Source organism: Odocoileus virginianus, chromosome 6, assembly GCF_023699985.2.
Source record: "Odocoileus virginianus isolate 20LAN1187 ecotype Illinois chromosome 6, Ovbor_1.2, whole genome shotgun sequence".
NCBI lineage: Eukaryota > Metazoa > Chordata > Mammalia > Artiodactyla > Cervidae > Odocoileus > Odocoileus virginianus.
Window position 1 is genome coordinate 67,873,421 of NC_069679.1, and position 70,917 is coordinate 67,944,337.

Genomic DNA, 70,917 nt, shown 5'->3' on the forward strand with positions numbered 1-70,917 from the left:
GAGGGGTTCAGACAGTTTTTTCCAAAAAGAGTCACCTTCTCCAAGAGTAATGTGATCTGTAACATGAAAATGCATGTGAAGATACACACACCTGGGCTTCCCAGGTGCTCAGTGGTAAATAATCCACCTGCCAGTACAGGAGACATGGGTTCGATCCCTGTATGAGGAAAATCCCCTGAAAAAGGAAATGGCAACCCACTCCAGTATTCTTGCCTGGCAAATCCCACGGATAGCGGAACCTGGCGGGCTACAGTCCACAGGGTTGCAAAGAGACAGACATGACTTAGCAACTAAACAATAATGACCCTTTTTAATGTCACGTGGCTATAGAAGGTTGTTGAGTGGGATAGCCTCATGCTGCCTTTTTGGTTGTTTATTGTGGATTCGTTGTTACTGGGTGGGGAGAAAAGCTGCCTCTTGGTAAAGCATAAGGGCATACCTGCCGAGAGACTGTGCCTGCAAACACCAGCAACGTCACAGCAGACGACGTGCTGTAGGAGAAACTCGCATCACACAAAGGAAGGGGAGGGAAGACCCAGAAAGGCACCCCACGTCTCTGAGAAAGCAAGAAGACCCCTTCTGCTGGGGCCTCATGGGGCCAGGGCCAAGGCTGGGGAGTTTGGGAGACTTGTTTCTGATCTGCCAGCCTCACACTACCTCCAAACTCTACCCAAAACTGTTTCCTAAACCAGGGAGTTCAACCCGACTCTACTTAGGAGTCTCGTAAGAGGAGCCGGCAGAAGATGGGATAGCTCTGTGACAGAGGACCAACTCCTGGCCCGACCTCCCACCCCTCGAAGGATCTAAGTGCCTGCTTTGTTCTCTGAGGTCCTACACTCCCTCCCCTACAGGTCCCCAGCAGGCCAGGAAGACATGAACGGGGAAAGCCAGCTTGGCTTTGGGGGCCCACAGAGACAGGTCTGGTGGTGCCACAGCTCTGGGCCCAACCAGTGGAGGCAGAGACACAGGCTGGCTGCAGCGGGGACCAGGGGAACAGCTGGAACACCCAGAACATCTTTATAGCTTTGCGTGTTAAGTTGCTTCAGTCTTGTCCGACTCCCTCTGATCCCTTGGACCATAACTCACCGACTGCTCTGTCCATGGGATTCTCCAGGCAAGAATACTGGAGTGGGTTGCTGAGCCCTACTCCAGGGGATCTTCCCGACCCAAGAATCGAACCCACGTCTCTTTACATCTAACTGCATTGGCAGGTGGGTTCTTTGCCACTAGTGCTACCTGGGAGGCCATCTTTATGGCAGCAGAAGGCAGACTCAGCCCAGGCCCCTCCTCCATCTTCCACCTGGAGGAAGTGGAGAAGAGCTTAGGCTTTCCCGGGAGCCCCTCACCTGCAAATCTGAACAAGTGGTCCTCACTGCCATCCCTTGCTGTAAGTTGACAAGAGCCATGAATTCCTCGCTCTATGATTTCTTGTACCTCATTCTCTAAGACTTGTGTTGCTTATATTGTCCTTTGCCTTTTCATGCCTATGAGTCTTGTTTCTGAGAGGGATTGGGTTGTTTCTGGTTCCTATGCACAGCTGCATCCCCCATCATACCCACAGGCACATAGTGGGTCTCAGGAGTCACTTGTTCAGCAAGCGCCTGTGCGGGGAAAGTTAGGACCCAGCCCACGCTCTCCGTTCCTTCCCCACCTGGGTACCACTATACGTGTCCTCCATCACCTCCTCTCTTGGTTCATTTCTCTGTTTGCACTGAGTCCTGGAAATAGGGCTCTTATCCACCCCTGTTGGAATCCTCCTTTCCCAGCACAGTGCTTGGCACACAGCTGTTATTGGCATTCATTCACTTAACATGTATTCCATTCCTTCTGCCGGTTTTTTCTCATATGCTTCACATACATTCTCCTTGATTTTAAAACCACATTTCCGTACGTGTCCGTAAGATGGGTATTCTCCCATTTTAGAGATGGAAAACTGAGGCTCAGAGATCTTAACTGAGGACATCCAACTTGTAAGAGGCAGAGGCAAAATTCAAGTCCAGGCTCTTCTGGTGCCCAAAACCAAGCTCTCTCTTGCAGGCCCACTGCAACCACAGCCTCAAAGCAACAGCCTCTCTCATCCAGCCCTTCCAGGCCTGTGGGATACAGCCACATTATCACAGTAGGAAGCCTGCTTCTTCTGGGCCCCAGGGAGAGGTCTTGGAGCTCAAACCTGGAGCTTTCCATCACCATGCTGGGAGCATGGGAAGCGGGTGTTTTTCTTCCTTGCAGCCTCATGGCTGTTTCCTACAACGTATCCGCCCTGGAGAATGCCCGGAAGAGGTGGCTTCCGGCTGGCATAGGGAGGAGCTGGCCTCTTCCCATCCTGCAGAGAAGGGGTTTTCGCTCCAATGCACCAGTTCCCTCTGCCTTACCCTTTAACAGGGAGCATGGGTGAGTTTGGGTGCAGGGTCTGGATTCTTCCCCTGCCTGTTCAGATCAATGAATAGCTATTGAGCACCTCCCAGGTACCAGGGACTGCCTGAGATGGACTCCTCCCATCACCACCTACCAGCTGTGTGACCTTGGGAAAGGTATTCCATTGTGCTGAGGCTATTTCTCCATCTGAAAGCAGGAGAGCGATAGTTATCTCAGGTTACTGGAACATTAATACAAAAATATAAGCAAGGGGCTTAGAACAATGCTTGGCACATAGCGAGTGTTCAGCAAACGTTCAAAAGCATGTGAGATATAAACAGATACTACCCTCAGTGTCAGTATTCCCATCTGTAAATTGCCCCCAATTTGCCAGGGAGAGAGCTGACACCAGTAGTGTTTGCTCCCAATTTACAGATGGGAAAACTGACACAGACAGTAAGAGTGAAGCGGGGACTTGAATCAAGAGGCCATGGTTCCAAATCCTCTACTCTTCACAAGGCTCCGCACTCCTCACAGCTCTCACCACGTGGCCAAGCGACACAGCTGGTAAGTGACAACGCCAGGAGGATTCAGGTGTTATCTCAATCCTGTAGAATCAGAATTAGGAAGTGATGAAGTGGGGGCATTTATTATATTCACTATTAATATAATTTCTTAATTACAAGTTTGTAGAATTTACTATTTAATAATGGCTATGTTTAACAACTGACTCTCAAAATTCCTGGAAACTTAGCAATCAGCTCTCATGAGCCAGTGCTTCTACAATGACCAATTACTTCTCAGGGCTGTTGTTAAACCAAAGGAGGAAAGGTCAGTGTCAACCATTGGTGTGTTAGAGCCAGCTGTAGGGCCTTGGGCAAGTTTCTTAAGCACCGTGTACTTCAGGTTTTCCTCAATTGTAAAATGAAGCTGTCATGAAGATTGCTTGAGAAAATGTATATTAAAAAATCTAGCCAGGGCAGATCCAGGGTGAGGCAAAATTCAACCTATGATGAGAACCTATAGTACAAAATTCAATAAGGTGCTCTCTTTCAGGGTTGCCTAGTGCAGGGTCAGCAGTGGGGTGTGCCTTAAATTGTGTATGCTAATTACCTTACCTCACCCGCCTCCCAGCCCTATTCCTGGCACACAGTAGGCAGTTGCTGTTATTACAAGAGCTTCAAGGAGGGTGTAACCTATCAGGGTAGACAAGGCTTAAAGATGAGAAAAGTTACCTAACGATCTGCTGTTTGTGAGAAAAAATGGTACATTGTCCTGGGGCATAAGGTAGGTACCGTGATGAGTCTCTCAGATAGCAGGGTTAAATTTCCACAATAATTGGCCACAGCCTGCCAAGGAGACTGAGCCATCTCTAGATCCAAGGCTGTCTCCAGAAAGAGCTACTTACTGCAAGCAGGAATTTCTTCACATTAATTTGAAAGATAAAAACACTAGTCCTCAAATATACTTTCTAAGAAGTGGCAAGAATACACAGAAGAATTATACAAAAAAGATCTTCATGACCCAGATAACCATGATGGTGTGATCACTCACCTAGAGCCAGACTTCCTGGAATGCAAAGGCAAGTGGGCCTTGGGAAGCATCACTATGAACAAAGCTAGTGGAGGTGATGGAATTCCAGCTGAACTATTTCAAATCCTAAAAGATGATGCTGTGAAAAGTGCTGCACTCAATATACCAGCAAATTCGGAAAATTCAGCAGTGGCCACAGGACTGGAAAATGTCCATTTTCATTCCCATCCCAAAGAAAGGCAATGCCAAAGAATGCTCAAACTACCACACAATTGTACTCATCTCACATGCTAGCAAAGTAATGCTCAAAATTCTCCAAGCTAGGCTTCAACAGTACATGAACCAAGAACTTCCATATGTCCAAGCTGGATATAGAAAAGGCAGGGAACCAGAGATCAAATTGCCAACATCCACTGGATCATAGAAAAGGCAAGAGAATTCCAGAAAAACATCTACTTTCTGCTTCATTGACTATGCTAAAGCCTTTGACTGTGAGGATCACAGCAAACTGTGGAAAATTCTTCAAGAGATGGGAATACCAGACCACCTGACCTGCCTCCTGTGAAGCCCGTATGCAGGGCAAGAAGCAACAGCTAGAATATGTGAACATGTGAAATGATGGGCTGGATGAAGCACAAGCTGGGATCAAGATTGCTGGGAGAAATATCAATAACCTTAGACAGGCAGATGACACCACCCTTATGGCAGAAAGCGAAGAGGAATTGTGATGAAATTGTGAGGAATCTTGATGAAAGTGAAAGAGGAGAGTGAAAAAGTTGGCTTAAAACTCAACATTCAAAACACTAAGTTCCAGGCATCTGGTCCCATCACTTCATGGCAAATAGATGGGGAAACAAAGGATACAGTGACAGACTTTATTTTCTTGGGCTCCAAAATCACTGCAGATGGTGACTGCAACCATTGAATTAAAAGACGCTTGCTCCTTGGAAGAAAAGCTATGACAAACCTAGACAGCATATTAAAAAGCAGAGACATTACTTTATCAACAAAGGTCCACATTGTCAAAGCTGTGATCTTTCCAGTAGTCATGTATGGATGTGACAGTTGGCATAAAGAAGGCAGAGTGCCAAAGAATTGATGCTTTGGAACTGTGATGCTTTGGAACTTTGGAAAAGGCACTAGAGAGTTCCTTGGACTGCAAGATCACACCAGTCAAACCTAAAGGAAATCGATCCTGAATAATCATTGAAAGGACTGATTCTGAAGCTGAAGCCCCAGTACTTTGACCACCTGATACAAAGAGCTGCTTCATTAGAAAAGACCCTGATGCTGGAAAAGATTGAAGGCAGAAGGAAAGGGGGATGACAGAAGACAAGATGGTTGGATGGCATCACCAATTCAATGGACATAAGTTTGAGCAAGCTCCAGGAGATGGTGATGGACAGGGAAGCCTGGCATGCTGCAGTCCATGGGGTCACAAAGAGTCAGACACAGCTGAGCAATTGAACAAAAGCAAAAACAACAACTCCCCAAAAAACTTTGCCAGTAAAGTTGACACAAGGATAAGATGAGCCTGTTGACATGCAGTTTCTGAAGCTCCCTGACACCCTACTGGGCACCAGCCACTACTGAGGAGGATGGGGGGAGGGAAGACCAGAGTGCTAAGACCCTAGTTGTACTCTGTCATGAGAAGGAGAGAGCTGTTTGGGCTGAGATTTCTCTTGTTGAGGAACAGGGAAGGGGAATTGGGGACTGGGTTTGGGCTTCCCTGGTAGCCCAGATAAAGAATCTGCCTGCAACACAGGAGACCTGGGTTTGGTCCCTGGGGTGGGAAGATCCTCCAAAGAAGAGAATGGCTATCCACTCCAGTATTCTTGCCTGGGAACTCCCATGGACAGAGGAACCTGGCAAGTGACAGTCCATAGGGTCACAAAACGTTGAACATGACTGAGCAACTAAAGTGACTTTTCACTTTTTTCATTTAGTCATCTTCAGAGACAGAATCAATAGGATATAGAGAGATAGAAAGAAGGATTAGTCCAGGTGATTATGGAGGCTGAGAAGTCCCCCATCTGTCACCTTGTAGGCATGATGCCCAGAAAGCCAGAGTTATAGTTCCAGTCCAAACCTGAAGGCCTGAGAACCAGGGGGGCTGATGGTGTCAACCCCAGTCCAAGTCTGAAAGCCTAAAATTTGGGGGACATACGGTGTCAGTCCCAGCATGAGTCCAAAGGTCTCAGAACCAGGGGCGCCAGTGTCTGAGGACAGATGAACATCCCAGCTCAAACAAAAACAAATTTGCCCTTCATGCACCTTTTTTGTTTTATTCAGGCCTCAATAATTGGATGATGCCCACTTGCATTGGTGAGGGCAGTCTTGGTCTACTGAATCAAACATGAATCACTTCTGGAAACACCCTCACATATAAAAATATTCTACCAGCCATCCAGGCATTCTTTAGACCAGTTAAATTGACACATAAAATTAACCATCACAGGGTTGATGCCTTGAAAATTCCTAAAGTGTGTAACATTTTAAAGGACGTCAACTCTTAAAACTCTAAGTAATTTCCCTTCGGTGCAATATTTGAGCAGATTCTGGACTGATGTTGGCAGTGTGATAAGAGTATTGGATTTGGAATTTTAAAGACTTGGTTTCATGGAAAGTAAACTGGCTATTGCTTAGGACTGGGAGGGTTTGAGGAGGGGAGGAATGAGGGGTGATAGCTAAAGGATGTGGGGTTTGAGGGGAGGTAATGAAAATGTTCTAAAATTGACTCTGATAATGGTTGTACAATTCTGTGAATATACTAAAAATCATTGAATTGTACACAATAATGGGTAAGTTATATCTCAAAAAACTTTTTTTTAATTTTCATTATTTTGTATGGTATTGTCATGAAAAATAAAAAATCATTGTTTAAAAAATAAAAACTAAATCCCTTATCACCTCCACAGCCTTGAACTAGTCATTTGATCTTTATGAGGCTCAATTTCTCTATCTGTAAAATGGGGACCATGCTGAGGAGCCAATGAAATAAGAGCACTTCAAGGTGAAGAGTTTCTACACCATAGGTCACATGGCTGTGAGTTGACTGACCATATGAAGATCCCCAGCCAGTGATGCCAAAAGCCTCTTTAACTTCCAAGAGGCATGGTGAGCACTGCAGTGAGGGCCACTCATATAGATCAGTCCTGACCCATGCATATTTGAGCTCCGCAGACTTAGTTCACACCCAAGTGGGCCCATGTAGAAAAACTGCAAGACTGTCTCTGCCTCCTGGTTTGGAAGGAGGGCCTTCCATTGCAATTGATGTCTTAATATCAAAGGAGTTTGCTCCCCTCAGAAAGACCACACCACCAGGGAATGAGGATGAGGCCAGAGCCCCCCAGCCTTTCTTCACACTCAAATTCGGTGAGTCTGGGAGGACGTCCTAGCCCTGAAGGTGGGTTGGCCTTGGGGATCGCTCTCCTCCTCCCAGCCCAGTCTGGCTCTGCAGACTCTGGAGAGTATACCTGGGTTTTCTCTCTTCTGAGCTTGATGGTGCTGTGAGAATACAGTGCGTTCCTACATGGCACTTAGGAGAGCAGGGTAGAGGAGGAGAAAAGGCCCGAGACCTGCAGGAGGCATTCAAACATGAGCTGTGTGATGGCGGTGAGGTGGGTAACCCAAAGGTGGAGGTGTGACCCCAGGCAGCCCAAGAAACACGCCACGGCCGGGCACGTGCTCCCCAGCTCATGTCTCGACAAGAACTGTCACTCCACCCAAGGTAAACAGCAGTACCACACTCTCCACTGGGTCAAAGCTCTTTGGCGAACCCTTTGTATGTGTATTTCTTCTGTGTTTTATGGAGGTAGGTGAATTAATACCTCTCCGTGACGCCACCTACATTTGAAGTAGCTGCCAAATTTCCTTAAGCTCAAAAGTAAACTTTCTTTAATGGTTGATTAAACCAAGGGAAGCAGTAATATCCTATGTGATTCACTCACCTATGTTTTTTCCTATAAAAATAGTTTCTCTTAAGGAAAGAAAATTTGCTTATTAGCTAAGCAAGTTCAGGGCTTTGAAAAAGTAAACCACGGAATACAAATTATACATCCTTGACTCAACTTCACTGTTACAACACGTCCCTGTCCAACACTGGATGCTCTTTAGAGAAAAACAATGAATTTCGTCCTTGGTTCTTTTACCCTAGGATCCATGACTGTGCTTCACGTCTCCCCTACCACCACCACTCCCCACCCGCCGGGCCATCCCAAAAGTTGGCATCTGCTCCAGGGCTCCAAACCGGAAGCACACGACATCCCCATGTCTCCAGATCAACCTCTCTCACTTATTCCTCCATTCTCCAATCGGCTTCCTAAAGAGGAAAACCCTTTACCTTCTGAAATTCTACTTTTTTAGAAGACAAATAAACTATCCCATGCTTTCAGAAACATTCACCCAGTTTCCTTTACCATTCCCCATGGAGCCGGCATTAAGCAAATTAGAGAAGTAGAACCAATGTCTTCTTTGGGCCAATCTCTCCCCTCCTTCCATCCATATGCTTCCCTCCCACTCCCACCTTACAAGTTGGGTTTCTTAGCTGCAAGCCAAGTAGAAATTCATTAAGAGGGTATCGTATACTTCACATAATCCCTGGGAGAGCTAAAGAACCAAGTTCGAGATTCTGCAGCCAGAAGCATGCATGCGTGCTATGTTGCTTCAGTCTTGTCTGACTCTCTGCAAGCCTGTGGACTGTAGCCCACCAGGCTCCTCTGTCCATGCCATTCTCCAGGCAAGGATACTGGAGTGGGTTGCCATGCCCTCCTCCAGGGAATCTTCCCGACCCAGGAATCGAAACCGTGTCTCTCATGTCTCCTGCATTGGCAGGTGAGTTCTTTACCACTAGTGCCACCTGGGAAGTCCCTGCAGCCAGAAGTAAATCCCCCAAAACATGCTGCAGAACTTGTTTAGCGAAAGCATCACTGCCATGGATGCTGGACACCGTGGCTGGTGCCAACAGCACACAACATCTGATACGGGACTCAGCCTCTAGCCCCACAGCCACCACTGCTCCAGGAATTCAGACCACCTCTAAAGAGAGTTCCCTGAGCCCACTTCTTCATGTCACTAACTCCTATCCTGAGTCCAGAGGCAGGTATGTCTGATCAGCAAAGCCCAGGTTGTACACCTAGGTTGTACACCAGGTCGTACCTCCTGCCTGCAAATGGAGGCTAGGAAAGGGAAGACACGGTCTTTCCACTGTCTAAAGTGACCAGCTGTGCCACCACTCATCAGAACTAGCAAAGTAGGAATTCCCTAAACACAGGGCAAAGGGTTCAGACACTGGCCAAAAAGAGATGTATGTGTCGACGATATGTCCTTTCCCCAAAGCCACGCAGCTCTTTTCTGCTCTCCCAACCCACACAGAATCACCGCCTGGGTAAGCAGAGATGCAATGAGCTATCCCTCAAAAATAATTGCTTACTTACAGAAGATCAACGGAAAAGACTGCTTAACAGAAAGCATCTGTGAAGGAGATACTGTAGGACAGAGATGTTCCCTTTGACCCAGACAGCTTTGTCCCCTTGACCCAGACAGCTTCTGACTCCTACTCCATCTAAAAGACAGAGCCCACTGGTTTTCATTGTCCACCGGAACACAAGCTGCCTCGAGGCTCAGCCATGTAGTAGATTGTTTTTAAGAGTGGATGCAAATGTTCCTCTTCCTGTCCACATCCTCCTAAATATAACTTTCTAGCTCTTCCCACCAAGAGGCAGAGTCTATGTCCCCACTCTGTGAATCTGGGCCAGACTGATGACTTGCATTGGCCAACAGACTGTGGAGGCAGTGATGCTGTGCCAGTTCCAAGCCCAGGCCTCCAGAGCACTTGCCTTCCTCAGCCCATTCCCTTCCCTGAGAATAAGCCCCAGATAGCCTGATGGACGGAGAAGGCAGTGGCACCCCACTCCAGTACTCTTGCCTGGAAAATCCCATGGACAGGGGAGCATGGTAGGCTGCAGTCCATGGGGTCGCTACAAGTCAGGCACGACTGAGTGACTTCACTTTCACTTTTCACTTTCATGCATTGGAGAAGGAAATGGCAACCCACTCCAGTGTTCTTTCTTGGAGAATCCCAGGGACAGGGGAGACTGGTGGGCTGCCGTCTACGGGGTTGCACAGAGTCGGACACGACTGAAGCAACTTAGAAGCAGCAGCAGCAGCCTGCTGGAGGATAAGAGACCATGCAGGACAGAGAAGCTGTCCCCACGAGGCCATCACAGACCAGTCAGTTGGTCAAGGATGCATGAGTGAGCCCTGCTGAGTCCAGAACCGCCCAACTGAGCCCAACCCAAGTCGCCCACCCACTGAGATGAGAGCTAAGTAAACTGGTTGTTATTTTAAGCCAGAAAATTTGAAGAGGTCTGTTATATAGCAAAAACTAATTGGTATAGCTCGGGCACAGTGCCTCTGCAAAACACCCTGGGCTTCAGACAGGACACTCAACCTGAATGGATAGAAGGGAGGCTGCGGGTGTAGCAGGTACCCTCCTACACATCCCTTCACCCTCACCATTTCAGTGCATGCCTGTCCAGATGCCAGTTGCCAACACTGTCTCTGCTACCGGAGCCTCCCCTGCCCACACTCACATCAGGTCCAAGTGGCCCTAACCCATCACCGAGGGGCTGGTGTTTGAACACCCCAGTTCCCCTCTTGCCCCTTGGGTATGCTGTGTCTGAAGCATGTCCTTCACTGACTCCCAGGACATCCAGGAGGATCAAGGTCCAGCTACCCCTGGGGAGAACAAGCTTGATTACAAACACTTCTTTCAGCTGCCTACCCTCCTCTGACTCACTTTTCCCACTCTCCCATTGGTGCTTGCTGGGATTGCCTCTCAAATAAACTGCTGCTGCTTCTTCTGCTGCTGCTGCTGCTAAGTCACGTCAGTCGTGTCCGACTCTGTGCAACCCCATAGATGGCAGTCCACCAGGCTCCTCCGTCCCTGGGATTCTCCAGGCAAGAACACTGGAGTGGGTTGCCATTGCTTTCTCCGTCTCAAATAAACTACTTACATTGAAATCCTTATCTCAGGGTTTGCTTCTGAGCAACTAAATGGCTGGCACTGAGATGGGTCATCCACACAGGACCGCTACTCTCAACAGCCCCTCTGCGTTCCACAGCTATCCCCAACTCCGGTCCTGGAGTCAGCTCCACAGACACTGCCCACAGTCCCACCCTGCTGCCCCTGGGCACAAACCCTCAGGACAGCCCCTCTCAAGGCTTCAATGGCCTGAAGGACCACTTCCTACTCCATCGGGCTTCATCAACAATTACTGCTTCTCCCTTCACTCTCCAGGGAAGATGCCTTCTCTCTCATCTCATAGTCTGGAGGGTGAAGGTGGTGGAGAAAGAAATACTTAGAGGAGATCCAGACTTGGAACAAAAAGGTGTGGAGCAAGTTAGTCTGTCCCTGCTTGTCGCTCTGATCAGACCTGAGCCCCCAGCAGGACATTGTGCTCAGAGGAACAAGTTCAGTAAGCACAGCCCCAGACCACAGGGATCAGGGACCATCTGCCAGCACATATATTCAAAGATATTTACCAGGTGCCTGTTAGGCACTGAGTACTTCTCTCGGTGCTAGGACAGAGTGTGCACACATGCACGTACATACACACACACACACACCATGCATCTATCATCCCAGGCCAAGGGCATCTGTCTTAAAGCCTCATAGCACAGAGGAAGCGAACATGAAACTGGATTCTGGAGTCAGGCAGTTATTGTTCAGTTGCTTAGTCATGTCTGACTCTTTGCAACCCAATGGACTGCAGCACACCAAGCTTCCCTGTCCTTCACTATCTCCCAGAATTTGCTCAAACTTATGTCCATTGAATTGGTGGTGCCATCCAACCATCTCATCCTCTGTCACCCTCTTCTCTTGCTCTCAATCTTTCCCAGCATCAGGGTCTTTTCCAGTGAGTTGTCTCTTTGCATCACGTAGCCAAAGTATTGAAGCTTCAGCATCAGTCCTTCCAATAAACATACAGAGTTGATTTCCTTTAGGATTGACTGGTTTGATCTCTTTGCAGTTCAAGGGACTCTCTAAGAGTCTTCTCCAGCACCACGATTCAAAAGCATCAATTCAATTCTTCATTGCTCAAACTTCTTTATGGTCCAACTCTCACATCTATATATTCAAATCCTGTCTCCACCCTCAAGGAGCTGTGTGACCCTGGACATGTGACCCTAACATGTTAACCTCTTTATGTCTGCTTCCTCCTCTGTGAGGCAGAGATAAATAACAGTAACTATCTCTCAGGGTTGTTGGGAAGGTAGATGCACATATAAACCCTTAGTAAATCTCAGCTATTAGGACTAGTTTTCTTGAGTCAGAGCCTCTGTTGTATAACCTGTTTCCCACAAACTCCACGGACACAGAGCCCAGCAGGAATCTACATGAGAGAGGCAGGTGAGCTAAATTCCTTCAACATAGATGCCCTTTGTTTGCATATTCTTCATTTCTATGAAGAACAGGCTTCTTCTTATCACCTTTTCTAAAAAAAACACAGCTCTATTGGGCCTTTGTTTTTCTTACTCTTGATAGAAATATGAGTACAAAGATATATTTCTCTACCATTACGGGAAAAAGATTCAGGCAGTTTTGGAGACTTACAGGGAGTGGTAGGGACTGGAATAGGCTGAAGAGTATGAGCTTTGACTTAAATGAATGCTACTTAGATCCACAGGACTGTTGCCACAATTGATGCCAAAGAGGAATTTGAGTTTTACGTGGCCAGATCTCCCAAGGCTCCCAGAGATGTCAGACAACTGGATTTTTCTTTTTAAGAAGTTGATGCAAAAAAAAAGAAAGAAAGGATTTGCTGCTTACATTATTTCCTGTTTTTTTATTATTTATTTTATTTTTTATTTTTGGCTGTTCTGGGTCTTTGTGGCTGCATGTGGGCTTGCTCTAGCTGCAGCAAGTGGGCACTATTCTCTTGTTGCAGAGCACGAGCTCTAGGCACAAGGGTTCAGTAGTTGCAGCTCACGGGCTTAGTTGCCCTGCGCACATGTGATCTTCCCGGACCAGGGATTGAACCTGTTTCCCCTGCATTGGCAGGTGGATTCTTAACGGCTGGACCACCAAGGAAGTCCTGGATTATTGTTGGTTAAATCTTTTGATTTTTAAGTGTTGGCTCAAATATTTAGAAATATTTGTGCAAAGGGCAGTACATTTAATGGGTCCATGGGCAGACCAAGGCCCAGAGGTGGTGACCTTGAGGCTTCTCCATCCTTTGCTCACCTCAAGGTCTCTGCAGTCTGAGCCTCCTGGTGCAGGACTGCCACCCTACACAGCCCCAGGTGGGCACCACGCACGTTTGATTCCCTGAGACTTGTGACTCAGAGCAGTAGCAAGGGCACGGCAGTACCCCTAGAGCCAGGCCAGTGTAGAGCTGCAAGCAAGCCTTTCTCCGGACAGATGCTGACGCTCCCCAGTCTCCCTCCTCTGACTCATTGGCACTACGTGTACCACCCAATCAGCAAGGTCTCACCTGCTACTGTCCCCTAAACTTCATGAATAAGCATCACACTTTATGCTTTTTGAACCATATAGCAACCTTTATATTTTATTAGCACCCACTGCCTACCTATATGGATCTTCTAGCGGCTCAGTGGTAAACAAACTGCCTGCAATGCAGGAGCTGCAAGAGATATAGGTTCAATCCCTGGGTTGGGAAGATCCCCTGGAGAAGGAAATGGCAATCTACTCCAGTATTCTTGCCTGGAGAACCCCATGGACAGAGGAGCCTGGTGGGCTACAGTCCATAGGGTCACTAAGAATCAGACATGACTGAGCACGCATGCACCTACCTGTACATTGACTGCTTTATCACACAGCAGTGATTTAATAAGACTTTAGGATGTAGAAAAAAATCTTTTCCAAGTACAGGAAGAAATAGGACTATGTAGGGGAAAGCCCTAAATTTATCTAAAAGAAAAAAATTTCACCTTCTGTCTACCTTCCACGTCAGCCCATGCCAGCCACAGAGCACAATCCTTCAACAGGGGGCATTTTAACTTTATCATTAAGAGTAGCTTACTTTTAATTTTCTCACCCAGTAAAATGGAATCATCCGGGCTTACTAGCCATCTCCAAGAGAGGCCAGAGAGAAGAAAGAATGTGTACACTATCTCCATTTACAAGGTATTCTTAAAATCAGAATATTAGATAGGTTGCAGCTGAGTGCACTGTTAAGTGGCTAAAGTATATCAGCAAAAGAATCTCAATTGTTAATTTATGCCTGGGTTGAACTATCTATATTTAACCTGGCAATTATTTAATTAAACAGTCTTTGGGGTCTCCCTGTAGTCCGTGTAATTTGTTAGGCAGAATAAAACAACCATTTTCATTTGTATTTACTCTTCCCTTCTCAAGGCTACTTAATTTTTTTCTGTTTTAATAGGCCTAGAACCCCTAATAAAAGAAAGCTGAACAAACAGTCTGAGAACAGAGGAGTGAAGGCAAACACAGAGTACTTGAAATCACAGGTAGGTCAGCTGGAAAGAGTCTTGAAGATAATCGAATCCAACTCTCTCCGTCTATAGATGAAGGAACCGAGCCCCAGAAATGTTGGATGACTCACCCAGGGACCCACAGCCAGCAAGGGAGATGACACACAGCCAGTTCCCAGGGCTCAGTCCCTGCTCACTAACCCAGGACACCAAGGCCCCTTCCAACCTCCCCAACCAGGCTCTAAAGGAGCCTAATCCCATAGACCAGTGGGCTAGTAGACCTGGGAGTGATAAAACCTAAACCAATAGTAAACGTTTATCTGTTCGGCTGCTTCAGTCATGTCCTACTCTTCGCTACCCTCTGTACCCCACCAGGCTCCTCTGTTCACGGGATTCTGCAGGCAAGAATACTGGAGTGGGTTCCCACGACCTTCTCCAGGGGATCTTCTGGACCCAGGGATCAAACCTGTGTCTCCTGCATTGCTAGGAGATTCTTTACCGCTGAGTCACTGGGGAAGCCCCAGTATTTGATGAGTGACTGCTAAATGCCAGGAGATGGAAAGCTGGAGGAAGAATGATGGACAAGAGTCCAGGTGCCTGCTCTGCCAGTTTTACCTCCAAGTTTAGTGGGGTAATGGCCAATGAATAAAAGAATACATGAACGTGACACTTACGGAAAGTGTCAAGTATTAAAATACCCAACCAGGATGGTATGACAGGGTAGGGAAGAGGGGGCTGCTTTGGACAGGGTGTCAGGGAATCGCTCTGCAATGTCCCCGATGAGGGTGAGGGGCAGGAGAACATGGGAGAGAGCAGAGGGTCGGTGGTAAGCACCAGGCTTTAGTCTGAACATTACCAACAACAGGAAGTTCAGCATCTCTAAAAGATAGCCCAGCCTGTTAAAAGTTCTTTCCTGGACTGAGCTGAAATCTACCTCCCTGGGACTTCAGATATCAGTAACTCATTCTCACGAGTGTCACAAAAACAAGTCAGCTAAAGAGATGTTAAACAGCATGTTCGGATGCTAAACACAATCCTCAAATAAGACAGTTGCTTCAATGTTTTAAGTTAAAATGGCATGTTTGGGGAAATACAACATACCAACGAGATGACTTACATGTTCTCAGTCAACCTCCAGTTCATAAAAGGGTTTCAAACCGCCACTTCAAAGGAGGTTCAGACAGCCAGCTTCTAGAGTCTTGGACCTGTCCATGTGAGTCACCTGACATCATCAGCGACTCACACCAACTCCCTTCTGTCTAGAACTACAGTTGGGGTTTTACAGCATCAACATTGCTGCCCCCACTGCCCCATCATTCAACATGGCAAAGGACGTTTGGCTCCATGTGTTTTGCTTTCTAAGATGTTTATGGAATCATAGAACTAAGAACTCATCTGGCTCAAGCCCTTTCTTTCACAGACAAGGAAACAGAAGCCTGGAAACAAGAAGTGATGACTCAGGTCAATCTATCAGCAAGTTGTAGCCAGCACTTGTCCCCTCCAGCCCACAAACCAAGCTGGACACGGTGGGGGAGTTGCACAAACATGTAACCAGGGCTCAGTTCGTGGCCCTGGAGGTGGTTTCAGTGCCGTGACAGGGACACTTTGCCCCGTGTTCCCACGGCCTCAAGTAAACCCCTCCACCCCAAGGCGGCCGTCTCACTACCAGCCTCCAAAATCACCGTGGACAGAGGCTGCAGCCATGAAATTAAAAGACACTTGCTCCGTGGTAGAAAAGCTATGACAAACCTAGACAGTGTATTAAAAAAGCAGAAACATCATTTTGCCAACAAAGGTCCATATAGTCAAAGCTATGGTTTTCCCAGTAGTCATGTATGGATGTGAGAGTTGGACCATAAAGAAGGCTGAGTGCAGAAGAATTGATGCTTTTGAACTGTGGTGCTGGAGAAGACTCTGGAGAGTCCCTTGGACAGCAAGTTCAGACCACTCAATCCTAAAGAAAATCAACCCTGAATATTCGTTGGAAGGAATGGTGCTGAAGCTGAAGCTCCAATACTTCGGCCGCTGATACAAAGAGTCGACTTGTTGGAAAAGACCCTGATGCTGGGAAAGATTGAAGGCAGGAGGAGAAGCAGGTGACAGAAGATGAGATGCCTGAATAGCATCACTGATTCAATGGACGAATGTCAGCAAATTCCAGGAGATAGTGAAGGACAGGGAAGTCTGCCATGCTGCAGTCCATGGGGTGGCAAAAAGTCGGACACAACTGAGCAACTGAACAACGCAGCCCAGAGATCTTCCGAACATCTGGCTACACATTGAAGGAGTCAGGGACAAGCATTGCTTGGTTTAGGCGGAGGGGGGTCTCCACTGTGCAGGAAAACTAGCTTCCTGCTCCAAAACCAAACCGAAAGATGCAGGATGCTGGAAGAGAAGCCAAGGTCAGGGTCAACACCAAAGCTAAAAATATTCTAGCTTCTATCTGAGTCCAAATAGCTGACTGAACCAATTGTCTGACTGCCCTCAATGCTCTCAGGAAGGGCTATAAGCTGAGCAGTGAAATGAGAGTCACACAAGAAGGAAGAGGCCTGAAGATACGGGCCTCCTTGAGCCAGTCAATGAAGCACCAGACCCAGACCTCCTTCCCCCAGCTTGAGGCAAGCAAGGGAGGATTTGAGCAGCTGACAGGCAGGGCCTCCTTTCTCTGCCCTTGCTGGCTTCTGCTGCTGGCTGGAGCTCTGAGAATGTAGCATTTTTGTCCCTCGGACCCCCACGCTGGCAGGAATAAACGATTTCCTTGGGTGGAAGGGGAAGGCTGGAATGCAATTCAATAATATGGGCAGCATCCCTCAGAAAAGAAAGCATCTAAAAAGGAAATACCAACTCCAGCAGCCAGCCAGTGCCTTCCAGAGTGGGCCCCCAAGGTCCCCAGTTTCAGTTGGACAGTACAGCTGGTAGCTGATTAGAGAGTAATCCCTTTAGTCCTGGGGAGGCTCCCACGTTCCCCAGGATCTCTCCATTCCTCATCAGGCTGGACGACAGCAGCCCTCTGAGTGGTCAATATGCCCTCCAGCTCCAGCCGTGCAGCGACACAGCCGAGGTAAGGATCTGGTTTTCAATCAGCTGCTGCACCTGAGGGTGAGCCCAGCTCCATCGCCATCAACAGATCAGACCTCAGACTGCCCCTTGATAAGAGAAGCAGAGGGCTTCCCAGACGGTTCCGTGGTAAAGAACCTGCCTGCCAATGTAGGATACGTAAAAGATGTGGGTTTGATCCCTGGATTGGGAAGATCCCCTGGAGGAGGGCACGGCAATCCACTCCAGTATTCTTGCCTGGAGAATCCCATGGAGAGAGGAGCCTGGTGAGCTACAGTCCAAAGGGCTGCAAAGAGTCAGACACGACTGAAGTAACTTAGCATAGCACGCACACAACAGAGGCGAAAGACAAGCCTACACTTGCTCACAACCCCAACCCCATGGGCTACAGGGAGGGTAACCAGATGGGATGGAAACATCCCAGGGAGGGATGGGCTGGGAGGAGACTAATTCTCCTCCATGACTGTGGGTCTCCAGGGAGAGCAAATATCAGAATCCAGACCTGCTGAGAGACCCCAATGCCATCTGACATCTGCCTCCCAAGTCAAGAGCGGGGGCTGAGAGCTTGGGTGTTGGAGTCACACAGATCCAGGTCCCATCTTGGTTATGTATGACTAGGTGGTTGTGAATGGAGACTTCTCCCTGAGCCTTTCTTCATTTGTAAAATGGGTCTAATGACAGTGCCTAGTCATATGTACCGTCAAATGGGACCACGTACCAGAGCATGCTCGGTAAGTCTGAGCTGCATGTAATCTGAATCGTGTGGTTTATTTCATGTAAATTTTAACGAATCACCTACAACATACACACCACATGTGAGTTTGAGACAGGAAATCTAGAGGGTGGGCCAAGGCAGCAAAGCGTGCCAGGTGATGGCACTGAAACATCTCTGGAGAAGGGCTTTTTCACCCCAAGGGCTACATACTGCTCCCACACTCCTAAAACCACCTACGTCCAGGGTCTTTTCACTCCTGACGCTCCTTTCCCTCCATCTCATCTGATGCTCACCACAGCCCTAAAAGGTGGCCAGGGTGTCCCTGTTTACAGGAGGAAAACGAGTCTCAGAGAGGCTAAGTGACTAGCCTAAGGTCACACAGCTGGAATGTGACTGAGCAGAGTCACAAATCCAGGCTCCTGGCTGACAGGACTGGAACAAGAGGAAAGCAAGTAAGTAAGATGCCAGGTGTGTAAAATGCAGCGAGGCACTAGCTGGCACACGGGAAGGAGCATCTCCTTCAGTTCAGCCCTGCTCATGTCTGAGCCCAAGCCCACGGGCCCTTCCTGGAGCACGGGGCTGCTGTCCACACACACTACCTTCGCAGGTCAGCCCCATAAGAACCCACCGCCCAGAGCCTCGGGGTGCCCACCTCTCCTGGCTGTGCTGGGTGGCTTCCTCTGTCAGGATTCAAGAACATTTTCCCAGAGCCTGGCTGCTGGAACCACTTCCCAAAAGAGTGAAATGGAACAGCAGAGGTGGTACCATAACGGCCACATGAGGCTTCCGTGCCCTCTTGAGCCTGAGGACCTGGGAAGACAGGCTGGGCCTGGCCCACGAGGCCTCAAAACCCCTGCCAGCCTTAGGAAGAGAAGGGCAGAGATGTTGGGCCAGGCTGGCAAGTCCCTAGACCGTGGCCCCTGGATGCTGGTTTACCCAGCCAAGCTCTCCTCTCCCCAGCCCCTCAGAGCCCAGCCAGGCCCCAGCTAGGCCTCCTTCAACCTCACACAAAAGCTGGAAGGCATCAGCCAGCTAACGGAGGTTTCTTTAGAGTCTGCAAAGAGCAACTTTTCTAACACGGATGATCACATTTAGGTATTAACCCACTTGCCCAAGTCTGGATTACCATATATTTAGTTTTTCTGAAGAAGCATCACCTGTGTACCCAGGGCCGCATTGAGTTATTGGCACCTGTGTAGACTTGAGAACAGATCTGCCAGATTCAAGGCCCACTTCACCTGGGCAGGTTTCTTACCTATTCTGGGCCCATTACCTCCTTCTATAAAAAAAGGATGAGAACAGCAGCTGAAGATTTCAGGTTGTTGCTATTTAAAAAAAAAAAAAAAAAAAAGCCACAATGTATTAAATGCCTATAACGGGCCAGGTACTGAATTTCTTTTTTTCTCCTTTGCCTGCTTATGAACTTCTTACACATGAACTCAGATAAAATGTGCTCTTTTGTGGCAGGCTTCTTTCACTCAGTTTTCTATTTTTGCAGCTCACCCAAGTTGTTGGGTATATACATGTCATTTATACTTTTATATCGCTATATAGTATTCTACTGTGTGCCTCTGCTACAGTTTGAATTAGGTGTCTGTCCTCATCATTATCATCATAATCCCATTTTGCAAATGAGGAAAGTGGGGCCCTTGAGCTGCTTAACTAAGTTTTTAGCCTGAAGTCTCAGAGTGTAGTTGACTCTAAGCAGGAACTTGAATCCAGACTCCTGACTCTAAAACTAACTCGTTACCTGGGCAACAGAGCCTTCCTTCCTTCCTTCAGTGCTGGGGTGGGCAGAAATGAACTCTGTCCCACATGGTCATGAGCTCCTTCTCCCCGAAGTACTATTGGGAGTCAGGAGCAGCTACCTGACTGGCTTTCGGTGGTGAGAAAATTGCCTCTGCTTCGGCCATTGCCAATATTTATTTTTCACTATCCCCCTGATAGTGCAGGCACAGTCGTCACTCCCAGCCCTGTACCTTGAGACCCAGCCTCTGCTGATATGTCGAAAGAACTGCAAACAGCCTAAGTGTGGTGGAGGCAGCCTTGGCCCCCGATCAGCAACTGGCTCTCGTGGGCAAGAGGAGAGAGCCCAACCTGGCATGCGGGCAGCCCCCGCCCTACTTCCTCAGAGACTAAGTGCCCACAGTGGTAACTCAGATGTAATCCTTCGAGGCTCCTGGAGAAGTATCATAAGTCCTTGGAGGTTTCTCTGTAGGCCAAACTTTACCCACTGAGAGGTGGGTCATCCTAGGACCCTCCAGTGCTGATCTGACCTTAAGAAAAAGCCAAAATTTCACGTTGTGTCCCACCTCTCTGAATCCTTGTTTGCTGGCAGAGGCCGGCCTGAGGGGGGGCCACCTGCAAGGAGAGGGGAGGGGCATTACTGGACACCACTGTCCCTGCCCCCTGAAGTCAGGTAGCATTCAGGTCCATCCAGCCAGATGTGATTAAATGATTGGTTACTTGCAGGGAGGGAGACCCTGGGGGAAGAGGGCCACAAGGCCAACTCTCGAGGCAGCCCCGGGCACCCTTTGCTCTGTCAGTCATTAACCGAAGCCACCCCATGACAGGCAAAGAAGGGGAAAGTCCAAGGCGGTGTCCTGCCCCTCCTCCTGGGCACCGTCCTCCAAACGCTCCAATCCAGGGCCCCGTGGGACATGAGATCATGACACCCAGTGGAGGGGGTGTGTGCAGAGTCATCTAATCCAACTGGTCACCTCTTATACCCCTGCAAAATCTCCACAAAAGCCAAGGGAGATAGGAACTAACACCGTCAGTCTGCAGTTACTATGTGCTGGGGACTACGCCAAAAACATTCCGTGTGCCAGTCTGAGACATAGTAGTGAAATGCAGGCATGGAGCCGGCCTACTCGTGTGCATATCCTGACACTTCTAAACATGTGACAAATGAGGGCACTTCTCTGCACCCCAGATTCTCCATCTGTAAAATCATGGTAGTATTGAACTTCCTCTGAGCGGTCACTGTAGCATTTAATGAGTTAACACACACAAAGTTCTCAGACTACCTGGCACTGAATGGAGAGCCATCATTGGTATGGTTCGCTTAATCCTCACGGTCACCCCTCAAGATACAGATGGAAAATTCAAGGTTGAGTCATTCACCCAAGGCACAAGCTGGCATAGTAGTGCTGGGATTTGAACCCAAGTTGAAGAGCTCCAACCTCCATGCCACAGAAACATCTTCCTGCCTTGACTGTGTCTGCCCATAACCAGTGCTTTGTTATGATCCACTTGAATGCAAAACCCATCTCACATTTGCCTCCCCATTCCTCCCAAAGGTCTTCCTCTCACCAGGGTAACACTGAGGTAGAGCAGGCTCCCAAACTCCTCCCCAAAAGTGAGGCTTCAAGGCCTAAAAAGGTAAATCATTGCTCAGTGGCCAAAAGATCTCATGTCTTTGAGCTGCTCCAAGAAAAGAAATTTAACCAAAAGCCAGACCGTGAGTCATAGACCTGATGCTGGGAAAGATTGAGGGCAGGAGGAAAAGGGGGCAACAGAGAATGAGATTGGTTGGATGGCATCACTGACTCAATGGACTGAGTTTGAGCAAGCTCCAGGAGGTAGTGAAGGACAGGAAAGCTTGGCGTGCTGCAGTTCATGGGGTTGCAAAGACCTGGACACAACTGAGCAAGTAAACAACAACAAAATGAGTTGCAGGGCCAACAGCCATGGAGGCCCTGCCCCACCAGGACAGACCTTGCAAAGGCTCCCAAAACAGAGATGCCCCAAGTTCCAGGGCAGGAGGTGAGGAAGTAGACCTCTTGCCCCAGGAAGCTGGCTGACAAAGGCAGGCCTGGCCTTTCCTGCCCCACCTCCCTCTCTGGAGGCCTTACTTCCCGCTCTCTCTGCATGGCTCTTATCTTCTCTGGCCATAGAGGGGCTCAGGGAGGTTCCCTGCCAGCTCTGGGCTCACACCTCCCTGGAATCCTTGCCAGCCCAGAGCACAGGACTAGGGCTGCTATTGAGGCCTTTCATCACCTAATATCCAGGAAAAAGAACGGGACTGAAACGATTCTGCTATTTCATTTCCCAAATAGCTTTGGACTGCAGTATCTCATCTACCTTTAAGATCTATATGGTAGAAAATCAGGTTCTTGTGGTGATTGTGCTTGGGCCTGAGTGGGCCTAAGTCCAGCCTGTGTGAGCTTCCCATGGAGACACTGAAGTGAAGGGTCAAGTCGTGGGGACAGAAAGCTTCCCCAGGCCATAGGGAACCTCCTCTCACCTTTCCAGCCAGTGCCTACACTCCAGGATCTCTGGGAATCAATGCTTCCTTCTTTGGTATCACCCAGAAGACTGACTCCAGTGAAGGAAATTCTGGGCTGGCCAGTGGGTATGCTCAGCCCCCAACCAATGCTCCATGAACTGGGGAATTACAAAGATATCTGCCATATGCTCATCTATGCCTACAGTAAGCCAGCTCAAGGTGCACGATTATATATTTTTTGCTTTTATTCAGAAAGGAAACTCACATGCTCCCACACCACCATTACCACCCACCACATACATATACACGTACTCATTCCCTCTGCAAGGGACAGAGGGCCTAGGTTTACTCCAGACCCAGGAAGGGCTGATTTTCCTTCTTCCACCAGCAGCCTTTGCCCTGGAAGAGGTTAATAGTCCCTTTTTTCTACCTCCTGGCCCTGCCCCCCAGCAAGCACCTACTGGCCAGGGAACAAAATCACAGGATGCCTAAAGTAGGTCTACCCCACCTCAAGGACAGCCCTGGGCCAGCTGATGTCTGTTGCAGACCTGTCTGCCTTGGGAGGGGCCCAGTGGAGTCCCAGTAGAAATTTAGCTTATTCCCTAAAATTGAATGCTAGGAAAGATTGAGGGCAGGAGAAGGGGGCAACAGAGTTAAGATGATAGGATGGCAACATTGACTCAATGGACATGAGTTTGAGGAAGCTCCAGAAGATGGTGAAGGACAGGGAAGACTGGCATGCTGCAGTCCATGGGGTCAGAGTCAGACACGACTAAGTGACTGAGCAATCACAGCAACCCCAAAACTTACTGAGTGCAAGGAACTGAAGGCAGCTAAGCCTCAGATATCCCTGCCTCCTCAGAAAGAAATCCTCCCAAGAACCAGACTAAGATTTCAGAAGGACGAAGCCTCTCTCTGGCAGGCAAAACATCCCCTCTAAGTGGCCATCTGACACTGGCTAAGGTTCCTCTAGCCAAGGGGACCTCATCCTTCCCAAGATGACCACCTGCCTATCCTGCGTCGCATCAGGGATGCAACAAAGACTAAGGTGGTGGGAACTGATGACTTCCCGTTACACTGGCCATTTTCATGCCTCTTCAAGTCTTCCAAATATAGCAGCACATGTTGAGTCCAAATGAAACTACCTTTGCCCCTAGTGCCCTGTGACTGAGCCCCTCACCACCCTGAAAGCCCATGAGTCTGCAGTGGTTCATCATACCCACCCGACAAGTGTTAAGAGGCTAGAGCTTCAGGTCCATCTTCTGCGGGGAAAAACAAGCCGAGAGAGAATTCCCTGGTTGTCCAGAGATTAGGACTCCACACTCCCAATGCATGGGTGTGGGTTTGATCCCTAGTCTAGGAACTAAGATCTCATGTGTCAGGTGGCACAGCCAAAAAACAAAAAATGCCTGGAAGTGCCCAAATAAAAGAACAAATCCAGGTTTGCTGGAGTGCCATATGCTACATCCCCCTCTTCATCCTTTCAGCACCCCAAACATTATGACCACAGACTAAGCAGGGAAGATTGGAAGCCCCCATGCCTCAGGTCTCCAGAAGAATCTTCGAGGCTACAAGGGTGGGTAAGGCTGGCCCCTTGTCAACAACCAACAACTGGGCAGGTTAATACAAATACAGGCTGCTTTGCAATCAACCCCCACACCATCCCCTCTAAGCTCAGCAGAATTCCAACCTCAACAAAAGGAACCAGCCACTGGTTTAGCTGTTAAAGACAAGAAGAAATCAACCAATGCCCTTCCCCCCTCCTCCCCCTCCTAGCACCTACCTCATCTACAAAGGACAAGCCTACAGGCAAAGAGCAAAGCCAAAGCAAGCAAAACCAGCTTTACCATCAATGTTTCTTGAAAAAAATGGGTTTATTGATTTTTAAACTGCAAATAGTCGTTACAAAAAGTTTTTTTTAAATAAATTCACACAAAGAAAGAGAAATAGAAAGCGACGGTAGTGACCAGCAAGAGGAATAATAATTACATTCATCTTAATGTGTGGTGTGCCAGTTCTGTTTGTATTAACATTGGAAAACTCCAAAACCTGGAATCCAGAACCTCAAATCTGCAATCGGAATGTCTTGAGATGGGCACGTGGAAGTCAAAGGGTTTCTTTTTTTTTTTTTTTCCCTTTTAGAAGCTATACATAAAAAGTTGTTTTCCTTCTGTACTGTCACAGAACTTTTACATACATTCTCAGTCCTAGTTGTGAAAGGCCAAAAGAGAAAGAAACTCAATTTGCAGTCCAACACAAAGGGGGGAAATTTCTAAAATAAATAATCCAACAGTTTTTTGCATTTTTTTAAATTAATTTTTCATTTTTTTAAAATAAAATAACCAAAAAAAGTGTAAAGTTACAAAAAATGTCGTTGAAGAATAATATATTAAAACTGTGGAAAAAAAGGAAAAAGACACGTCACAAAATTTTAAGATTAATATGAAGATCATAATTTAACATAAAAGAATATATTCTATGGATTTGTCATCCCGATAAATATGAACAAAATTAACAAAAAAAAAGCATAGTTTGGCAATAAATACGTTTTGATAAGTTAAATAAGCTTTTTTATATTGATGTGCAGTGACAAGCAAAATTTTTGCTCTCCAATTTCTGAAAGTTATATGAAGTTTAAAACCCAGGGAAAAAAGCATGGCGTGAGTGCTCTAAGGATAGACCTACGGTATTCTAGAGCAAAAACCATTAAAGCTACTTCTATAGGAAATCGTTTTACACAGATATTGTATGTGGAATGAATACCATTAACTGCTCACCCCTTACATGTTTTTTTTTTAAGCTTTTCTCTCTTTTTGTTGTTATTTTTTTTTTAAGATGTCACATATGAACTGGGGAACTTTAGCACCAAAATCAAGTCTCTCATAGTCCATCTAGCTTCCCCTTCCTCCCCACTTAAAAAAGAAAAAAATTAAATCACACAGTCCCACTTAATGTCACAATCTTCATCCGCTTTTGCAGTCTTCCTTCCTGCAGACCTACACGAACCCAGGCAAGATTAGTCAACAGAGGTTCAGGTCGGGAAGAAAAAAGGTTTTGAATGTCAAGACAGGTTTCCCCAAAAACCCAAGCCTGGCAACAACTCTCCCGAGGGGGGGTGTGGGGGCTACCAGGGAGAGGGAGGGAGGAAGTGTGTGGGAGACTGAAATTAAGGAAAGGTGCAATTGTGTTGCCAGTGGAGGGAGCTGCTGGTTCTACATGCCCACCCCCCACCTCCCCCTCCCCTGGGCAGAGGCTCTGGGGAGGCCCACGGGTGCCCTCTGGCGCTGAAGAGGTAATGTAGTCACAGTGACGAAGTTAGATTACAAGGCACTAAGTTGCTTCTGTAAACTGTTACTGCTTTTTCTTTTGTGATTTGGCACTTAAGGCTTAAGCCAGGGGGGGGGTAACAAAAAAAAAGGCATCTACTGACAAATATGGGACTTGTCTGTTATGCATGGTTAAGTGGGCTATAAAAATCGAGGGGGTTCAAGCCAGAGGAAGCTACTGACAAATTGACTTGTCCTTATGTTGGGGGTGGGGTGTAAAGAGGGGAGAGGGAGGGGGCGGTCCAAGGTTCTGGGGGAAAGGGGTTGAGCTTAACCTTGTTATGTAGGGGTTTGTCAGGAATCGGATGGGGAAGGGGGTAAGGGGAGGGGATGTGGGGAGGGGATGAGGAGGTGGGGTAGGAGAGTAGGCAGGGGGGTCCCTCCCTACCCTGGTTTAGTCATCTGAGATGGAAAGTCTGCTGAAAATGGGCAGGCGTCTTGAGTTGTCCAAAGTAGGGGAGTCTGAGCCACTGTGGCTGCTGCTGGAGCTGCTCAGGTAGCCCTCCTGGTCCGAGAGAGAATCCTGAGGGCTGGGGGGAGAGTCAAACATGTGAGGGGACTCGGACATGGGCCGGAAGAGGAAGGTGGTCGGGGAGCCACCCCCGGGCAGCCCCATGCTAGGGGCAAAGAGGCTCGCCAGCTCCTGGCTGGAGAAGGCGAAGGGGTTATTGGTGCCATCGGGGAGGGTGGGTGAGCCCAGAAGGTCATCGGCGCTCAGGATGGGGGGTGGGGTGATGGATGTGGGGCTGTCCAGCAGCCCCGTGGCAGCGGCGGTGGCGGCGGCACTGGGAAACCCAGCAAAGCTAAAGCTATGCTGGAGGCGGGGACGGTCAGCAGAGAGGTCCCGGGCCCCGGCCAGGGCACGGCGCTCCTCGGCGTTGTGGATGAAGTGGCAGCGGGGCCCGTATGGGCAGAAGCCGATGGTGTGGAAGGTGCGGCACAGCTCCGTCTTGTACTTGGGGTGGCGGGTCAGGCTTCGGAGCTCGTGGATGCCGTGGGCGAACTGGCACTTGTCGCCGTACTTACAGGCTCCGTTCTCCTCGAAGGGGCGGCACAGCTCGGTCTTGTAGCGGCTGGAGTTGACCTGGCCGCTTCCCGGCTGCTTCTGGGGGGGCAGCAGCCGCTCACCCCCTTCTGAGAAAGAGCGGTCTCGGAACCGGCTGTCCCGAGAGCTCAGAGCTGGGGCTGGCTCACCCTTGAGGCTGCTGAGGAGCTGGTTCTGGTGGAATTTGGAGCTGGGCAGAGTGACCGAGTGCCTCCGGGGGAAGCCCCCACCGGCAGGGGTGCCCACTGCCTTCCTGTCCAGCAGGCACCCCCCGGCACTGGGAGTACTGTAGTTGAGCATCTTGTTACCCTGGAGGGGAAAGCGAGGAGAGAGACTGTGGTTAGTGACAAAGGCCATCCACCAGGCCAAGAAGGGTACCCCTAAGGGCAAGCCCCCTCCACAATCAGAAATGCTCCATCTCTCTCAAAGGAGCCCATCATCCCCACCTCTGCCCTGGCAAGCCCCCTCCTCTTTCTCCCATTCCACCAGTCAAGAGGGTTTACTTTGGTCCCAGGCAGAAGAAACCACAACAATCCTGGCCTATGTGAGAAATTGTTTTACACATGCACCTACTCCATGCTGATCCCTGGATCCCTGGAATGCACTGTCATATCCTGTCCCCAAACTACCGCTTTCATCCAGAATATCCAACTCCACCTTCCTCAGTTGAAAATATCTCACACAACTCACAAACTCTCACTTCCCACCCTCCTAACAAAAAAAGGTAAACAGCAGGACACTATGGGCTAGGCCTCCTTTCAATCAGTCCCTGCTTAACTGACTACCCCCCCACACACACACACCCCAACACACACACACACACACAGCCTGGCCGAAGACGCTCTACTTCCTCCTTCAGAAGCGATCTATTGCTTTGGCAACAGGTTTCCAGACTGCCTTCACTTTACCTTGCAGCTTAGAGGGGAGAGGGAGGGGCTGGAGGAGAAATCCCCGATTTGGTGGGGGGGGGTGGGGCGGGGGACGGGGAGAGGGATGTGATCCCCTGAATACAAAACTCCCATGCTCCCAGAAGGGGAGCCTTCTACAATGATCTCTCCCACCATTCACTGCGCACCCCACCCCCTCCGCTGAGAGGATGCCTTTGCAGTTAAGTCTCCTGGCTGCAAGAGCAGGGTAGGATAAGAGCGCCAGTGTTTAATCTTTAACGCAAAGCTGCAGGTGGGAAGGAAAAGGAAAGCACCAAATCCCCCCAACCTCCTCCCAGTCAATAATGGACGTGGGGGAGGTGGGGGGGAGCAGAGGCACTACAGGCAGGTCTCTGTTCCAATGGGACTCTATTCACCTGCCCAACCTGTACCTAAGATTTGGAAAGGGTGTGAGCAGGGGACCTGGGAGTTGGCTTCCCGACCCATGTGGGTGTCATTGTGCAAATTCTAAAGTTGGCCCCTTAGGATCAGCTGCGGGGGATCGGGAATCTGTAACAGCAACCACCCCCTGGAGCGGATTACAGGAACCCAGTGGAGAGCCAGTTCCCAACAATGAGGTTCATTTAAAAAGTCCTGCGGGGGGAGGGAGCAAGAGAAAGAGAAATAGATCAAAGAGCCGGAGAGCCGCGAAAAGAAGGAAGAAGTGCCGGCTAGCTCAGGCAGCCGCCAGGGCAACTGAAGTTTGGAAAAGCACAGGGAGGGAAGGAAACTGAAATTCAAATTTTTGATGTTGCTCTTCAGCTCCAGGGTGTCCCTGCACCCCAATCCTGCAGCCCTGGGGCCCTGGCAGCTGCACCGACTGGAGAAGCAAGCTAGGAAAAGACAGCAACATGACTCGACGTGTTTAAAAGAAGGCAAAACACTTTAGCAATTAAAAGTAGCCAAGCAGCTTCTCTCTTTCAAACTGGGGAGATGGGGCGAAAAAAAATTTAACATCCACAGGCTTCTGTTATATACCCTTAAACTGCACTCCTGGAATAAATATTTCGGATTTAAAACTCGCCTTTTCCCACACCGGCTGGCAAGCTACACGACTTAGGCCCTCATTAAATCCTTCCTCGCCAAGACCCTAGAGCTCAGACGGGCATTTTGTCGTCGTGTCTCCCCCTCCGCTCCCCCCATCCCGTCCATATCCACGAGTCTCATTCTCAGAAAAGAGGAAAGCGGGTGAACCCGAGTCCCACTTTCACCCCCAAAGTTTGCAGCACGATCGGCTATCACAACAGGAAGCCTGTCGAGCTGGGGCGAACTGAAGTCCCAATGCAAACTCGTTTGACAACATCCTTTGAATCACAACTCTTGGCCTTTTTCTCGCAGATCCCCAGCCTCTCCAGAACAGAGGGGGAAATCACCCAGCAAAACGTCATCCCAAGATTCTCCTTCCCAAGGGACCCGCACCTCCCGACCTGCAGTCCGGCAAAGTGACTGGAGAGACTCGAACTCCCTCCCGGGAGCGGCGACACCCTAAACGGAGCAAACTAGCGAAGCCGGACTCAAGAGCGGCACGTCACGGGCGAAAAGAATCACCGAAAAATTGCCCAAACCCCAAACACTGCCCCGGGCAGCCCCCACGCACACTGCACCCCCTAAAACTCTGGCCTCTGGATTCCCAGGTAATCCCCGCCAGGAATGGTTGAAACGCAAAGGGTGGGGAGGAGAAAGCCAAATTCCTTCAAACTGGGGAGAAAAATGAGGCGGAAAAAACAATCATCTCGCCTCTCTTCCTCTCCCCCACCACTGCCTGTCCAGACCTAAACTTTTCGGAGATTCTTTTTGAAGACAAAAGAAAAAAGATTTTGAAAAGGAAACGCTGCGTCCCACTTTACCTTGCATAAAACTTCGCTCAAGTCGAAGATGGTGGCAGACACGAGGGTGGTGGTCATCTTGGGCGCTCGCGCGGGGCAGGGACGAGGGTCTGGTGTGTCGCGAAGGTCCCGGTGCGGGGAAGGCGCAGCCTCCGGCTCTCCGGTCAGGAGTCCCACACGCCTGCTCCCGGCGCCCCTCGCCTTTCTGACTCTCCCGGGCTGCGGCGCGCGAAGCCCAATTTATATAAGTTTCAGATTTGGTGGGCCGGAGGGGGAGGAGGAGCTTTAAACTTATTTAAATGAGGAAGAGGAGGAAAAAAAAGTTGATTGACACTTAAGTTGAATCAGCCATGCGGTCAAACTCGGGGGAAAAAAAAAAAAAAAACTTTCAAAAGGAAGAAGGGGGAGGGGAGACGAGGAAAGAAGGCGAAGAGGAAAAAAAAAAACCCACTGTGAGCCGCGCACAACTTTTTTTTTCTTAAAGAGGAAAAGTTTCGAGTCCGCTCGCCTGTCTACCCCGGGGCGGCGCCCCTTTCTGGGGCCGCGCGCGGCGCGAGGGGGGGGGGGAAGGGGCGCCCCCCTTTTGTCAGCCTGCGAGCGCGGCTCTGTGACATCACTTGTTCCACACTCTTCGGGGTTCTTGTTGTTATGTTGTTATTTTTCTTTTCTTTTTTTTTTTTTTTGGTCGGGCAGGAAGGCGGGCTCGACTTTCTCTTTTTGCAAGCGGGAGCAGAAGCCCGTCCTAAGCGCCCGGGCTGCGGTTTCCATCTTGTGCCGATCTCCCTTGAAACTTCTCCAAGTTCCCGCACAACTTCACTCTTTTCCCGGGATCTCTTCAGCCCTCGGTTCCCCTCCGCAAACCCCACGGGGAAAGGAAACTGGAAATAAGGGGAGTACAGAGCGTTCAAGTCTAGGGTTTTGTTTCTTCAGGGGCGGGGGTGAGGGAGAAGGATTAAGGAGGTTCCCCCCCCCCCCCCGCCCCACAAAACACACACACACACACACACACACACACACACACACACACACACACACACACACACACACACACACACACACACACACCCCGGACACCCTCCAAGTCTGGGGCGGGGTGGGGGGGTGCTCCGTGAAAAAGACCCCCGTCCGGGCGGATTGTTTTTCACAGGCCTGGGAGTGGTATTTATTGCACGCAGCAATCTTTAAATATTTTTCTAAAACAAACCTGAATCCTCACGATCGCCCTTCTGCCCACCCCCGAAAAAAAATCACCGAGCAACGCACAGCTTGCCCCGCGCTCTGAACCACGGGCTGAGCCTGAAACTCCCTAAGCAACACATATACGCACCACAGACGCTGGAACCATGAAAAAAAAAGTTACTTTGGTAAGAATGAAGATACAAAGATGTGGGGAGGCGACACTTATTGTTGCTTCTCCCCCGCCCTCACGGGAATGGAACATATGGCTTGTCACACTACGCTGTTTTGGCGGGATGGGGGGAGGGGGCCATGGGATCCTCGAAACCGAAAGGCCTCGAGTTGGCAATTATTACTCTTCTGAAAACTGCAAAGTATATATTTATTTACTGTTGGTTCGGACACCCCTCCACCCACCCAGATAAAAAGTTGTGAATGTGTCCCCCACAGACCGAAGTGGAAACCGCGGGGCTGCGTTTCTTTCCTATTTCCCCGCGTGCCCGGCCGCCTCCTCAGCCCTCGCACGTTTCTTCCCAGCACTCGAGGCCGCCGGGTCTGTTATGAAACCCCGTGAGCTGAGTGGCTAAGAGCGGGTTCCATTGCGATGTAATTAGGTCACCCCATTATGAGCACGTTTCTTTGAAAAGGTTGGGGCGGGCGGAGCCGAGCGCTGGAGTCACACTCTCGCCGCCGCCACCACCGCACACATATTTTTACTGCATTTATTTGTCAGCCTCCGAGCAAACCCGGAAACCTTCCAAATCACAACTGTTTTAGGAACCTGTTGTTGTTGGGGTTTTTTTTTTTTTTTTTTCATCTTCGCGTAACACACCACCTTTGCTGCAGCCACGAACCAATGTCTGTGATCCCCAGTCCGGTCTGCTTTATTTGTCCCCTGTGACTTAAATTGATGGCCCCCATTTTTAAACTGGCCGCTGCCCCCCTTGCATTTCTTCTTCTGGTGTCTTCTTTTGCCTGTTGCTTCCCTCCCCCTGCTCCCATTTTTCAGCTTTTCTTGAAATCTGGCAAGCGCCAGAAGGGGAAATAACTTCCATCCACCTTAATTTAAATCATTCAAATGTAGGTTTCTTTCTTAAAGGGCTGTTTGCTCCCTCTCGTCCCCGCTTCGAGGAGGGGGGTGGGGGGGAGCGGTTCCGTGCAGTTTCTTAGTGATGAGGTAATGAGTTCCAGATTTCAGGACAGAATAGGGTGCGCGTTAAAACCACAAGGTTAGTCTGCGTCCTGATGTGAAGCTATTTCGGTTTTTTATACCCCCACTCTCCCCGCAAGGAATAAAAAAAAAAAAAAGAAAAGGGCCCATTGGTCTTTAAATCTGGAGGGTTCGCTAAGCTCTGCTGGGGGCGGGGAGACGGGGGAGGGACGGAGAAGCGGGGGTGGAAAGTCTTGGGGAAGGGGCCCGGAGCGGGCGGGGCCCGGGGCCAGTCCCGACCCGCACTCAGGGTCCCCGTATCCAGGTGGCGCCTCTCCCCCCCCCCAACCCCCGCGACTGCGGGACCCGCCAGAAGCACCACGACGGGGCCTTGGCTCCGCGGGTTAGCTAAAAAGTCTTCCACCACCACCACCACCCCCAAAAGAAGACCGATTCCTCGAATTTCCTTTGGTTCCCAACTCCTGGAGGGCGCTCCCCTCCCCCGCTCCCAGGGGCACGGGCTCCGCGGGCGGCGTCCAGCCCGGCCCGCTCGCTCCGGAGTTGTTTACCGGCCCCACCGACCGACCGGGTTTGTTCCAACTCCCAGAGCCTGTCTCTATAATTAAACTTTTTTTTAATTGTCGGGTTGCAACGTCATTTCGGGGACTTTCCAAGGGTGAGGGAGCCGGCCTCCTTAACTCTTCGCTGACCTGGCATCCGCGCCGCGGCGGACTGGAGAGCAGCGTCCCGCCGGGCGGAGGAGGGACAGAGCTGGCCTGCGCGCCCCCTCGACCCCGCGCCCCGGACGTGCTGGGCAGGTGCCGGGTGTAGGGGGAACGGCAGCCATCCGCGACCCGGGCCGGAAGCCCGACGCGAGCCATGCGCTGCCCTCCTCCGCCGCCTGAGCTCAGCCCTCGGGTTCCTCGCCCGCGCCCGGCCCAGAGCGGCCGCCCAGTCACCTGCACTACCTTTTCCGACCGGGAGGCGACGGGCCAGGTTTGCCGTCCCGGGCCCGACATCCGGGCCCTACCCGCTCACACGGAGCCAGTCGCCTATGCGAGGAGGGGCTAGCCAGGTATTTTCGGCTTGGGGGTTTTAGGTTTTACGAAAAGAGGAAAATGAAAGTCCTCAGAATTAGGGAAGCGCGACGGACAAACTCCTAAGGCCAGTCTGGGCGCACCTCGAGGCAGGTGAGAGTGTGGGGCGCTGGGCTGCTGCGATGTTGCGCTTCTTCCCCAGCTTCAAGTCATTTGCAAAAAAAAAAAAAAGCCCAAATTCTCAGATCCGACCCCGCGCTTCCCTCGCAACCTCTGCTACCTGAGACCCTAGGACATCAGCTAGGTTCCTGGATTAGAGAAAGGGAAGAAGGGACAAGTGCTGTTGCAGAGTTACCTGGTTCAGATTCTCGTGTGGAATGAAGGTTCCCCGGCCTTGGTTCCAGGCCCAGTGAATCAATTACTCTGGGATGGGACCAGGAATCTGCATTCTTTGTAAATTTCATGTTAGTGACTCAGACACCACGGTGTAAGAATCAGTGGTCCAGGGGTTTGAAGTTTGGGCGGTTCGGAATCCAAATCTTGGCTCTGCCACTTCCTAACCTTTTTTCAAGACATTGACCAAAGCCTCTAAAATAGGGATAACAATTCCGCCTTAAATTGGCAAGTAAAGTGTCTAGTCTTATGCCTAGCTGTACCCTTGTATATGCCCAGCCACTGTGTGTAAATTAAACCATTCTTGGTGTCTTATTAAAGCATAAAACAAATTTAGGAAGTATTCACTTTGCAAAGGATTCTTCAATATAGATTCTTCCATAAAATGATCAGCTGACAGCTTTGATCTGGATCACTCTCTGACCCCCACCCCCACCCCCAGGCCCCAGGCTTGGACAAAGCAGGCCTGGACACCTGGAAAGGGGCAGAGGACACTGACCCCAGAGCCTGGGAAAGAGCAAGGTGAGTCAGGATGAGGTGATCGGGATCTGCTGCCCAACTAAAAAGTACCGGGTTGTTGTCACAGGTATTTCTGAAAACTAGATCACTCCGCCCTGTTGATATCCAATAAAAGTCAGATTCTTCTTTCTCTCAACATCCTCAAGCAACCTCATTGCTTAGTGGCCACAGCTCAGCTGCCAGTATCCCATGAACCAGGCAGAGGCTTCAAAAGAGAGCACTTGAGGGTCTGCTGTAAATGCAACTCTGCACAGTGTTGGGAGCCTTTGGGGTACAGCTCAGGGCGCCCACCACCTCCTGGTAGGACTGGGAATCCAACCCCAGGGCTACCACAGCCTTAGGGAGTCTCATTGCCTGGCAGCGGGATATCTAAACCTACTTCTTGGGTCAGTTTTAACACGTTTCCTGCAGAAATGTCCCATCATTCCATTAAGTTCCCAGGCTAACCCACAGCTATATAACCCCTCTTTCCTTGCGTGGGTCACCTGCCTTGAGACACAGGATAGCCCATGAGTTTTGAGCCACCTATACTTTGATGGGAAGCCCAACTCTGCCAGCTGCTTACCAGTTGCACAACCTCGAGCAGGTCACTTCGCCTCTGGGATGATCAGGAAGGTGTAGCCCTTTCCCGACAGTGCTAACCCCTGAGAGCCATTTGCCCTTCAGCCACTCCAAGCTGCTAACAGTTGCTGATGGTTGCTGTACACCCCTTCCTGGGGCTTCCTTTTGCTGGGGTTTCAGGCAGCTCCCCAGCAGGCAAAATACCTCTCTCCTAGTGGTGCCGTTGTAGCCTGCAGCATTTTATGGAAATTACCTGTTTACTCCCCGTAGACTGAACTCCTAAGGGCCAGGGCTTCTCTACTTCCTGCAGCTCTTGAATAGATCCTGCGTAGGTGGTCAGTAAATGTTTTCAGTTTGCACCTGACCCTTGCTGTTGAGTCCATTCAGACTCTGGTCACCATGAATCTAGCAGCAGGAGCAGAAGAAGGAAGGGGCAGAGGTTCCAGGGATGGCAGGAAGGGAGGGAGGGCCTGGGCTTTGCAGGAAGAGGGGATGACAGCCTTAACACTGGAATGTTCAGAAAGCCAGCGCTGGTAACTCAGGGAGGCTGGGCTTCCACAGTTTGCCCAGGGCATGTTCTATGCAGCTGTTCAGAGGCAACAGGTTTCAGTGGCATGAGTACTGGTCCAGGAGTTAGGGATTCTGGAGCTCCTCTGCCTCCGGTTCAGGGGGTCATTTCTCTAATCTGGGCTCAGTCTTCTGAGGTATAGATGGAGAGTGGGGACTAGGCTGGTGGTACCCAAACATTACTCTGAGCACAATCATCTGGGAAGCTTTTAAAATAATGCTGGGAAAAAAAAATAATGCTGGGCATCAGGCCCCACCCCACCTCCAAAGATTCTGCTTCAGTTGGTCTGGGGTGAAGGCCAGTATTTGTATTTTCTAAGCTCCCTAGATGATTCTATTGTTAAGACAGAAATATTTTATCTGGTTGTTTTAGAGCGACGGTTCTCAACCGGGGTTGATACACCCCCAGTGAATATTTGGCAATGTCTAGAGATGATTTTGGCTGTTACAACTGGAGGAGGGAAGGTCAGTGCTACCAGAATCTGGTAGGTTGAGACCGAGGATGCTGCTGAACATCCTGCGATGCACAGGCCAACCCCACCCCACCCCCAGGCTCCCCCCTTAACCACACCCCCCCCAACAAAAAATTATCTAACCCAAAATGTCAATAGTACCAAGATTGAGAAATTCTGTTTGAGAGGTCCTTTCCAATTCTATGATTCCTGTGTGCTCCCAAAACCCTCTCCTTTGGGCAGCCCAAGTAATTTTTTTTTCAAAACCTAGATCTGATCTGGTGTTTCATGTGTGTTAGTTGCTCAGTCCTGTCCGACTCTGTGAGACCCCATGGACTGTGGCCTGCCAGGCTCCTTGGTCCATGGGATTTCCCAGACAAGAATACTAGAATGGGTAGCCATCCCCTTCTTCAGGATCTTGTGTTATACAGTTGCCTAAAACCCTTCACTACTCATCCCATGTAGAGTCAAAACCAAACCCATAATCTAGCATAATCAGACTCTTACTGCTCGGTTCTGGACTTTCATGCTCCCGCCCCTCCCCACCACCATCTCTCCCATCGCTCCAAGGCACTCCCTGTGCTCCGGTCTGTTTCAGATGAAAATGAGCCATCCTTCCTCCTGCCCCAGGGCCTTGACACATTCAATTTCTTCCATCTCAATTGACCTTCCTTTGACCCAAGTAAATTCTCCATCTTTCTTTAGAACCCAGCTCAAGCATCACTTCCTCAACCATTCTTGGCACCCTCTCCCCCATCAAGGCAATGTGTCTATCTTCTCTCTTCTATCTTCAAGGAATATTGATTTCCTCCCAAGTTGTTGTTTCAATTTGTATTTGTACATTCCTGTAACTTTACTATTTAAAATATAGTAAAATTGACCTTTATTTGGGATACAATTCTATGGATTTTTAACGTGTGAGTAGATTTATGTATCCACCACTTCAACTGGGAAACAGAACAGTTCTATTATTCCCCCCAGTACTCCATCATGCTCTCCCCTTGTGGTCAGCTGTACTGTGCTAAGTTGCTTCCGTGTGTCTAACTGTGACCCTGTAGAGTGTAGCCAGCCAGGCTCCTCTGTCCATGGATTCTCTAGGCACGAATACTGGAGTGGGTTGCCACGCACTCTCCTCTTTGTGGTCAGACCCTCCCCCATCCCTTACTCTGGCAAGCACCGATCTGTTGTCTATAGTGTCATTTCGTCTTTTCTAGAATGCCATATAGCTAAAATCATACAGTCTATATGATTTCACAGAGCATATTGCCTTTGAGACTTATCCATGTTGTTACACGTATCAATAGTTCATTCCTTTTAAATGAAGAATAGTATTTCACTGTATGGGTCTACCACCACTGGTTTATTCACCTGTTAAAAGTCACTGGATTATTTCCAGTTTGGGGCCAGTAAACACTGTGTATAGATTTTTGTGTCAACATAAATTCTTATTTCTTGAGGGTAAATAAGTAGGAGTGGGATTACTGGATCACATAGTAAGTGTATGTTAAAGTTTAAAAAACAAAAAGGCAAACCTTACTTGAGAGTGAGTATACCATTTTGCACCTTTCACAGCAATTTATGAGTTTCCAGGTGGCTCAGTGGTAAAGAACCTGCCTGCCAGCACAGGAGACGCAAGAGATGTGGGTCTGATCCCTGTGTCAGGAAGATCCCCTGGAGTAGGAAATGGCAACCCACTCCAACACTCTTGCCTGGAAAATTCCATGGATAGAGAAGCCTGGCGGGCTGCTGTCCACGGGGCCACAAAGAGTCTGACACGACTGAGCACACACGCAGTTTGCTCTGTATCCTTAGCAGCACTTATAATTGTCAGTATTTTTTATTTTTATCACTCTAACAGTTGTGTAGTGGTATCTCACTGTGGTTTTAATTTACATTTCTCTAACAGGTAATGATTTTAAACAACTTTTCATATGCTTATTTACCACGTGTATGCCCGTCTGTTCAAATCTTTCACCTATTTTTTAATCCAGTTGTTTGTTTTCTTACTGTTGAGTTTTGAGAGTTCTTTAGAGATTCTGAATATAGGCTTTTGTCAAATAAGTGATTTGCAAATATTTTCTGCAGTCTGTATTTTATCTTTTCATTCTCTGAACAAAGTATCTTTCACAGAGCCAAAGTTTTTAATTTTGATGGTGTCTAACTTATCAATTTTATGTTTTATGAATCATGCTTTTTGGTGACCCATCTAAGGACTCTTTACCTAGCCTTAGGTCATTAAGATTTTCTATTTTCTTCTAATAATTTTATAGTTGTGTGTTTTACACTGAGATCCATTGGTGTTAATTTTTATAGAAAATAGATTTAGGTTGAAGTTAATTTTTTTTTTTTTTTGCCTCTGGAAGTCTAATCGCAACATTCTTTATTGAAAAGAGTATCATTTTTGTATTATAATTGTATATTTTTTTGTATACAAAAAATCATTTTTGTATTTGTATGTTGTATTGAATTTTTCTACTGAATTGCTCTTTATTCTGTTCTGTTGATCTGTGTGTTTCATTTCTTTGCCAATTCCACAGTCTTGATTATTGTAACTGTGTGTGTGTGCTCAGCCCTGTTCAACTCTTTATGACTCCCTGGACTGTAGCCCACCAGGCTCCTCTGTCCATGGAATTTTTCAGGCAAGAATACAGGAGAGGGTTGCCATTTCCTACACCAGGGAATCCTCCTGACCCAGGAATCAAACCCACCTTTCTTTCATCTCCTGCATTGGCAGGCAGATTCTTTACCACTGTGCCACCTGGGAAGCCCATTAGTAAGTCTTAAAATCAGGTTATATAATTCCTCCAACTTTATTCTTAATTTTCCAAATTGTTTTAGCTGTTCTAGTTCTTTTGCTGCCCTTTCATGTAAATTTCAGATTCAGCTTGTCTGTAACTAAAAAAAAAAAAAAAAAAAAAATCCTACTGGGATTTTATATTGGAATTGTATTAAGTCCATAGATCAGTTTCAGGAAGAACTATATCTTTACTTCTTTACTATTGTGTCTTTTAATTCATGAACATGATATGTCTATTTATTTAGATCTTCTTCAATATCTTTATTCAGTGTTTTGTAGTTTTTAACACAAGATTTTATGTATATTTTGTTAGATTTATATCTAATATTTCCCTTTTTGGGGGGGAACTATAGTTGACACTTGAACAGTGCCAGGGTTAGGGGCACCAACCTTTCTCACAGGCAAAGCTCCATTTAGAACTTATAATTGGCTCTCAAGAATATGTACAGTTTCTCACAGCCACAGTTCTGCATCTGCGGTTTTAACCAACCTTGGATCATGTAGTACTGTTGCATTTACTTTTGAAAAAAATAAGTGGACTTGTGCAGTTCAAACCAGTGTTGTTCAGGGGCCAACTATATTATAATTTTTTTCTTAATTTGTTTTCAATTTCTCATTACTATTTTATAGAAATACAGTTGACTTTTGTATATTTATCTTGCATCCTGTGACCTTGCGAGAGTCATTTTAGTTTGTTTTTAATTTATTTTATTTGCTGTGTTGGGTCTTCATTGCTCTGCGTGGGCTTTCTCTAGTTGCAGCAAATGGAGGCTACTCTTCCTTGCAGTGCATAGGCTTCTTATCATGGTGGCTTCTCTTGTTGAGGAGCACAAGCTCTAGGGGCAAACAGGCTTCAGTAGTTCTAGCACATGGGCTCAGTCATTGCGGCACACGGGCTGAGTTGCTCTGAGGGTAAGTGGGGTCTTCCTGGACCAGGGATTGAACCCTCATCCCCTACAGTTGCAGGCAGATTCTTCTTCACTGTACCACCAGGGAAGTCCTCCTTTAGTTTTCAGACGGTTTTTTGGTGAATTCCTTGAGTTTTGTTTTGGATTTTCTTTTTTAATATAGAAAATCATGTTGTCTATGAATGGGAATAGTGTGACTTCTTCCTTTCCAATTATATGCATTATATTTCTTTTTCTTGTGCTATTGCCCTGTCTAGGACTTACACTATGATGTTGAATAGGTGTGGTGAGACTGGACACGCTCATCTGGACTCCAATCTTAAGGGAAGGTGTTTAATCTTTCACTATTAAGTACGATATTAGTTGCCAGGCTTTTGTAGTCATCTTACTTTTTGACATCTCTCTTCCCACCAGTTTGCTCCATAAGCAGGCTCTTTCTGCTCTCAACTCAACTGCCAGTACCTGGCCCAGTGCCTAGCGCACAGTAGGCCTTAAATAAGTAATTCTCTGCTTTGGTAACCTAGCTAGCCGTAACCACTGTCCCGTGACAGACAACAGAGGGACTCGGCTGAACACTCGCAGACGTCGCGAAGAATAACGTTACAGTAAATATCCCAACAGATCCAACCAGGCAGTGGCCCCGTGGAGTTGACTATTTTAAGCTGTACAGCATCTGCAGATCAGCTTTCTAGCAAGCCGTGCTGTGTCAAAGTATTTATCTGTGAGGAATAGATGACTGCAGTAAAATAATTATTTTAGATCGAGCGCATTCCATTTTCAAAGGGAATTTAAACAAAAAGCTCTCAGCTCTGAAAAACAGGGGCTTTCAGGGGGAAGAGTCCCACTGCTCTGAAATCTTAGGCCCTCAGACGGGTGGGGTTGTTTCGCTAAATTTATTTCAGCCGCTTATAGAAACAGAAGGGGGAAGAGGGGGGCGGCTGCTTGCACACCAGCCCTGGCTCTGGAGTATTAATATCTGCCGGGTCAGACTTTTATTTGGGTTTTGTTTTACCTTTGGGGGGCGGGGAGGCAGGCAGCAACAGGAATATCTCCCAGCTGCGCGGCTCTGAGCTGTGGTTTCCTACTTTCCTGCCCTGTGTGTTCCCTGGCTGCCCAAACCCAGCCCACCCCTCCCCTGCCTCACCTTGGGATGGCCCGCTGCCCGCTGGGTACCAAGCGCTGGGCCAGGCCTTTTTACCTTTTGACAGCAGCTTTCCTCTCAGGCCCAGGAGGAGTCTGAGCTCCGAGAGAGACAGACCGAATCTACCTGTTTGCTTTCTGGCACAAGTATGAGTGCAGGAGGAGACTGGGGCCTCTGTCTCTGGCCCCCATCAGGAACCCCTCCCCATTCACACACCCGCCTTCCCAGTGGCTCGACCCCTTGGCGAGATCCAGGCCTGTTTATCCCCATTTTCCTTCTCCTCAGGCTCCCTCAGCACATGTGCTTCTTCGTACCTGATACCTGAACAGTCTCTTCTGTCACACACACCACCTCCCCGCCATACACAGAAAAAGGAGTTAAATGACACCACCCTGTTGCTTTTTAAAACCTGTTCTTGCCCTGCGTTTAGGATGCTCTATGGGGAGCAGGTTAGTTACCTCCCACAAGTGTGGGGGAAACCGAGGTGCGGAGGGAGGCTGCGGCAGGTGACCTGCCCTCGCTGCAGGCGAGAGATGAGTGTCCGCTGGTTGGCCCCTGGAGGCTCCCCAGGACCTGAGAAAGCGCCCGGGAAAGACAGGGCACTGTGTCTGGGAGCTCACTGCTACGCGGCCACGGCTGTCTGCGGGCAGGAAGAAGAAACACACACAAGGAAGCTGAAAAATCTGCTGGGCTCAAGGCTTGAATAATTACATGAGACTCTGGGGAAGTACCTCGCACAGCGCCCGGCCCGTGGGAACCCAACAAATGGCAGCTTGATTCTCTGGCAGACTCCTGCTTCCTGGGTCACCAAGGAAGACGGGGGAAGAGGCATCTGTCCCCTCCGCTCCACAGCCCCCGGGGTATTATTGGTGGGAAGTAAGGTGGCCTGGGGCAGGAGATGGGGAGAAGCCCCATATGAAGATTCTCCAGCACTCAGCCAGGGAATCTGCTTCAGGGGGAGGATCATGGGTATAGCACCGACTTGCAAAGTGTAAAGTGCTTACAAGTACACTCAAGTTCCCGTTTTGTCCTAGCACCAGCCAGCTGGCTTCGGCATTGCTCTCCAGCCCTCCTCAGCACACCCAGCCCAGAGAGGGGCAGACCCCACCCTGGGGAGCTGTTTCTTGGAGAAGCAGGACCCACAACCCCAGCCAGAGCAGGGATCAAGACAGCTCTTGGAGGGTCGCCACGGAGGCAGCCGGCAGAGGAGAGCATGGACCTTTGCCACAGCCTGTGACTTCTTTACAGTTGAGTTTCTCCCGCCAACTGCACCCTCCACCCCAGAGGGGGCCCGCAAGGCCCCCAAACCAGGGCCTGCCCTTGTCTGACCAAAGGCAACCAGATCTGCTGCAGCTGTTCAGTAAGAGAACAAGCTCTCCCAGAGACCGGGGAAGCAGCTGGAGAAAGATTCCTGCCAGCCCGGGGGTGTAAATATTTATACAACGTGGTGCGTGGGAAGGGGGAAAGCAGAGGGAGGTGGCAGGAACGAGGCGGCACTGAGACCGCAGATTGAACGAGCGTGTGCTTTGGGCTCAGGTGGGAAGGGCAAGAGGCTGCTGGATCCTAATCCCCACCCAAATTCCTACATCAAAGAGGCCGGGTCCTCCCCCAGAGTGGAAGGGAGAACTTGGAAGAAAATTCATCATCTGTCCCCTCGTCAACCCTCCTGTCTAGGTTGACCTTCTATGCTGGGGAGGAGGGAGGCTCTGCCTTGAACCAGAGATGAACCAAGTCCATGGGGCCCAAGAGTCAGGGCCTTGGGGCCGGGGGGTTGGTGGGCGGCTCCTGGTTCCAGGGTCTTGAGGGATGCTAGCTAGACCCAAGAGCTGGACTCTAGGACTGGAGGCTTAGAAGACATAAGTAAAGGATAAGCAAAATGTAAAACAAGTGAAAATTTCTCTCAAGATTCTGTATGATCAACAGTCTTTCCTAAAGTGGCAGCGAACCTTGTGCACTGATGAGGGAGGAGGATAGATGGGACCTGGCAAGTAAGCAGAGGGAGAAGGCGAGGGGCTCTTGATGGCACTTCCAGAGAAGCAAGTGGCCTCCATCCCCACAGGGCCTCGGAGCAGGCAGCACACCAGAGCACCTGGTGCTCTTGGGCCCCGTTGCCCCAGGGTGCAGCCCAGCTGCCGTGGTGCCCCAGGCAGAGCACTGAGGCATCTGCCCCTCCGCCGAGGACTCAGCCAGCACCCAGCAGCATTGATGGCCCAGGGTGGGACGCCAGCCTGGGCCGGGGAGGACAGCCAGATGGACTCCAGTTGATTTGCCTCAGACAGCTGGGGAGCAGGGGCCAGCGCTCCTCACCCCCGCTCCCCGCCCCCAACTCCAGACAAGGAGGGGTGCGGCTGTGACTTCTAGGATTTCTCTGCCACCTCACCCATCGAGAAGTGCCACCTGCTTCTCTCGGTACCAGACCTGACCCTCAGGGCCTCCTACAGATGGGCTCTGTGCGGCTCCCAGTGGCTAAGAGCCTTTAAAGACACCTCGCGGTTATCAGCCTCTTCTTGCATTCTTCCTGGGCCCTCAAAAGGCCCACTGGCCGGGATGGGGGAGGGAGTGGGAAGGAAGGACTTTTCACCGGAGAACTGCCTCAGTCTCCCCGTAGGCAGCTCCAGATGCTCAGGCCAGCTTTGACCAGGGACCCAGGGTCACAGGATACCTAGACTCCCCCTGAGAGGCAGCCCCCACGCAGCAGGTCCTCCCACCCACAGCACAGAGCTTTGCAAGTGATACATTCCCCTCTGGGGCACCTCCCCCGAGCCTCAGCCTTTCTGGGTGGAACCTGATGAGTCTTCCACCTGTCCACCGAGAAGGGCTGATTCCATCGCTGCCCTGTGAGATGGGGCCCCGGCCCACACACCGTGGAGGACACACCATCTGCCCCCAACCTTCAGCCGGGGCCTGGCAGGCAACGTCCAGCCTCCCGGGGGGGGGGGGGGGGGGGGGGGGGGGAGCAGCAGAAGCCCAGCCCCCTCTCCAGAAGGAAGCCCGCCTTCCAAGGACACCGGAGCTGGGGGAGAATCCTCAGACTCCCAGGTCCTCTTCTGCCACTGTGGCCCTGCCTGCCGGCTGTGGCCTCCTCCTTGCCAGCACGGCTTAAACAGATGAACAAGAATAAAAGCCTGTGTGGCCCAAGGAAAGCTTTGGGGGAAAGAACTGAAGCTGAAGAAAGAGAAACAAGAACATCAACAACAACAAAACTAAAAAAAAATGGGAGAGGAGGGAAATTCAGGAAACAGACAAAATAAACCATCCGGGAATCCAGATGTAGAACAAGGAAGGCCAAAAGAAAAGAAAAATTATGCGAAGAAGGCAGAGTGGGGTGGGAAGGGGAATTGAGAATGAAAAAGAAGGGGGTGGGGTGGGGGAGATGTGAATATTCTGAAGAGAGAAGAATGTGAAAGCAAACAACACCAAAAAAACAAGAAATACAGACCCAGGAGAGAAAAAGGAGCAGCAGTGGATTTAAAACAACTGTTTTGACCCTCAACCAACCACACTCAGGAATGTTCTGAGCCTTAATGTTTTTTATGGATTACAGACTCTTCCAAACATTGAACAAGGACAGTTCTAGACAAGCAAGCTTTCCTTCTTGCCCTTGTTTTTCCTACAGTTCTCCCAACTCACTCCTACCATTGGTCTCTCGCAGAGTGAGGGCCAATCTTCCTGGAGCAAGGCTGAAAGCCAGTCTAGTTCACTGCAAATTCTGGTGGCTTTCATTGTGGTGCCTCCATGGAGGACTCACCGGAGGATCTGAGCAGGAGAAGCATATGATGGAGCTGGGTTATAGCTTTGCATCTTCCAGGCACCTCTCTGCACACGGGGGCAAACCCAACCCACCAGCACACCATTCCTGGACGAGCAGGAGTTCATGGAATATTGGCATACCCAACTGAGGCAAAAGCTGGAGGAGCCCCAGCAAATGCAACTTTTGGTAACGATGTAGATGATTAGATTCCTCTCTAGACATTCCCAAGGAGACCTAATGATAACGGCAGCTTTTTCATTGCCATGGTAGGCAGACAGCTTTTGGAAGTTCAGCCTCACTGCCTAGTGTCCATAAACCCCCTGAACACGTACAGCAGACACCGCTTCCTCTCCCCTTGTCTGTTTGGACTCATGATTCAGCTTTCGGTTGCTTCTCTTTCTCCTGTGAGTCCACCAGGGCACCTCTCCCCTGCGTCTGCTTTGGTTGTTCCATTTCCCTTAATTAATCAAACCCACCTCTGCCCACTCTTCCATTTCTCTAGAGCAGCAGGAGTTGGGAAAAGGCTTAAGCAAACTAAGGCAAAATCAAGAATGTGAGTGAATGTAGTTTAGCACCCAGCTTTCATGCCCAGGCTGTCCGCGGTGGGTGAGACAGGCTCGCAGTGGATTGGGACTGAGCCTCACAAGGCCACCTAAAACTGCTCCTGCAAAGTTCAGCCAAGGGGAAGCCACATAGGCTAAACTCTGATTGACTGGGGTAAAGGACACTGTGCCTGCACCAGCCCTCCTCCCTCCAAGAATTCTTAAGTATTCGACCCTGATTCCGTACATTCCAAAAGTCACATTTTTCAGACTATCAAACACTGAGAGATGTGACCAAATGTACAGAAAGGATAATGTCTAGCCTTACTCAACCCAACTTCTTCCCATCCCTCCTAACCTTCACACCTGTCACAGTCCTGTATCTATGACTCAAACTATTATTTAACCGTGAAAAAGACAAACCAGGAAATTAGAGGCTGAATGACCTAAAATGTATTCCATTCAACTGAGCTAATCTCCTAATAAGGGCGTGTATAATAATAAGTCATGCTATATCTATTCTGGAAGATGTGAACTTTGCAAGGAAAAGTGCATGGTGACTGCAGATCCCAACTTGTCAAAATTTGTCCTCAAAAGGGTAAAAGCCCCGTACTAGGCCAAGTTGCCTACAAGTCTGCTAAACAAGGCTTAACGTTTGAGAACCAGTGTTGCAATGGAGAGCGCCCAACATTCAGAGTGACCGTGTCCAAATCCTGGCACAGCCACTTCCTCGGCCAGCAAGGCACTTACCTGCCCTCCCCTAGTCTTATCTGCTGTGAAATGGCAGTGACAGCAATACCCATCTTCTGGCGCTGCCGTGAGGACAGATGAGCAAACGCTTGGCATGAAACCACCATGAAACCACCCTGTCAACTGTTGCTGTACGTTAAGCAGCAAATTGGCAACCCCGAGACGGCTGGAGGCCCCACAAAGTGGGGTTCCACGGAGTCACTGGAAAATAGTCAAGTATCTGGAGCAAGAGAGAGAAGAGGGTCCCCTAGGAGGCCCCGGCAGCTGGCGGGTGGAGCACTGCATGGAAAGCCAAGGACAGCCACTCAGAGTGTGGGTGGGAGGACACAGGGGGCTGCTCTCCAGTCCTCCCGCATTAGCTCAACGCACCACATCCCCACCCTCCCTGTGTGCATCTTTGACTGAAGCTCACACTGACCCGGCCCCCACTACGTGCACAGCCCTGGCCAAGCAGAGGGCAGTAGCGGGAACAAGCTTTAGAAATGATTGCTGGCCTCCGAGAATTAATAACTGGGCGTTTCTGACCAAATTCAGAAATCTAACCTTTTAGGAGCCATTGTCAGGATATCACCCGATGCTGAAAAATACATGTTTCTTTTTTTTTTCTTTAAGTAGAAAGGCAAAAAGTTCAAAAAATGTTCTAGAAAGGTGAAGAGCAGATCAATCTTGCTAGTATTTAGGCAGTATTATTAATTTTTAAATGAAATAAGAACAGCATAAGTGTAATGAGTTTGTTTTTTTAAGAGATACATACTGAAATACTAAAAGATGAAGTGTTATGACCTGATACATTGGACTTCTCTAAAAATTATATGGGATGTGGGGAGGCAGATGGTGACATAAATGGACAGACTTGGCCAGGAATTGGTGATGTTGGTGATGGGTATGTGGGTGTTCAGCATATCACTCTGCTCCTTTATATGTCTGAAATTTTGCATAATGTTTTAAGTTCATAAAAGCTGAAAAAAATGTGCAATGAGGGATTCTCATCTTACTGGTTTTTGCAACACAATATTTACTTCTTAAGGACATGTGCTCTTGGACAAGAGATAAGGCAGGGAGGCCTGCCAGAAGCTGGGAAGGGCTGGAGAACAGACAGGGAGACCACCACCCGAGGATGAGGAAAGTGCCCCAAACATGCTGAAGAGAGTGCTGTCCTGCCCCTCAAGGGCCTCCAAGCCTGGAGAAAAAAACATTCATTATTGTCCCTTTGCACTGCTTTTGAACCCAGTGAAAATTATTTTTTAGCAGACACCCATGATAGCAGAGTGGACAAGTATTCCGACCTCACTTTCTTCAACTGGAAAGTGGGAAGAATCACACGTACCCCATTTCCTAGGGTGTGGGGTAAATGAGATGAATGGTCCTAAAGTGCCCTAGCACTGATAGAGACTGGGTCTGATTGAGGGGGTTCTGGCAAATGTCGACCTTCAGCCTATCAGGGCCAAGGGGGAGCCACCCCATCTTGAGCACTCTTATATGTAGGTGCTCCACTTAAACATATAAATTAAATGTTAATCAAGCCACACATTCTCTGAGACCACTTGGAGCCAGGCATCCTGCCGAGTGTCGACCCCTTTGGGTGTCACACAGGAGCCACTGCTGGCCTCCTCCCTCCCCAGAGGCAAGTCAGATCACTCTCAAAAAGGGGGACAAGGGGTGCGGGGGCTCCATGCTCAGTGGCGCCCCCACAGGGAGCTTCCGGAGCTCTAAGCAGGCATGATGGCCTCCAGACACCAGGGGGCAGCCTCACACACCCTCCAGGGGTCGGAGGGACCCACCAAAGGTGACCTGGCAACAGCCACACTTCCAAGACAAATCTAAGTAGTCCGGGCATGCAGAGAAGGAAATCCCAGGGAGGCCATATGGCCCACACAGCCAGCTCAGGAGTCTTTGCCACTTGCCCCCAGGCAACTGGTGAGTAGCTTCCTGCAAGACAAGCTTCAGCCAGAAGAGGGTGTTGGTGAGGGACCCACAGGCTACAGAACTGGCAGGGACATGGGAGGCAATCAAAGCAGAAGGTAGACTGGGGGCTGAGAGTGCAGCCACACCAAGTCTTTGGATTCTTGCTCTAGAACCTTCTGCCGAGCAGATGAAAGGTTTGTCCCATCCTAACCCCCACATCCTCTCCTTCCGCAGTCCACAGGACCCCACCGCATGTTCTCTGTACCTTCATCCCAATAAGGAAACAGAAAGGAGACGCAAGGCAAGTTTGAATGTTTTACAAAGCTCCTTGGAGTCTGAGATCTTTGAAATGCAATTCACGGGATTACTCTCTCAGAAACCCGCCTGGCTCCAGAGAAGAGAGCAGCCTCTGTTGTGAGCCCTTCACAGCTCCAGTGCCTGGGTTCAAATCCTGCCTCTGCTGTTTACCAGCTCTGTAACAATGGGCAAGGTACTTCGCCTCTGCGCCTCAGTCTCCCGCTCTGTAAAAAGAGTAACAGTGACTCTCTTGGGTCATTGCCTACAACAATGGCTGGCTACAACAAGGGAAGGCGTTTGAAGAAAGCCTGAAGTTTTCATAGAAAATAGCTCAGACACATGCACAGCACTGCTTTCTGCACAAGCCAGAAGCCCCAAAGGTCTGTGCTTTTTCCCAGCAGGATGCAGTTCACGGAGACCACCAAGCTGTGGAAGCACAGGCCCTGAGTCCAGAGCAGGAGTCGGTTTAGTGTCTTAAGAGAGGGCAGCTCCTCTCTCAGGGAGCTTACCCAATGCAGCCCACCTGTGCCCACTCTGGGTTTTGTGCAGGACAAGCAGAACACATCACTCACATCGAAGCTGGGCTTGTTAAACTCATCAGCCAGAGGCTGAAAGGCAGGCTGGCAGCCCTCTGGAGGACAGGCCCACGTGGGCAAGCCTGGGGAGAGCCAGCCTTGCGGAGGCCAGGCCTGCAGAGAGGGTGTGAGGAACCTACCAGCCTCAGAGCAGGGTTGGGCTTCCCTAGGATGGAGACGAAAGAGTTAAGTCGACTCTGGGCTCCAGAGGGCGGCTCTGCAGCTATAAACAGTGAGCCAAGGGAGGGAGGGAGCTGACACAGGATGTGGCCGGGGCTCGAGCTGTCTGATTATTAACTTCACTTTTATTTGGAGGGGGATTCGATTCTCTGTTTTACTTCCCATCAAGGAAGTGAAAGCCCAGGTCTCGGAGGGGCCTGGTTTCAAATTGTTTTGTCACAGCTCATTTATTTTTCCTCTTAAATAAATAAACAAAACCACCTCTTTGTTTTCCCCTGAATGAGTGTTCAGCAAATTATCTGTGGGTGAGGCATGAAAGGGGTTTTCTGGAGTCTTTCGTGGGGGCACTTGGGCTTTTTCTTTTAAAAGGAAAAAAGAAAAGATTCTTCCTTTAGCCTCGACCTTCTCCAAGACTGTCAAGGCACTTTCTTTTCTGTCTCATCCTGAGATGGCAGCCTGAAATCACGGCCTCAAGCCCAGTCAGATACACAGACCTTCCTTCGCTGGTCCTTGGGGCCAGCCTTCACATGTCACAGGCTCCAACCCCAAGGCCAACAGAGGAAGCAACAGAACACTTGGAGCTCAGTGGTTAGTTAGTCCTCTTGGTCAGCTACAACCCATGGTTTTTGTTCCTATGGCACTTTGGCGTTTCCACTAAAAATAACAAAGTAATTAAACACAAAAGGATTCCATCACAGGGCTTAATAAAACACCATTACATGTTCCTTCGCTCAAGGTTCAGAGTATTTGGAAAATGTGTTTACAACACCAAAGCCGTTCAATAATTTCTTGACTCTTGCAATAACCCTTTCCTGTATGACCGATAGGAGAGACCAAGGGGGACAGTCTTGGTCAGTCTTGCACAGTCCCTACCCTCCCGGTGCCCCCAGTTCAGAGAGGAGAGAGGAAAACAGGAGCGCCTACAGCAGAGGCCACTGGAACCTCAGAGGGCAGGGAGGGAAAAGACAGTCTCTGCTGGAAAGGAAGGGGGGAAATGGAGGATGGCTTCCTGATGGAGCTTATATTTACGCTGGATCTTGACGAACTGATGCTATTAAGAAGAAAGGATACGCGAAGAGCTGAAAGTACTCAAATGACAGTTATCAATGCGTGAACCAGGTCAGATACAAGACCTCGGGACTGGCGGAGCCTGGAGGGCCTGTGGTTCCTTAAATGGCATTCAGAAAGCGGCTAAAGTCCTCACGGTGGAGAGGAGCTGAAAGGAGCGGGCCACCTCAATTCCGCTTCAGTCCCTGGCTCGGCTTGGAGACAGGCCTGCGTGTGAAGAAGCTGCCATTTATGCTGTGAGATACACTTGTCTGGTGGGGGCCAGACGCTGGCTAGTCCCAGACACCTGAGGACGACCACCGGGAGCTGCCTCTAGCTTTCTGCTCCTGGAATAAGGGGCAAAGAAGGAAGGAGTGACTGGAACAAATCCAATTCACTTACAAAGGCTCGGACTCCTAATGCTGTATGGGATATGGGATGGGGTTTCCAAACACCACCACCACTCCGGGGGAAGTTGCCAGGATCCAGGGTTTTCTTCAAGGTCTTGGAAATTCCTGCTCCGTCCTGTCCCCCCTGTGGCCTCGCAGCTTCCACCCGCCAAGGTGCCCTCGGCGCCGGGCTGGGCCGGGCGCCACGGCCACGAGGGGGTTAAGGCGCCGCCAAGATGGCCGCCTTGTTTTGCACTTCTGAGGGGGTCACGCGGAAGGCTGCCCTTTGCCTCTGGGGAGGCAGTCAAGGTCCCGCCGCCCTCCCCGGGCGGGGGCTCTGCCCTCCGCGGCCCGACGGCGCCTCCTCCCCTGCGCGTCCCGCACTTTCGGGGCCGCTGAACTCTCCCTCCAGGCCCCAAGCGAGCCAAACTCCCAACCTTCCAGGCAGCAGGCCTGGCCTTGGAGGGGGTGAGGCAGGAAGGTCCCCCCACCCACCCTCGGCGATACCCGGGCCGGGGGCGCGCTCCAGCCGGGCCCTTTCGGCCTCTGAGAACGTCTGGGGGATCTGTGAGCCGAGGCCGCAGCCTGGGCCGCGATCCTTATTTCTTGTCTCTTGCCTGAAGCCGCTCCTGCCGCCTCCCGGAAGGCCTCCGCGGTCTGCTCCCGCCTGCAGCAGGGCAGGGGCGCGATGCACGTGGTCGCACTGCCCTCCAGTGGCCGTCTTCCGAACAGCACGGCGGGCCGGGGCAGGGGTCCCGGACACTCGGCCGGCCGGCCCTCCTTAGAAAAGGGCTGCCCCTTGCTGCTTTTGAAGACGTGGCCTTGCTCATCCCCAGTGCCTTTTATAGGCGGCCCTTTGCCGCGATGGCCACTGATCCAACAGCACGGCATTTGCTTCTGCCAGTGGTTCTTGAACTCTTGCGTGCCCACTGAATCTGGGTGCCCAGTTGCTTCAAACCCAGATTGCTAGGTCCTATACCCAAAGTCAGGGAATCTGCATTTCCTTGCTAACAAGTTCCTGGGAGCGGCTCCTGGGGAGACATTTATAGAACCACTGGCCCAGGGGCTCCTCCTGTCCTACTGCTAAGTCGCTTCAGTCGTGTCCGACTCTGTGCGACCCCATTGACGGCAGCCCACCAGGCGCCTCTGTCCCTGGGATTCTCCAGGAAAGAATACTGGAGTGGGTTGCCATTTCCTTCTCCACCTCCTGTCATGAGGATTCACTCACTGGGTGTGTAATATGCCCTGTTGGGCACCGAAGAAGTGACCATCACCAAGTTCCTACCTCACAGAGTCCACCTCTAACAGAAGAGACAGATTCGTTTAAACAGATAATCTCATAAATAAATACGGTTCCCTTTGGAAAAGTGTTCAAATTCCTCTGAAGGAAAAGAATAAGCTGCTCAAAGAACTTAGATACATGGAAAACTCTCAGAGTTGGGATGAGGAGGCTGTTGTCCCCTCTCTGAGGAAGCTCTTAAGTTGAGGCCGACAGGAGGGGGGAAGAGATGTCAGGGAGGTGGGAGAGAGCCCGAGGCAGCAGGCAGAGCAGGTGAGAAGCTATAGACGGAAATGGAGATGCAGAGGCTGGAAGGATGGAACTGGATGATGGAGGGGGAGGGGATGTAGAGGGTCAGAGTCCCCAGGTCTACACATCTGGTACCCAAAATCCACTTCAGAAGGGACAACATACAGAGAAAGCTGGACAATTAGCCACCCTCCTCAGCGCCCATGAATCCTGTCCCACCAGCGGAAACCTCAGCCAAGTGCCCTTGGCCCATGAACTTGCTGCTCCCTGAACCAGATTTGTGCGAGCTTCTCAAAACCTGAAGGAGAGCCACATTTGATGAATCCAGGTGAGCAATGGTAAGAAGACGTGGTGTACCATCTATCCACCTGCACATTGGGCGTTTTATCTCCTCCCTCCTGTGGGTACAGGATACAGCCACTTCTCCAGTGAGCATTTTTAATTATCTATGTGTCTGCTCTGGAGTCACTACAGTGACACATGAGGTGTGCCACATGGGGCATGGCCTACCCCCTGGACTGTCCTGCAGGGCAGGGAGATGGAGGACCCCATCCCTGACCCCAGTCTCAGTTCCTAGCCAGCTGCCTGAACCCACATCCCACCCACATATCCCTGGGGCAGCTCCTGGAGGGGAAGGGGGGCAGGGAACAAGATGGCAAAGGGAGGCTGAGGACTCTACTGTGAGGATGTTGTGTGTGTGCATGCTCAGTCGCTCACTCATGTCTGAGTCTTTGTGACCCCTTGGACTGTAACCCTCCAGGCTCCTTTTTCCATGGGATTCTCCAGGCAAGAATACTGGAGTGGGTTGCCATTTCCTTCTCCAGGGGATCTTCCCAACCCAGGGATCGAATCCACATCTCTTGTGTCTCCTGCATATGCAAGTGGATTCTTTACCACTGCACTGTTTAAGTGGTGTCAGTGCCAGTTTGAGGGCAGGGGTGAGGTGACCTCCAGCCACGCCACTGCCTCTATTCCTAAAGCTTAATCTCTAGGTATCTTCTTATTAGGACTGTCACCTTACTCAGTCACTTCCCTCTCCAGTTTTCTCATCGGAAAAATAGGGGTGGAGATGAGTTGTGTTAGATGGTCTCCAAGGTGTTCGATCCAGGCCTAGCCCATCAGCCCACGGCTGGAGGGATGGATGAAGAGGTTTCTGCTCAGTGACACTACAACTATGCCAAGTCAGGCCTTGGGGCTAATCACCTCCAGGTTGTGGGGAGGGAGAGAAGAGCACCTAGAAATCTGTTGCAGCTTCGGAGTCAAACCAGTCCGGTTCGAATATTGGCTCTGCTCCTGACTCGCTGTGTGATCTCCAGCAAGTGGCTCAACCTCTCTGAGCCTCAGCTTCCTCACTTGAGAAATGAGGATAACATAGTACCTTACCTCACCAGGTTGTTCTGCAGATGAACAGTGATAGCTAACCACTTATCAAGCACTTATTCCATGTGAGGTGGCACACTGAGGGCTTCTCAGGAAGGAATGACATGAGGTCACACACGTAGTCCTGGATTGCTGCCGGCGAGGAGTGAGGTTTGATAATGAGAGCCCCGGTTGTTATCATTTCACAATCGCCCCCTGGTGCTTTGCACAGGAGGGTGCGTTCAGTAGACAGGAGGGGCTTAGTAAGCCCTGGGCACATAGGAAGCACTCAATAAAAGATGGCTTTTATTATTAAGACAGAAGGGACCCTTGTGAAGAGTTCCTGCAGCAAGGAGAAGTGGGGGAGGGTGGGCTGAGAGCAGGGCGCACCCACTTCTCCGAAGGCAGGCCAGGCCCCGTGCTGCCTACTTGGCCATTGCCCGGGGTGCGACGTCAGCTCTTACTCACCCTTCCCAGAGAGCCGCTAATTAGCCTCCTCGCAGCCAGGAGCTCCCCAGATGAAAGGTGCCTAATACGCATGCAAGGCGTGACCCCCATATTTATAACCAAGGTTCCCTTGGGTGAGGAAGGCCCGGGGGCGGGGAGACAGGCCAGATCAGGGCCTCACCTTCTTTATGACAGAGGTTCTCAGGGAAGGGAGCTGCGCTGGGGTGGTTGCAAGCCTGAGAAAAAGGCTTCAGGGCAGTGGGTGTGGGACACCCAGGTCCTGGGAGTGGGAGGAGCTGGGTGGTTGAGGGGGAGGAACGCTCCAGGCCTCAGGCCGCATCTCGGACCAGGAGCTCAAGGTGGGGATAGTGGTAGCCCTGACCTCACAGACTTAGGACAGTAGGCCTGCCACCCTCTGGCCTTTAGTCCTTTCGTAGACATTTGTTAAGCACCTACTCTGTGCACCTACTTCATGGCAAATAGATGGGGAAACAGTGGCTGACTTTATTTTTCTGGGCTCCAAAATCATTGCAGATGGTGATTGCAGCCATGAAATTAAAAGACACTTACTCCTTGGAAGGAAAGTTATGACCATCCTAGACAGCATATTAAAAAGCAGAGACATTACTTTGTCAACAAAGGTCCATCTAGTCAAGACTATAGTTGTTCCAGTGGTCATGTATGGATGTGAGAGTTGGACTCTAAAGAAAGCTGAGCACCAAAGAATTGATGCTTTTGAACTGTGGTGTTGGAGAAAACTCTTCAGAGTAACTTGGACTGCAAGGAGATCAAACCAGTCCATCCTAAAGGAGATCAGTCCTGAATATTCATTGGAAGGACTGATGCTGAAGCTGAAACTCCAGTACTTTGGCTACCTGATGCGAAGAGCTGACTCATTTGAAAAGACCCTGATGCTGGAAAGATTGAGGGCAGGAGAAGAGGACGAGAGAGGATGGGATGGTTGGATGGCATCACGGATTCAGTGGACATGGGTTTGGGTGAACTCCGGGAGTTGGTGATGGACAGGGAGGCCTGGTGTACTGCAGTTCATGGGGTCACAAAGAGTTGGACACGACTGAGCGACTGAACTAAACTCTGTGCCAGGCACTGAGTGTGCTGAGAATACCAACATGGACACACCGGATCAAGCAGACCTCCCCACCATGGACTCACATTCTGGGTGGAAGACAGACAAGAAACACAAGAACTGAGTGATCCCTGATACTCTCCCTGACAGTGGCCTGCACTGAGAAGAAGACAGGACTGAGGTACAGAGATATATGACAGGGGTGATGCATCAAACGTAGCGGTCACACGCACTTGCCAAGGCAGGTCTGGGCAGATTAAGAAACGGACCAAGGTTGAAGGACCAGCCAAAAGCTGCCCAGCAAATCCAAGGCTGGAGCCTGGGTCCGCAGCACGGGAACCTTGATCACAGCTGGTGAGGCAGCAGCGGAAGTCCCCTTTACCTCTGGTTAAAGGATGCGCTCGCTGCCTGGCCTCATCTTGCACCGCCTGGGCCTGTGCACTGGCCACAGTCTGGAGTGACGAGGGGGGCAGGGGGGCAGGGGGGCAGCAAGTGTTACAGCCTCACATCAGCCTCACATCTCTCTCCGTCATCCCAATCGCCCAGCACGATCAGTAGCAACCCTATAATGTTCACTCAGGTGAGATTCACATGCCAGAAAACGAACCCTCCTAGAGTGAACAGTTCAGTGGTATTTAGCACATGCCCAGTGTGCAACCCCCATCTCTACGGAGCTGCAGCTCATTTTCTCCAGCCCAGAGGAGAACATGTGTGCATTAATCAGTTGCTCTCCATCCCCTCTCCCCACAGCCCCTGGAAACCACCAATCTACTTTCCATCTCTATGGATTTGCCTGTTCGGGACGCATCCTGTACCCACATCTTTAGGCCTGGCTTCAGTCACGGGACCTGTGTTCAAGGTTCACCCACACCATAGTATTCTGTTTTTTGGCTGAATACTGTTCCATTGTATGTAAGCATCTCTGTAAGCAGTTTACAGGCAAGGAAGCACTCAAATGAGCAACACCCCAAGGTCACAGCCGGTCCACACAAGATTGGATCCCAGCCTGAGTCCACACAGTGGAAATGTGGCCGTTTCCACAAGCGGGCCTGCCCCCCAAAGCCTGGGCCCGAGTCCCAGGATGAGAGGGCTGCCTCTGGGAGTGGACTCCAGCTCCCCCAGGCATGGCCTCGCCTCTTCTCAGCACAGGTTCTCAGGTGTGGGCGAGGTGGCCTCCCAGTCACCCTGTGCCAGGCCAGCCCAGAGCGTGGCTGAAGAGGCTGCCTCCTTGAGTGGAATTCCAGGTCCCTGCCAACCTCAGGGCACTCCTGGACCCCAAACCCTCCCTCTCAGCTGGGTCATGAGGCTGGCAGGCACCTCAATCCAGGGGCAGCCTGGTGGGCTGGCCAGGTCAGGAGCGTTGTCCCCAGCTGGCTGATGGCCCTGGGCAGAGCTGCCGGCCTACCCAGCAAGTAGATACCTCAACCCACAAGCATTTATTAAGCACCCATTCTTTGCTAGGTGGCATGTGGCTCCTGCCTTTACAGTGGCTGAGGAAGTCACCAACCCCTGCACAGAAAGTGGGTTCTGGGACCCAGTAATGGAATGGGGTGGGGGAGGCCCTGACCTTGGTCAAGAAGGCTGCACATGAGCCAGCCCTTCCAGCCTCCCTCTGCAGGGCAGGTGGAAGGCACAAGACAGGCTATACACAGACCACTGGGATGCCCACCAGGAGGCCCACCTGGACTCCTTGATGCCCAAGCAGGATGCGATATTCACTGTCCATGTACCCTGACCTGACCGCTTGCCTGCCTAGCATCCATCCATCCATCCATCCATTCGTCCCATGTGTCGGCCCATGCCCATCTAGGGTGTGTGTGTGTTAAGTCACTTCAGTTGTGTCTGATTCTTTGCGATTCTATGGACTGTAGCCCCACAGGCTCCTCATGGGATTCTGTCCATGGGATTCTCCAGGCAGGAATACTGGAGTGGGTTGCCATGCCCTCCTCCAGAGGATCTTCCCAACCCAGGGATCGAACCTGGGTCTCGTACATCTCCTGCGTTGGCAGGTGGGTTCTTTAACACTAGCATCACCTGGGAAGAGGATACAATGTTTTTAAAAAATGTCCAATAGTCCTCTTCCTTTGGGAGTTTGAAACTGAGCAGACTATGCAAACAGTGACCATGTGGCCTGGTGCAAGGAGCCCAGAGCCAGGGCCCCCACTCTATGGGCAGCCACTGCTCTAGCGTGAGTGTGAGCTGCTCCCACGCGTCTCGCAGCTGAGCCTGTTTCTAGATGATAAGCTCCCTGCCCCAGACATGTACACTGCCCCCATCCATACACACGACAGTTTCACTTGGCAAATCGGGCTGAAAACCTGGGCCGGGGGGGGCTTTGGGTTCCTTAGCCCCTACCCCTACCTGCACTCCCATTCATGATCCAGAAGGATTTCACCAGGCAGGAAATGTCCCCAGAAAGTTCCCCTGAGGACTCGCAGGGGGGAAGGAAGGACCCCCCAGAGCCCCCAAAGGGCACCATTGCATGGCTCCTGATGGCGGCCTTGGTGGGTGCTGGGCTGAGCCGAATGACTTGGCAACTCCCCGAGGCTGGTACACGGCCACTGCCCACAGTGGCCTCCCCTCGGTGCCAGGCACATGCTCAGCACGGCACATGCATTTCTTAAACCACTAAGATTTTTATCAGTGACTGGCCCAAGGCGCCAGGACCAGTGGAGAGTTTGCACTGTGGTCGGATCCACCCCGAAGTCCACACCCACAGTTGTACACATTATCCCCAAGACAAGGCTGGCATCCAACGCTCCCCCACGTACTGGGCAGCCTCCTGACCAGACTGTCTGCAGGAGAGGGAAGTGACCCCCTTTAACCTCAAATCCCACCCCAACCTGCTCCTGCCCGCTCCCCTCCCCCACCCCAACTGACCCTTCTGGCTCAGCCAGGCTTCCTGCAGTCAGGAAGCACCTTCCGCTCCCAAGGAGCCCCCAGAGGGCCTATGGAAGGAAGAGAATGAGGTAGGGACGGACAGGTCCACATATAGGCCTCAGAGGGGAGGGGAAATGACCCTTTGAGGGGTCAGATGCTCTAGGCACCACCCCCCCCACTCTCCACAGCTGTCATGCAGACCCTGCAGCAAAAGGGGAGGGAGCAAGCTGGTTCTTCCAGGTGTCTTGGCTGACCTGATGCAACCCCAGAGTGCCCTGCGGGCCAGAAGGCAGAGGAAGGGGTGTGTGGGAAGGTGGTGATTATCGACCTCCATTTCAGGGCTGGGTGTGAGGGCCACCTGCCCAGGGAGCACAGCCTGGCCAAGAGGCAGGGATGAGCCCCTGCCTGTCCCAGGTGTAGCCTGAGGCACAGGGCAGCCATGGAAAACAGGCCAAGCGGCGTCCCCACAGCCGGGACATGGCCACTGAGAGGCCCAGTGACCACAACCGCGTTCCCTAGGCTCTGGGTAAAGCACCTTACTCAATCCCGAAGCCAATCTTTTTGCCCACCCTGGGAGGAAGAAGGTCCCCATTTTACAGAAGAGGGTCCCCATTTTACAGATGAGGAGACTGAGGCTCAGAGATTTGAGAAATGTTCCCATCGCCACGTGGCCTGGAAACAGTAGGGTCTCTCTGACCCCAAAAGCTTTGCCCTCGGTCACTTAGAGCTTCCCTAATGGCTGAGTTCAGTGCCAAGACCGGTAACTGAGCTGTTCAGACACTCTCTGGATGAGAGGGTGAGCGGACAAAGGAGTGGACAAGTGGACAGTGGTCAGCATGAGGGCAGAAGTATCTCCACTTCCATCCCCACCGAGCCATTGAGCAAGTGGACAGGTAGGCAGGTGGACTAGGACACAAACAGACAGGTAGGCAGGTGGACTAGGACACAAACGGTAGGAAGGCTGCAGGAGGGAAAAGTAACCACTGCTCCATCAAATGACTCCTGGAGGACAAGAAGGAACGAGGCTTCTGGGAAGCTGGGTGGCCCATCTAGTGCTGGCTGACCATGAAGAATACCCTCTAGATCTCCCTCCTGAGACAGCAAGTCTCCAGAATAAGGGGCCCTGCCCGCCAGGTACACAGGCTCCATGACCAAGTACCGGGCCGGCCTGGTCAGTCATCGACCGGCCATTGCTTGATTGTGTAAGAGGACCCCAGGCCAGGTGTTGACCTGCCAACCCCTGCTGGGAGGAAAAGAGGAACAAGAGATCCATTGGTCCTTCCCGAGGTGGAGGTGGGGGTGGTGGCCGAGAGGGCCTTGCTGCTGCCTCCTGCAGGAAGGTAGGCCTGGCCAGGACAGCAGCTCTGCCCAGCAGCCGCCGGGCCCTGGGGTCAGTGCCCAGGCCTGTTCGCCTAAGGGATTGGTGCAAGATGGCCTGGAAGTAGCTCACCAAGGGGTCACTGCCAAGGGCTGGGGGTAGGGGATGGGGGGAGACCTGAGGTCCAACGGGTGACAGGGCTGTGAAGGGTGGGGGTAGGGTGCACAGAAACCCGTTCGGCAGCTTGGTTCCCTCCCCTGTGCCCACCAGCCTGCATGAACCCCCTGAGCCAGGAAATCTTTAAGGGGACAGAAACCAGCGCTGCCCTCCTTGGCCTTCCCATGCAGGGATCCTCGGGCTTGTTAGCCCCTTATCCCCAAATGAGGACCTTCTGGAAACTATATTCCGTTGGAAAATGCCACCGAGGTCAGTTTGGACCCGTGAGCTGGGCAGCGGTGAGAGGCAGGGTTAGGGGCAGGGAACCGCCCAGCCTCAACGCAAGCCCTGAAGAGGAGGCGTGCGCCCCCTGGTGGCTGTGTGTGGAACAGACGTGTGGAACCACACTCCCCAGACAGGACTCCTAGGAGAGCAGCCTCCACGCAGCCTCCTACAGGCTCTGCTGCTGCTGCTAAGTCGCTTCAGTCGTGTCCGACTCTGTGCGACCCCGTAGACGGCAGCCCACCAGGCTCCCCCGTCCCTGGGATTCTCCAGGCAAGAACACTGGAGTGGGTTGCCGTTTCCTTCTCCAATGCTTGAAAGTGAAAAGTGAAAGTGAAGTCGCTCAGTCGTGCCCGACTGTTAGTGACCCCGTGGACTGCAGCCCACCAGGCTCCTCCGTCCATGGGATTTTCCAGGCAAGAGTACTGGAGTGGGGTGCCATTGCCTTCTCCGCCTACAGACTCTAGGAGCATCTAAATAACCCATAATTTCCTAAGGGGGGGGGGCGGAAATTGATACAACTTACACAAAAGGTCATTGTGAGGATTGCACAATATGCGCAATCCTCTCAGCGTGACATTTTGCAAATAATAATGACGCAGTGACTCGGGAGGTAGGTGTTTATTGTTTCCAATTTTCATGAAATGGGGGCTTGCTCAGAAGCACTCAAATAGTAACTGGCAGAACCCAGATTTGAACCTACGTGGGATGCCAAGCTTGTACCGTGTTTCAGGCACTATAACCACTCAGATCTTTTTTTTTTTTTTTTTCTGTATTTACTTTGTGCTATTGCCTTTTATTTATAGTGAATACTGGTTTTTCCATTTACAGAATCAACATAAAGATTTTTCCTTAAATAAAAGTATTGAAACAAAAATTGAACTGATTTAAAGAAAAAAATACTAAGTAAACAATAATGATACACACAGATCATTAAAACATACAAACATATACACGTGTGTGAGATATATACCTCACACGATGATCAAGATCTGAGAAATGTACCCTCTAGTAGAATTTTGCCAAGTGGAAAACCACTCGCAGAGAGATTTCCTAGTTTGCCCCAGGACACACAGCACAGCTGTAGGCACTGAGTTTGGGACTGGTGCTCTCCTCAGGACTGAGATGACTCACGGTCCAGAACACACAGCATTAAGACAGGAGGCCTGTTTCTCTACAGGCGGGTAAGCTATTCGGTGGTAAGTATCCGAGATTCAGACGTCCTCAGGAAAGGGGGAGTTTATTTTGGACATAAAAGCAATAGGAATCCTGAGTGAAGGCAGCAGTCCCCTGTGGAGCAGGCGCATCCGTACTAGGAGCCCAGACACCGTCTGCTAACTTCCCTCTAGCCTTTCGGCCCCTCCTGTCCCTGTTCACGCAGCACCTGCTCCCAGAGGCTCCCCTCCTGCTCTGTATTCAAAAGCCGACTGAGAGAAACCTGATTGGCCAGTTCAGGTCCGGCCTCCCTGATTGGCCAGAGCTTCTGTTCTCAGTCACCTCATAGGCTGCCGACGAAGTAATGGGTGGGTTTGTGTCAGGTGCCCAATCAGTTGAAAGCAGGGCCTATAAAAGCAGGCACTGTGCGCTTTCACACCTCGGCTGATTATTGGGAACCCCTTGTGGTTCTCGCCTCTGGGAGAATTATTGTCGTCATAAGTGTGATCAGTGCCAGGCATAGAAGGACGAGAAGTGGACGGGTGGTGGGAGCACCGAGAAGGAAGGGGCTCGCCGTGTGTGGCGGGGCAGGACTGCCATGTGAGGGGATGAGCCTTTTGCTGGGGCGGGCATGCCGGAACCTAGTGGACATGCACTGCCTGCCTCTCTAAGGCTTGACCTCAGAGACGTCAAAGTGCCAGGGGTGCCCCTGAGAGGTCGATGGTATCCCCCCTGAATGAAGGCAGCAAGGACACAGGGAGACCAGGCATGGTGATGCCAGATAGTTCATTAATTCACGCAGGGACTCTGATAGGATGTAAAGTGCACTCTGTCAAGGGCAGGGAATGGAACTGCCATCAGGAGGCAGTGTGCCAGCCTTTGAGCTGCAGAAAAGACCCCTCCAGTGGAGAGTGGAGCAGGAGGGGCGCGAGGGAGGGCTCCTGTGACAGCATCAGGACCCACCACTTGGAGGGGTTTACTTTCCAGCGGCTTGCCATTGTGGAAAGATCCAGCCAGGGTCCACTTTGCTGGGCATTTGTGCACAGACTTGGGCCACAGCTGTAGGCAACCATTCCGAGGTCACCAGAGATCCCAAAGGGGACGTGACAGAGACACTTTGTCCCGCCACCCTGTGACCCTGAGAACCTGTCCCTTCAGCACTGATTCTCGAGTTTGGGCACATGAAAGGAGGCAGTATTTCCCTACAAGGGAAGCAGAACTGCCACCTGAAGGATAATGGGAGTTTGTCATCAAAAGATGAGGGAGGAGAGGGCCCCCCAGGAACAGGAAATCACAAGCACAAAGGTGTGGGGAAATGAGGGAGTTCCAAGTGGCTTTGTAGGACTGTTGTTCAGTTGGTTGGTCGTATCTGAATCCTTGAGACACCATGGACTGCAGTACGCCAGGTTTCCCTGTCCTTCACTATCTCCAGGAGTTTTCTCAAACTCATGTCCATCGAGTCAGTGCTGCCATCCAACCATCTCATCCTCTGTCGCCTCCTTCTCCTCCTGCCTTCAATCTTTCCCAGCATCAGGGTCTTTGAGTAGGACTGTTGGGAGGGTTCTAGATAGGAATGTCCCAACATGATGCTGGAGGACCCAATGGGTAGGCCAAGAAGTTGTACTGAGGGCAAACCACTCAGATCTTAATGAGAGACTGTTTCCAGCCAATAGGTAGCTTTTTCTCTCCTGTCTCCTGCTGCCGAGAGCCTGTGCTAATGGGGAGAAGACAGAGAAATGAACCTTCCTCTTCGCATGTTCAAAGGGTCAGTGTTAAATCTTTGCATGTCCTGCACTCTACAAAGGACTTTCCCCTGTGTTATCTCACTTGCACTTCACACCAGCCCTGTGAGGGAGGGGGCTGTGGCCCCCTACAACCCGCAACCCTAAAGGCGATGACTCACATAACTTCCAGCCCTGCACCCGTATAAGCCCCACCTGGGGCCAAATCCAATACCTAATATTCCTGTAAAAATCCACTCACAGAAAATATTTGCAAAACATATGTGACGAGGGACCAGTATTCAGGATATAGAAAGAACTCATATAACTCAGTAGTAAAAAGACAACCCCACCTAAAGATAGACAGAAGATTTGAACAAACACTTCTCAAAAGAAGACATGTGAATGGCCAATAAGCACATAAAAGAAGATAATCAACATCATTAGTCATCATTAGGAAGTATAAAATAACACATTATACACCCACCACCATGGCGGAAATTGAAAAGTCTGACAAAGCCACATGCTAATGAGATTGTTAACGGGAACACTCATACATTGTTGGTAAATGTATAAAACTGTACAACCACCCTGGAAAAAAGTCTAGTGACTTCTTATAAAAACGAAACCTATACCTCCATCACGACCCAGCAATTACACTTCTTAGGTATTTACCCAAGAGAAATGAGGATATATGTTCACAAAAAAGACTCATAGGGGAATGTTCCTAGTAGCCTTATTCATAATAACCAAAAACCCAGAAACAGGCCAGCAGATGTACAGACCACGGCATACCTACGTGAGAGCACACTCCTCAGCAATAAACAGGGACGAATTTCTGATACACGCGACACAAAATCAAAATCATTATGTGAGAGACAAAGTATTACGTAAGATAACCTATTGTCTGATCCTATTTACATGGAGTTCTAAAACTGGCAGAATAATCTATGGTGGGAAAATAATCAGAATGGCAATTGCCTCTAGGGGCGAGGGTAGGGATTGACTGGGGAGAGAACTTTCTAATTTCCAGTAATGCTTTATATCTTGATTGGACTCTAGTTTCATTATTAGATGCATTCATTGAAAATTCGAAGAGACAGTTGTTATGAACATTTCATGGTATTTAAACCCTTTTGTTTTTGCTTTCCTGGTGGCTCAGCAGTAAGCAATCTGCCTGCCAGTGCAGGAGTTACAGGTTTGATCCCTGGGTCGGGAAGATTCCCTGGAGAAGGAAATGGCAACCCTCTCCAGTATTCTTGCCTGGAAAATCTCATGGACAGAGAAGCCTGGCAGGCTACAGTCCATGGGATCACAGAGGCGGACATGACTTAGTGACTAAACAACAATGACAACAACGTACCTTTTTTTACCTCAAAAGGAAAAAAATTATAAACAAATACTGAATTCTAGTTAACAACTTGCACGTGGAAACATTGAGGAGGAATTGACCCCCATCCCATCTCTCCAGTCCTCCTTCTACTTGCCCCACCAAACTGGTTACTGCTGAGAGCTGGGCTTCTCTAGCACCAACAAGCAAGCAGGTCACCAGGATAGCCTCATAAGAAGCTCCTTCTGAGTGAGTGCGCCTAGCCTGGGGCCCAAGCGTCTGCATCTCTAACAAGCTCCAGGTGATGCTGCTACATCACCGGCAGGCCGGTGATCGGACCGGCCTCGGACAACACTCTGAGTAGCAAAGACTTTGAATGTTACCTTCTGACAAAGATAATTCCTATATCAGGATCCACCAAATGAAGGTCGACCCAGTGGCCTGGCCCACATCCCAAATCTAAACAAACCTGTCAGGCCTCAGTTATTGACACACCTCACTGAGGAAACCTAACATGCACCGGTGGCAATCCACTAAGACAGCTGGAGCTAGCTTAACTGGCCCTAGAAAAGAGGATCCGCTGGCATTATAAGGAAACCCTCACCTCATAGCCAGTCATGCTCGGTATCCTTGTTACTGCTTCTAATGCTCAATGAAACCCTTGCCCCAGAATCCTCAGTAAGGGTGCTCCACCCCTTGTGAGGCCATATACACCCCCAACCTATGGATTGTCTTCCCTTGAATAAAGGACACTAAAGCTCATTAGGAAATTGTTTTATTTTCATCACCTGACACTTCCTGACTCTTCTCTTTTGCTCCCACTGTTCACCTTCCTGGTTGCCTTGCCTCGACCACCCTGTGATTGGTCCTCTGAGTGCCCCATTTCCCACCTTTCCCCACCTTCCTCTTCCAGTAGGTGACAACTACTACTAATGATGATGATGAATGATAGCGACAACAACCATTTGAGACACTTACTAGGTGCTTGGACTGTGGTGCACACTTTACAAGCATCACTTTGTGATTAATCCTTTTAACAGCCCTATGAAGTTGATACTAATATTGTTCCCATTTTACAGATGAGGAAACTGAGGTACAGAGAAGTTACACATTTGCCCAAGGCCCCAAAATCTTGGTCATCTGTATAGTTCCTTTGGCTCCAATTACTACCAGCCTCATGGTAACAACTGTTATGTCTGCATGTGCACACTGACACACTTGTTTTCTCTCTCCACTGACATCATGTTGTCTTTGAAAGTAGGGACAATTATGCTGTCTCTTTCCCTCCTCCCCAGCCCCTCACCCTCATCGGCCTGCAGGCACGCTAAGCAGCTTCAGTCGTGCCTGACTCTTTGTGACCCTATGGACACAGCCCACCAGGCTCCTCTGTCCATGAGATTCTCCAGGCAGCAATACTGGAGTGGGTTGCCAAGCCCTCCTCCAGGAAATCTTCCCAACCCAGGGATCGAACCCACGTCTCTTATGTCTCCTGCGTTGGCAGGTGGGTTCTTTACCACCAGAGCCTTTGCCACATCAGGGCCTCTTGTTCAAAATGGGACATGACACAAGTCTCAGCCCCACCTGTCATGGGGGCCACAGATGCCCCAATAGCCCTCCCACAGGGTGCTGGCATGGGTGCCCCCCAGCTTGGAGCTCCCCCTGCTGAGTGGGCCTCCCAGGCCACCCCTGCTGGTTCAGCCCATTTCTGCTCCCAGCTCCTTTCAGTCTTCCCTCCCATCCCAGGGTGTGCAGAGCCTAAAGCAGCCAGCCTGGGCCCCCCTCCACCCGCCCTCTGAAGGAGACCCGACCAGTCTCCTCTGCTCCCACCCCACACACTACCCACTGCACCACAAGCTCTGTGAGAGCAGGGAGGGACCAGGCCCCTCCATCACAGTTGTGTCCCCAGTGGCATTTAGTCACAGTAGGTAGAAGGGTCTCCGGAGCTGGCCCGAGGTGGGAACAGAGCTCAGGTGGGAGGGTCCCCCCCCCCCACCCCACCCCAGAGTAACCTTGCCGGCTGCTCGGTGTCTCCATTTCCTTCCAGCCTAGGCCGGAGGCCTCTCCCACGTGGAGCCCTAACCATGTCTGCACCCAGCCCTGCCCCATCCTCCTGCAAGGCCCTGCCCATGCCTGGTTTCTCTCCTCCCCACTAAGACCGAGGAGGGAGGAGACTTTACTTCCCCAGACAAGCTCCCCGATGCAGTGACTCCTCCTAAGAGGTTAAGGCTAATTGCTCTTCCCAGAAGAAAATCCTCCGAGGTTTTCCTTGTGGTGGGGTAGGAGGTTTGAAAATTACATGTTCGGGGCAACATCGGATGACTATATTAGTCCAGTTTGAGGTCGGAGGGCTACTGGGCAGCACAAGCGCCACCTGCTGGCCCAAAGCAGAATACCGGCACGGTCCTGGGCGGGGAGGCCAGCACGGCTACTCCGCCGGGGCGGGGAGTCCTCACTAAGGCGCGACGCACTCCCGGCCGGGCCTTCCCTGACTGTTCTCATTTTAAAAGCCCCATCTCAACAGTGACGTCTAATTTACTGTGTCCACATACACTAATTTTGTGATTTCCAGGGATGGAAAGACTTAAAAACTGCCAGTCACGAGCACATCAAGTTGTATACATTAAATATCTACAGGTTTTTGTTTATCAATCAGACCTCAATAAAGTAGTTTCTTTTTTTAAAGGTACCAGACACTGTATACATTAGACAAGAAAAGACTGCATTTCTATACACGCACATACAAATACACTGAGACATCTAACTGATGGTGATCTCTAACACTTCCTATACCAAATTAGATTAGGCAGCCTTTATCCTATTGTGTTAGTTGCCCACTCTTTACGACCCCATGGGCTGTAGCCCACCAGGCTCCTCTGCCCATGGGATTCTCCAGACAAGAATACTGGAGTGGGTTACCATTTCCTTCTCCAGGGGATCTTCCTAATCCAGGGATCGAACCCAGGTCTCCTGCATTACAGGCAGAGTCTTTACTGTCTGAGCCATCAGAGGTGAAAAGGTGTGACCAAGTCATCCAGTCCATAGTAAGTCCTGAGCTAAGACCTTGCAGACTGGATCCAGGGGATCTTCCTGACCCAGGGATCGAGCCCACATCTCTTGAGTCTCCTGCATTGGCAAGCAGATTCTTTACCACTGAGCCACCTGGGAAGCCCTTTTATGCTATTAGATTGTCTCAAGTTCATCTTTAAACAAATGGCTCTCTCAAACATTACAGTGGGAACATAAATTAGAAATGATTTTCAGTTTATCAGATGATAAAAGCACATAGAGTGCAGGAGTCCCATTACTGGTAATGAACTATATGGACACATCCACATGTCCCAGACCCCCAAACATGAGCCCTGGGGGGGCAGCACCTGAACACGGGGAGCAGAGAGGCTAGAGGGTCAGAAGTGACCTCGCCAGTGGAGGTACTCAGACAGGGAGTGGTTACAGCGCCCTCCAGTACTCCAGAGACAGAAAAGTCCAGAAGCATAAAACTGCAGATGAGAAGCAAAGAAGAACCGTTACATTTCATCGATGCTAAGATGTACTTTTTTTTCATATTTCATTTCCTCTGAAATCTGAGTGTGCTTCACATTCACTGGCAAGTCAATTTATCTGGCAGTGTTTTCTCCCTTCCTTCTTTTTTTTTTGGCTGCCCCACACAGCATGTGGGGATCTTCTAACCAGAGATGGAACCCGTGCCCCCTGCAGTGGAAGCATAGAGTCCTAACCACTGGACCCCCCAGGAATTCCCTATCTTTCTTTTTTTCTTTCTTTGAAGCCTCTTTTTAAAAAAAAATTTTATTGAGATATAATTGATAAATAAAATTATAAGATATTTAAAGTATAATAAATATACATATACATTATGAAAGGATTCCCCTTGAAAGATGCTTCTTAAAACTGATGGCATATTAGACTCAATGAAATACATTATCTACTGAGCCTTAAATATGTTGCAGGCACCAGGTTGGTCAATTAGCATTCCTTATCATACAACTCATTACAGATGAGAAAAGCAACTCAGAGAAGTTAAGTAACTTTCCCAAGGTCACACAGCTAGCAAGTAGCTGAAGCAGGATTCAAACTCAGGCTTGCTGATCTCCAACGCCCCCGTGCTTCCCACCATATCGTCCTAACCTCCTTTCTTCTAGATGAAGTGACGGGGACAAAGTCAAAGCTTCAGGTCTGTAGGTCCTAGATGATTCTCCTGGGTGAGTTATTCCGGTCAGCTTTACTTGGATCCTCACTATTCCGCTCCAAGCCTCGATGCTTAGGAAGCCCTGGTTCATGGCTCACAACTCACCCCATTCTGGAGCAGCTTCACAGACCTCCCTGACCTGTCTCCACCTCCTGTCCTCCCCAACTCTAATTTTGGGTTTCCTGTTGCCTTCCCAGGTTCACTGGGTGCTTTACTGGCCAAACCTACCCCCGCTCCTCCGCCCACCCCAGATTCTGGGGGGAAAGGCTAGAAGAACTCCACGAGGTGGCAGTTTTGGGAAAGACACTAATTACAAGTTGTCTCATCAGACTGGGACTGACAGGATGACTAGACCAGGGCTCCCATTTTCAAAACAGCCCATGACAGAAGGGCCGCTGCAAAGGCCTGCCTGGGTTCCAGCCTTCGGGGAGCCAGTGGGATTGGAACCCGAACCAGGGTGAAGCAAGGGGACAAGCCCTAAAGAGTCTGAGGGACCCTCCCCTTTCTCCTCCTCTATACTGCAGCCACCCACTTGCCAAGGACCTGGCATAACCTCTCCCCACCCTTTTTCCCCCCACCCCCCCATCTCTGGGCTCTGACTTTGCCTGTGGGTTCATTCCCCACGCCCCGCCAGACCTTGAAGTTTCTGTGGACTCGAAGTCGGTGCTTTGTCTCAAGGCTCAGCTGCCTCCAGGCAGGCTTCAGCCCTCCCAGGACCACTGGTTCCCCTTCCCTTCTGCCAGGACACACCTCCCTGAGGCGTTCTCAATTATACCACCCTGTGGCTTGGTTACTCTCCTTGGCTTGTGGGCCAGAAATGCTGCCTGCCATTTCAGTAAACATAACTGCCCACCACCAAGCCCTCAGTTCCTGCAGCTGCCCCCAGCAATGCATGCAGAGGGGAAGTCAGGATGGAAACAAGATACTGGTCCTAGATGGTAAAGATGCTCATTAAAGGAATGGTTTCAATAAGCCCAGACTCTTGCATCTTCCCATACACAGAAAATCGTTAAAATAATAACGTTGAAATGCCTGGTTTTTGTGATGAGCAGTAACCTTGCGATGTTCAACTATGTGTTTCTTTGTTTTCCAACAAAAACTATACATCCTGGCTCCTCCCTTGTCTCTTCAGAACAGCCCCTCAGAGCCAGCTATCTGAGAGTCTGTCTCCCAGGCTATAGTTCTCACTAAGGTCCCCAAATAAAACATGATTCTCAAAAAAAAGTAATAATAATAATTCTCAACTTTTAGTTTGTGCATTTTTTCAGCTAACAAACAGAATCAAACACAGGGGAGGGCGGCAAGTGTTACAGCAGGAGCCCCTCACGGGAGCTGGTTCCTGGGAGAGGGCAGCGGGCATCTCCTCTCTATTCTGCGGTCTCAGTGGCATCAACTTGGCATTTGGGAATCGGTCCTGCTGGGAAGATTTACACCACAGAAATCTGAAAACCAGGGCTTTTCTTTTCCTACACAGTAAGTTATTAAAGATGAACTAGTGGGCTTCCCTGGTGGCTAGTGGTAAAAATAAACCTGCCAAGGCAGGAGTCACAGTTTCAATCTCTGGTCTGGGAAGATCCCACATGCTGCCGAACAACTAAGCCCCCGTGCCACAACTACGGGGCCACGTGCCACAGCGACTGAAGCTGGGGTGCCCAACAGCCCTGTGAGAACACAGGTGCAGAACACCAAGAGAAGCCACTACAATGAGAAGCCCACTCACTGCCAGAGAGCAGCCCCCCACCACCACTCCCTATAACTAGAGAAAAGTCCAAGCAGCAGTGAAGACCCAGCACAGTCAAAAAAATAAATAATCTTAAAAAAAGATGGACAGGCAGGCCACTGTGGGAGGAGAATGATGAGGTCTGTGGGTCTGGGGAGAGCCACTGGTTTGGGTTGCCCCTAAAAACAGATACTGAGACAAGGACTTAGGAACAAGTGGTTTCTTTGGAAGGTAATCTCAGAGGACAACAGCAGTGAGGCAGGGAAGAGAAGGAACTTATTTAAGGAGGTATTACATTTTCCAACATGGACAGCCAGCACTCAACCCTGGAGATGGCAGTGAAGAGCAGAACTCAGTCAGCCGCTGAGCGTCAGGGAAGCCGGGGCATTTATCCACCCCTGTGAGTCTTTGGAGGCCTTCACACCCTGGCTCCTTGGACTCCACATGCTCCTGCCTCCCTGAGACTATAAATCCCCTGGGATCGAGACTCTGCTATTCTGTCTACTGAGGCAGATTCCCTTTCAGGAAATCCATTAGATCAAAACTATTTCTACAACAGGCTTCCCTGATGGTTCAGATGGTAAAGAATCTACCTGACAATGCAAGAGACCCAGGTTCAATCCCATTTCTTTTTCCAAGGGATCCCAGTCGGAAAGATCCCCTGGAGAAAGAAATGGCAACCCGCTCCAGTATTCTCGCCTGGGAAATCTCATGGACAGAAGAACCTGGCGGATTACAGGATCACAAAGAGTCGGACACAACTGAGCAACTAACACTTTCACTTTCATATTTCTACAACAACTCTAAGACAGTAGTATTTTGCCTTCTCCTTCTCTCATGAGTCTGCAGTACAATTTTCCAGAGGCTACGTGGCATGTAATATTACAGTAGTTTGCATGCAGAAGCAAATACAAGGGTCCAAGCTGTTCCTTTAAGCCAAAAATTAAAGATTTGTAAAAATGTAGAAAAAAGTAGTAATCTCACTTTTTTGTTTTGAAAGATATAAGTTTTAAAGGTGAGGTTTTTATATTGGTATCTCACAACTGAAAGACAACATCACATTAGACTTTTAAAGTTTTGAGTCGGAATTTCTCAAACTGGGTCCCGGGAGGTTTTCTTTAAAATCTGTGAAAACATGTTTCTTTTAAATGAAATTATTGCTCTCGGTGAGGTAGCCTGTTTTCCTGAAAACTGTCCAAACTGTAGTTTTCCCCAAATGAAAAGTGTTTTTTTATAACACTTGCTTCAGGTTAAAAAAAAAAAATCAGATAATACAAATGGTATAAGGAGGGAGTTGTGAGGAGGGAAACACTAAGGAAAGCAGCACTACAGCGGGGGTGGGTGGGCGTGGGGAGCGAGGGGGAGTACTGGTGGTCCCGGGATGGGTGAGGGTGGGATGGAAATCCTACTGGTTTATGGAAACAAAGCCGGTGGGGATGTGGGGAGGGAACCCTCTTGCAGGCAGACCCCTACTTACAGCCCCAGAGCCTGGGCAAGGAGTAGCTAGTTTGGCCACCCACACAGTCTCTTGTCCCCCAAGGCCAGGTGGCCCCAGAATTCACCCTTGGCTCCCAGTGTTACCAAACCAAGCTCAGGTCACAGGTAAACACATACGCATTCTGGCAACTGCCGGAGGCCATTCAGAAGGTAAAGCGGAAGCTGAGAAGGTCATGTTCCTGCTCTTCGCTCGGGCCTAACATAGGCCTCCCCGCCCTGCACACAAGCTCGCAGCAACTCCTGGGCCCTCTCTGGCTGGAGGGCCTGAGCCTCTAGGTGCCGGGGAGGGGTCTGTAGCAGTCTGCCTTCTCTGCCCCTCAGGGCCCAGCCCCAGAGCCAACCCCTTCCCCACACAGCCCTTGTCCACAGAGCCGAGTCAGAGGACTCACAGGGCCTGTTTTCTGCCCAAATAACTGAAGGCCTGGGCAGAGACCCCCAGGCCCTGGAGGCCTTGAGTCTGGGAAGCCATCAGGCTCGTGGCCAGAGTACCCCAGAGGGCTGCTCCAACCCCTGGGTTGAGGCCACCCTATGACGCCTAGGGCAGCTGCTCCACAGGCCCACCAGACCCTTATACAAGCCTGCTTGCAACAGGTGAGGCAAGTCAGCTTAACAACACTGAAACCC

At 50.2% G+C, this 70,917-nt stretch overlaps 1 protein-coding gene and 2 long non-coding RNA genes across 3 annotated transcripts; 1 reads left to right on the top strand and 2 right to left on the bottom strand.

Annotated features, from left to right (window-relative positions):
• Positions 1 to 24,204: 24,204 nt before the first annotated feature.
• Positions 24,205 to 29,658, bottom strand: ZFP36L1 (ZFP36 ring finger protein like 1). The gene is made up of 2 exons (XM_020889758.2): positions 29,494 to 29,658; positions 24,205 to 27,029 (listed from the first exon to the last, which is right to left on the bottom strand). The coding sequence occupies exons 1-2, from the start codon at positions 29,548 to 29,550 to the stop codon at positions 26,070 to 26,072; spliced, it is 1,017 nt and encodes a 338-aa protein (XP_020745417.1). The 5' UTR covers positions 29,551 to 29,658; the 3' UTR covers positions 24,205 to 26,069.
• A 2,878-nt stretch (positions 29,659 to 32,536) lies between these two features.
• Positions 32,537 to 48,453, top strand: LOC139035667 (uncharacterized). Its single transcript, XR_011488352.1, has 2 exons — positions 32,537 to 32,873; positions 47,356 to 48,453. It is a non-coding gene; the product is annotated as an uncharacterized lncRNA (long non-coding RNA).
• A 421-nt stretch (positions 48,454 to 48,874) lies between these two features.
• LOC139035666 (uncharacterized) lies at positions 48,875 to 50,084 on the bottom strand. Its single transcript, XR_011488351.1, has 2 exons — positions 49,700 to 50,084; positions 48,875 to 49,567 (listed from the first exon to the last, which is right to left on the bottom strand). It is a non-coding gene; the product is annotated as an uncharacterized lncRNA (long non-coding RNA).
• Positions 50,085 to 70,917: the final 20,833 nt, after the last annotated feature.

What these genes read in the sequence shown, in the direction of transcription:
- ZFP36L1 (XM_020889758.2), bottom strand. Translation starts at nt 29,550, where the DNA reads ATGACCACCACCCTCGTGTCTGCCACCATCTTCGACTTGAGCGAAGTT. An exon ending in TGAGCGAAGTTTTATGCAAG is followed by an intron (nt 27,030 to 29,493) that starts GTAAAGTGGGAC and finishes TTTCCCCTCCAG; the next exon opens with GGTAACAAGATGCTCAACTA.